Raw genomic sequence first — 72,089 nt, 5'->3', positions numbered from 1 at the left:
CACATGGAGTAAACAATTAACAAGTCAATAACACAGTAGAAAAAAAAGAGTCTATATACATTGTGTGCAAAAGGCATGAGGAGGTAGGCGAATAATTACAATTTTGCAGATTAACACTGGAGTGATAAATGATCAGATGGTCATGTACAGGTAGAGATATTGGTGTGCAAAAGAGCAGAAAAGTAAATAAATAAAAACAGTATGGGGATGAGGTAGGTAAAAATGGGTGGGCTATTTACCGATAGACTATGTACAGCTGCAGCGATCAGTTAGCTGCTCAGATAGCAGATGTTTGAAGTATTTTGGCAAAGTTTATAGGCAACTAAAATGTTATCTAGAATAAAACAATATCTAAGGATACCTACAATATCTAAGGATTACCTACATAAGGGATGCCATGGCATTACCCGTATGATTGATGAGGATCTCCATATTGCAAATGTACGGTCCCTTACCAGACGTCCGCAAATATTTTTAAACTAGGCCGATGTCCTCAGGTCGTGCCCCAGGGCCAGTTCTTCTGCGAAGTCATCAAATAAAGTCTCTCTGACATTTGGTTTCCGTTTTAGAAAATATAACATGTTTGGTAATTTTTCCGCTGTTCTGGAAAATTCCACCAGATGGTGACTGGCTGCTTATTGCAAATGGACAAAACATCACCAAAGTGACATAGCCATTTCTCCTTAACCTCTTACAGCCACTGAGATGCCAGCGTCTCACCTAGCCAACAGGAAATGGAAATGCGTAGCGCCAAATGCTAATAGTACTCCCTAAAACTCAAACTTTCATTAAATCACACATGCAGGGTACTCAATTAAAGCTACACTCGTTGTGAATCTAGCCAACATGTCAGATTTTAGAAATGCTTTTCGGCGAAAGCATGAAAAGCTATTATCTGATAGCATGCACCCCCCCCCCCCCCAAATACCTGAAGGAGGTGTAAACAAAATAATTAGTATAGCCTGCGCTACACAAAACGCAGAAATAAAATATAAAACATGCATTACCTTTGACGAGCTTCTTTGTTGGCATTCCAATATGTCCCATAAACATCACAATTGGTTCTTTTTTTCGATTAAATCCGTCCATGTATACCCAAAATGTCAATTTATATAGCCCGTCTGATCCAGAAAAAAACAGCTTTCCAAAACGCAACGTCATTTTTTTAAATTAAAAAAGTTGCCTATAAACTTTGCCAAAATACTTCAAACTACTTTTGTAATCCAACTTTAGGTATTTATAAACGTTAATAATCGATCAAATTGATGACGGGGCGATCTGTATTCAATAGCTGCAAGTCAACAAAGCATGGACAATTTTCTCTCTTTCATAACCATCCAGCGTGTACCCACTGACAGGAAGTGCCTAATCTTCATTTCACCAAGGATTAACTTCAACCCAATTCCCAAGACTGGCGACATCGTGTGGAAGCTGTATGAACTGTAAACTGGGCACTATCTATTTTCCCTTGACATAGACAATACATTGAACTGGCGGAGGGACTTTTTTTTTTTTTTTACCAGTTTTTCCTTGGGGTTTTGCCTGCTACACAAGTTCTGTTATAACCAGTTTTATAAACTTCAGAGTGTTTTCTATCCACACATACTAATCATATACTATATTCCTGGCATGAGTAGCAGGACGTTGAAATTTTGCACGCTTTTTATCAAAAAGGTGAAAAAATGCACCCTAACTACTAAGAGGAAAACACTTCGAAGACGAAACTCGGTGAGCAAGGGTTTGGCAAAATGGCCTTTTAGCCCAGATTAAATCCGTCCATGTATACCCAAAATGTCAATTTATATAGCCCGTCTGATCCAGAAAAAAACAGCTTTCCAAAACGCAACGTCATTTTTTTAAATTAAAAAAGTTGCCTATAAACTTTGCCAAAATACTTCAAACTACTTTTGTAATCCAACTTTAGGTATTTATAAACGTTAATAATCGATCAAATTGATGACGGGGCGATCTGTATTCAATAGCTGCAAGTCAACAAAGCATGGACAATTTTCTGTCTTTCATAACCATCCAGCGTGTACCCACTGACAGGAAGTGCCTAATCTTCATTTCACCAAGGATTAACTTCAACCCAATTCCCAAGACTGGCGACATCGTGTGGAAGCTGTATGAACTGTAAACTGGGCACTATCTATTTTCCCTTGACATAGACAATACATTGAACTGGCGGAGGGACTTTTTTTTTTTTTTTACCAGTTTTTCCTTGGGGTTTTGCCTGCTACACAAGTTCTGTTATAACCAGTTTTATAAACTTCAGAGTGTTTTCTATCCACACATACTAATCATATACTATATTCCTGGCATGAGTAGCAGGACGTTGAAATTTTGCACGCTTTTTATCAAAAAGGTGAAAAAATGCACCCTAACTACTAAGAGGAAAACACTTCGAAGACGAAACTCGGTGAGCAAGGGTTTGGCAAAATGGCCTTTTAGCCCAGAAACAAGATGATGTTGAGGCCTCAACACTTATAGTTAAGGCCCATTTTCTGGGATTAAAGGTCAAAAACGGTAATAGAGTGCTAATTTGACCGCTTCATGTCAAAGTACATGAACCTACGGTGTCAGGAAAAAAGAACCAGACATTTATCTATTGTAATTTACGAGAAATTGTACAATGTACAAACGTGATGGTTAAAGAAATTTGTGGGGGGGGTTTAAAGTTACAGATCCAGTTGCGGCGAGTTCAGACGAATCCGTTAAGGCGGGTTTCAGAGCTCTACGTGATTTCTGTGATTTTCTGAACTCACACACAAACACACACAGTCAATGAGGAGTGACACAGTGTGAGGCTTACAGACACACAGAGCCTGTAATAGTTACCTGCCTTTCAAACTATCAAAGAACCGTCAGACCTAGAGCTCTTAAACGTTAAATACATGTTCTAGAGCTTAAGTCGATAGAGCAAGGTGAGTTATGTGGCTCTGGAAGGTTCTCAGGCCGAGAAACAGCCTCATACATTTGCAATGACTTCAATTAATTTTGACCATCGCGAAAATTATGACATTTAGAAACGTCCCAGATTCACAAGACTAGGTACATTGAAACCACCTCAGCCCATAGAGACAGACAGTAAAGTTTCTGTCTGATAGCTCATTCCGGTACCCCGTAGCAACGCCCGGAAAAAAAGTTTATTTTCAGCACTAAATAAGGTTGCTACTCGTGCTCCCAATGACCTATCGAGCCAAAACTCTGGATTCAGGGTTGCCTCAGTTAGGCCTACACATAATGTCGGAACTGGACCCACAGCTAGAACGTGACTACGTGTATTAAGTTTTTATTATGATTTAAAAAGAAGGCGGATGTAGTCTATAGTTGGCATCTAAAAGTGTTGGACAAAGTGGGTTTGGTATCAGAAGGATATCTTATTGACTGATGTTTGCAATAAGTTTAACCTTTCTAGCGCAGGCGTTCCGCTAGCGGAACCCCTCGACAACATTCCACTGAAAAGGCGTGCGAAATTCAAAAATATTTTTTTGAAATACGTAACTTTCACACATTAACAAGTCCAATACAGCAAATGAAAGATAAACATCTTGTTAATCTACCCATCGTGTCCGATTTCAAAAATGCTTTACAGCGAAAACACAACATATGATTATGTTAGGTCATAGCCAAGTCAAAAAAAAAACAATTTTTCCAGCCAAAGATAGGTCACAAAAAGCAGAAATATAGATACAATTAATCATTAACCTTTGATGATCTTCATCAGATGACACTCATAGGACATCATGTTACACAGTACATGTATGTTTTATTCGATAATGTGCATATATATATCCAAAAATCTAAGTTTACATTGGTGCCTTACTTGGAGTAATGTTTTGATTCCAAAACATCCAGGGATTTTGCAGAAATACTCATAATAAACATAAATAAAAGGTAAAGTGTTATTCACAGAATTAAAGCAACCCACTGTGTCAGATTTCCCAAAAACTTTACAGAAAAAGCAGAATCTGAGACCGGCGCTCAGAGCCCAAAACAGACAGAGAAATATCCGTCATTTTGGAGTCAACAGAAGTTAGAAATAACACCATAAATATTCACTTACCTTTGATGATCTTCATCAAAAGGCACTCCCAGGAATCCCAGTTTGACAATAAATGACTGATTTGTTCCATAAAGTTCCATAAAGTACATAATTTATGTCCAGATAGCCACTTATTGTTAACGTGTTCAGCCCACTAATTCATCTTCATGAGGCGCGAGCACTTCGTCCAGACAAAAACTCAAAGTTCCGTTACAGTCCTTTAGAAACATGTCAAACTATGTGTGGAATCAATGATGTTCCAACTGGAGAATTCCTATGTCTGAAGAAAAGCGTCATGAGACCAAGGCACTCTGCCAGACCACTGACTCAAACAGGTCTCATGAGCCCCTCCTTTATAGTAGAATCCTCATTCAAGTTTCTAAAGATGGTTGACATCTAGTGGAAGCCGTAGGAAGCGCAACTTGACTCCATAGACACCGTGTATTCAGTAGGCCAAGCTTTGAAAAACTACAAACATCCGATGTCCCACTTCCTGGTTGGATTTTTCTCAGGTTTTCGCCTGCCATATGAGTTCTGTTATACTCACAGACATCATTCAAACAGTTTTAGAAACTTCAGAGTGCTTTCCATCCAATACTAATAATAAGATGCATATATTAGCATTTGGGACAGAGTAGGAGGCAGTTCACTCTGGGTACGCTATTCATCCAAATAATGAAAATGCTGGCCCTTATCCCAAAAAGGTTCAACAGTGATGAACCATCACCAAAATGACAGACTGAAATCAACACTAAAAGTGTTGGGAAATGGCATCACCGTAGTCTCTAGGCAGTGCCGAGTTCAAGGAGATGCTCCACTTGACCGTAGCTCGCTCTGTCTGACCGCAGCAACCGTGCAAATAGCAGGCCTGGAATGAAGCCTGACTAGTAGTGATTTTGTTTCAGTATTTTTTTAAATTTCACCTTTATTTAATCAGGTAGGCCAGTTGAAAACAAGTTTTCAATTACAAGATAAAACAAAGCAATGCGACAAAAACAGAGTTACACATGGGATAAACAAATATACAGTCAATAGCACAATAGAAAATCTGTATGCAGTGTGTGCAAATGAAGTAAGGAGGTAAGGCAATAAATAGGCCATAGTGGCGAAGTAATTACAGTTTAGCAATTAACACTGGAGTGATATATGTGCAGGTAGAAATACTGGTGTGCAGAGCAGAAAAACGAACAAAAAACAAATATGGGGATGAGGTCGGATGGGCTATTTACAGATGGACTGTGTACAGCTGCAGCGATCGGTAAGCTGCCATGACAGCCGATGCTCGAAGTTAGTGAGGGAGATAAAATTATCCAGCTTCAGTGATTTTTGCAATTTGTTCCAGTCGTTGGCAGCAGAGCACTGGAAGGAAAGGCGGCCAAAGGAGGTGTTGGCTTTGGGGATGACCAGTGAGTGTTTGGGGATGACGGGTGGGTGTTGCTATGGCGACCAGTGAGCTGAGATAAGGCTTAGCTTTACCTAGCTATTTTGTAAATGACATTGCCGAAGTCAAGGATCGGTAGGGTGCTCAGTTTTACGAGGGTATGTTTGGCAGCATGAGTGAAGGAGGCTCTGGTCAGAACCGTCCAGAGTAGTGATGATAGATGGGCGGGAGGGTGCGGGCAGCAATCGGTTGAAGAGTATGCACTTAGTTTTACTAGCATTTTAAAGCAGTTGGAGGCCACGGAAGCTTCTGATAGGCTAATTGACATCATTTTAGTCCATAGAAGCTGTACCTGTGGATGTGTTTCAAGGCCTACCTTCAAACTCAGTGCCTCTTTGCTTGACATGATGGGAAATTCTAAAGAAATCAGCTAAGACCTGAGAAAAAAATTGTAGACCTATACAAGTCTGGTTCATCCTTGGCAGCAATTTCCAAATGCCTGAAGGTACCACGTTCATCTGTTCAAACAATAGTACACAAGTATAAACACCATGGGATGATTCAGCCGTCATACCGCTTAGGAAGCAGACGCGTTCTATCACCTAGAGATGAACATACTTTGTTGCGAAAGGTGCAAATCAATCCCAGAACAACACCAAAGGACCTTGTGAAGATGCTGGAGGAAACAGGTACAAAAATTATATATCCACAGTAAAAATGAGTCCTATATCGACATAACCTGAAAGGCCGCTCAGCAAGGAAGAAGCCACTGCTCCAAAACCGCCATAAAAAAAGCCAGACTACGGTTTGCAACTGCACATGGGGACAAAGATCATACTTTTTGGAGAAATGTCCTCTGGTCTGATGAAACAAAAATTGAACTGTTTGGTCATAATGACCATTGTTATGTTTGGAGGAAAAATCGGGAGGCTTGCAAGCCGAAGAACACCATCCCAACCGTGAAGCACGGGGGTGGCAGCATCTTCTTGTGGGGGTGCTTTGCTGCAGGAGGGACTGGTGCACTTCACGAAATAGATGGAATCATGAGGCAGGAACTTGATGTGGATATATTGAAGCAACAACTCAAGACATCAGTTATAGCTTGGTTGCAGATGGGTCTTCCAAATGGACAATGACCCCAAGCATACTTCCAAAGTTGTGGCAAAATGGCCTAAGGACAACAAAGTCAAGATATTGGAGTGGCCTTCACAAAGCCCTGACCTCAGTCCTATAGAACATTTGTGGGCAGAACTGAAAAAGCGTGTGTGAGCAAGGAGGCCTACAAACCTGACTCAGTTACACCAGCTCTGTCAGGAGTAATGGGCCAAAATTCAACTTATTGTGGGAAGCTTGTGGAAGGCTACCCGAATAATTTGAACCAAGTTAAACAATTGAAAGGCAATGCTACCAAATACTAATTGAGTGTATGTAAACTTCTGAGCCACTGGGAATGTGGTGAAAGAAATAAAAGCTGAAATAAATCATTTTCTCTGCTATTATTCTGACATTTCACATTCTTAAAATAAAGTGGTGATCCTAACTGACCTAAAACAGGGAACTTTAACTAGGATTACAGTGCCTTGCGAAAGTATTCGGCCCCCTTGAACTTTGCGACCTTTTGCCAAATTTCAGGCTTCAAACATAAAGATATAAAACTGTATTTTTTTGTGAAGAATCAACAACAAGTGGGACACAATCATGAAGTGGAACGACATTTATTGGATATTTTAAACTTTTTTAACAAATCAAAAACTGAAAAATTGGGCGTGCAAAATTATTCAGCCCCTTTACTTTCAGTGCAGCAAACTCTCTCCAGAAGTTCAGTGAGGATCTCTGAATGATCCAATGTTGACCTAAATGACTAATGATGATAAATACAATCCACCTGTGTGTAATCAAGTCTCCGTATAAATGCACCTGCACTGTGATAGTCTCAGAGGTCCGTTAAATGTCTTTATAAATGTTTTAGGTTAAAATAATTTATCTTGAACAATATTTTAGGCACGTTTTGTTGTCTCTGTGCGGTCCGCCTACACCCTGGGTCATTTCTTTATATCACCAGCCTCCACTGCACTCCAATGATGTTTCCTCCAGCAGTATCTATCTCTGGTGATTGCGTTGTACGGCTACTACTCAGTAGGCTCAGAGGGAGAACGTCTTGTTGAAAGAAAAAGGAACCTTGTCACAACCTGCTCTGATAGTCCCGCCCCTCTCTCCAGCACCAGACCCGCCACTCAAATTAATCACCCAGATCCCTGTCATCGCCAGCCCTCTGTCACTCCGTCTCCAGCGAAATGCTCTTGAACCCGTTCACATGGTAAAGGTTGTGATCATGTGAAAATCCACATGTAAAACGTCATGTAAAATTTAATCACGTGAATTGTTCCTAAAGCACATTCTTTCACATGATTTAAAATGTGATATTTCATGTTAAATAACATTTCACAAGTGAAATCATGTGTTTTTTTCCCATAAGGGTTGTTCATACATGTTTAGTTATGAGTGTGACAACCAACACGTCTCCCCAATACATTGTTCAGTTATGAGCACTTTGATAACCAATCCGTGTGACAACAAGCCCATCTCCCCTACACTCCTACACTCTTGCACTGAGAGAGGAGATTTCAAACCAAATGAATCTATCCAATTGAACTCATAGCCTCCCATTTTATTTCTAGATAACCCACAATGACCTGATTGATCTATAAGGCAGACAGGGTGGCAAGTTCAAACCAAGGACATTTCAACATCTGGTTACAGTCAATATGGCAGCCCAGTCCTGGACGTCGGTTCCCACTCGACGCCCCTCACATGATGCACTGAACGGTGTCTGACTCCTCCGAGTGAGAAAGCCAGTCCTGTAGGATTTATGTCCCTCCACTCTGAAAGCCCAAGGTTGTCATCAGCTGTTTCTCTATTTATCTTTCTAAGCGATGGCTGCATGGACGCAGTTACAGATGTAGAATCTTAATTGGACCTATATTGTCACAGCAAAATAATCCTGCAGCAACAGGATTTTAATGTTTAGTCCATAATGTTGCTTGATCGGTGATTAGGCTATTAGCTGGCCAAAAGTAGGTGACATGAAAAATGCAATAGTGTTAATATAAATGTGTGCTGGTGGGATTTTGTGAATTTATGTAAATCAAAACGCAGGAATATTCTCAGCAACAAAATAGTGATCAAATTAAGATCCTACATCTGTACACTGTGATTAAGTGAGCCTGACGCCCCCCTCTCCCGTATTCACACGGAGGCGTGTGGAGGTCAAACCCTTAGCAGGGAATCAAATTTACGACTACCTTCACGGTGAACAGAGAGAGCGGTTAGCGGGTTGGAAGAGAGGCAGCCATTTTAAGGCAGGGTAATGTCACCTCACCTGGATTACAATGTTATCGTGGTTCCCGTCAGAAGCCAATTGACATTGAGCAGGTGGGGATTGGCTGAAAGAGGAACCAATTAAGTGACTATGGACTAAAGGACGTTAGTGATAAGTGGAATTCCTACAGGCAACAGGATCATCACCCTCACAGTAAATTAAACTAATTTCCTTACCACAAATAATACTGTTCTCCATCACAATTTCTCTCCATTAATAGGCATGACCTGGCGCTTCCTCCAGTATTGAAAAATCTATCTGGTAGTTTCCACTCTGTCCTGTAGGGGAGCCCGGGTTTGGTTATCTCACAAGTTGGGAGGGGCTGTGTAATAATTTCAAGATAAAAAATGTGTCCTCTATATTGCGGAGGTCATCCATGTTGCCAATTCGGGTCATTAGGATTATAAAACATTGAGTTGAGAGGAATATTATAATTTTTCATGGGTGAAAGTAAATGTTCCTATATTTTTTATTTCTTTAATAAATAGTTGTATGATGGGAGTATCCATAATAAGGTTAAATATTTACCCTGTATTTTACAAATGTTCCACACCAAGAATAAATCCATTTTCTCCCAGGTATTCCGGTATTTCCCTCCAAAACCGGAAGTGTCATTCAAAAGCATTATAAAGCATATAAATAGGCATATGACTGGAATTAATTAGCGCTATGATTGAAAATGTATGCCTGATGCTACCTGAACATGATGAGCCATAAATTAAATACATTTTACGCACATTGTTCAAACCATGATAAACAAGGAGAAAACATGTGATTCTGGTGCAGCACATGCGGCCTACAAAGTTACAAGTATAGGATAGCGAATTTGATTTGAATTTTCAAATATAATAAGACTTATTTGTATAATTGAATAGGCTGACACATACATACCTTTCATAATATTTCCTCTAATGTTATTAGCCTACCTCCACTTTCTCTCTCTATTGTTGCTTTTTTCCTTTCTCGCTTTTAACAGTTTTATTATAGACGTTTCAATGTCCTTATCTTCATCATTCTAATGACATCCTTGAATGATATAGGAACAAGAATTAGATGCAGAAGGCTTTCACTTCTCTTCATGAAGATTGAATGGTTATGGGTCTGAATAAATAACTGCTATAGCCTACTGCCATCACACGTTCGCTCTTCTTTCAAACTACCCATGAGTTCTATTGGGTGCTGTATTTAACATTCAGCAAACAAGAGCTTGCATCCTTCTTTGAATAGTCTATGGGTATAAGAAATGCAACAAATAAAATGTCCAGCAAGTTATTCTAGTCTAGCTTTTCTCTCATGGGACTCCAAGAGCTAAGGAGCGTTTTTTAAGGAGTGGCCAGCGGAGCACAGGTGCGTGTGTCACGACTATCACCGAAGGTGGCTCCCCTTCCCGTCCGGGTGGCGCTCGGTGGTCGTCGTCACCGGTCTACTAGCTGCCACCGATCCCTGTTTCCCTTTTCGTTTAGTTTGGTCTAATTGGTTTCACCTGTTCCTTGTTTGGGGGTTTGGGTTGGGTTATTTAAGTTCAGTTGGCCCGTCTGTGTGTGTGCGGGCTTGTTTGCTGTTTTTGGTTCAGGAGTGTTCTTTTCATTTATGTCCGCTTACAGCGTGTGTACCGGTGTTGTACATTTAGGAGTGTTTTACACCTGTGTTAGGCTTTACCCTCTTTTGTTCGCTGTTGTTGGTCCGGAATAAATGGTTTTCCGAATCCTCTGCTCTCTGTGCCTGACTCCACACCCATCACACTTCTAAGCCTGACAGCGTGCGTATTGTGCAAGAGACAGAGGCTATAAGTTAGAAGCTTAATATGCATAACCCATCATTAATTAGCTACATATAAGGCTAGTATTGCATTGAATGTATTACCTGAAACAGGTAGGCTAGGTAGGCTAGGCTATATATAGATCTATATATCAATCTAGAATAGGATTATCTATTTTGGATGCAATTTGAATGGAGTTGATGGAGAGAGAGAAAGACTGAGTGTCACGATCGTTGAATGAGGAGGACCAAAGCGCAGCGTGGTGAGTGTCCATATTCCTTTATTTCGGATGACGCTGACAAAACCAAATACCATACAAAACGACCGTGAAGCCTAAGGCCTACAGTACTACAAACAAAGACAACTTCCCACACCCACAGGTGGGAAAAAGGGTACCTAAGTATGGTTCCCAATCAGAGACAACGATAGACAGCTGTCCCTGATTGAGAACCATACCCGGCCAAACACAAAGAAATAGAAAACATAGAACACAGAATGCCCACCCCAACTCACGCCCTGACCAAACCAAAATAGAGACATAAAAAGGATTTCTAAGGTCAGGGCGTGACAGTGAGTGAGTGCTCATGTGTGCACTGATTTAAAACAAAGATATTAGAATTATAGGCTGTTTTAAAACTCTGCAGCTGCAAAAAATAATAATAATTGAAATCTTTACCATAAAAAAAATGTGACCCCCGAAAGCCAGATGGAGATGGGTAAATTAGACTTGCATTCGGTCTTTATGTTACTGTAGCATAGACTGTACTGCAGCAAATGCAGGCCTACCTTACGCTCCATACTGAGATGGGCTGTCTGTCCCCACCATGAGCATTGATGATTCATCACGCAGAGACCATAGAGAAGCCAGATTTAGATTCAGTGTATATTGCATAATATTTAACAGTTCCAATTCACACCATGCTGTTCATATAAATAATTTAATATAATTTACCGGTTTCTCACAGTTATCTATCCCGGGAAAAGGGAATGGTTTTGGGTGGTAAATCCTGGTAAATCTCAGTAACCGGGTTCCCTTCAATCAACCCGAATCCATAACCAATTACCTTTTTGGAAAAGAGGAAAGAGAGCTATATTTAAAGCCTATTTGTGAGTTTCTAGGTCAAGCCTAGGATGGTTGTCTCATTGATGTTTGTGTTGCTTGTCACAATCTGACAACCATCTCCATTGTGACAATGTAGTAAGCTAAATGACGTTGAAAAGACACCTAGAAGACCTATGTTTCACAAGTTTGGACAGCACAGAACAGTCCAGTAGAGTTTTATTCAGCAGAGTAAATTACAGTACAGTTTAATTTGGTAGGGTATAGTAGAGCAAAGTACTTAAGTCGTTTTTTTGGGGTATCTGTACGTTACTTCACTATTTATATTTTTGACAACTCTTACTTTTACTTCACTACATTTCTAACAAAAATAATGTACTTTTACAACATACATATTCCCTGACACCCAAAAGTACTCATCTTTTGAGGACTGGAAAATGGTTCAATTCACAAACTTATCAAGAGAACATCCCTGGTAATCTCTACTGCCTTTGATCTGGCAGACTCACTAAACACACATGCTTCGTTTGTAAATGATGTTCGAGTGATGGAGTGTGCCCCTGGCTATCCGTAAATTTTAAAAGAACATGACAATTGTGCCGTCTGGTTTGCTTAATATGATCAATTTGAAATTAGTTTTACTTTTACTTTTACTTTTGATACTTAAATATGTTTAAAACCAAATACTTTTAGACTTTTACGGGGTAACTTTTACTTGTGTATGAAAATAGTGTACTTTTTCCACCACTGGAGCAAAGTAGAGTATAATACAGTACAGTTGAGTTTAATTCAGTACAGTACAGTAGGATACAATACAGTACATTATACTGTACTCTACTGAACTATACTTTAATGTACTATATCCTCCTACTGTGCTCTACTGTACTGTACTGAATACACTTTACTGTACTGTACTCTGCTGTACTCTACTGTATACTGTGTTGTCCAAACTTGTGAAACATACTGTAGATCTCCATGATTGGTTCAGATTTGGTCAGGTCTGGACCCGCTTGTCAAAACTGTGAGTCATGCGACTCCGACTTAGTCAGCAACATTCACAAACATGCCTGTTCCTGTTTGAAAAAGTATTCCATTTTTTTCAACAACCAAAATATATTAGGCAAATGTTTCAGCTTTCTTTTTTTTCTTTTTTATTCAAATATCAGATGGTTAGTGTTGTTTGTTTTATTATTATTGACATGACAATTTGAATGAAGTAAGAACTACAATGTCAAAGCAAATATTCAACTGCAAAACATGTTTTTTGTATTAAGTTACTCATAAATACTGTTAAATAAATAAAGGCTTTACTTTTTGCTGAAAAACTAATGGAAAATATTGTGACAACCAACCCTATACTGTGTGACAACCAACCCTGGGAAGGGAAAGGGGGAAACCTAGTCAGTTGTCAAACTGAATGCATTCAACTGAAATGTGTCTTCCGCATTTAACCCAACCCGTCTGAATCAGAACGGTATGGAGTTGTGCCTTAATTGACATTCACGTCTTCAGGGCACAGGGAACAGTGGGTTAACTGCCTTACTCAGGGGCAGAACGACAGATTTTTACCTTGTCAGCTCGGGGATTCGATGGGGCTGGCTGTCACAAGTGGACAGTGTTTAATAGCTAACAAGTCCATGTTGGAATAAGATATGAGGATACAAAGGGTTCCCATTTCAACCCGTGGCATTGGTATTTCTCCTGATATTGAAAATAGTCTTGTAAGATATACTGGTGCTGGGAAATACACTAATTAGTAAAAAAGTGTGACAAACAACACTGGGTCTCCCCTACTGTTAAAAAGGCTCTTTGAAGTGTGACAAAAAGGAATAACCCTATGTCATTCATTGTGCTATTCTAAGCCTTTCTTGTACAAAACAGATGAGAGTTCTACATTACGCAATCCAGCCAGCCTTTGATGACAGCCTTTTAATTAATATACTGTATCTTAGTGGTATCTTCAGCCACTATAACTCTCGCTCTCTCTCTCTCTCTCTCTCTCTCTCTCTCTGACAATGCCATCGGCACCCTGACATCTGTCTTGTCTGAGCCATCACAGGGACTTTCTGAAAGAGAGAAAGTCACATTTACTCTGTGGCCCATTAATGCGGTTCAGCCGGCTGAGGCCTCCACCAAGTGGGACATGGCTCAGGATGACAGGAATACCATTGACCATTACAGAGATGAAAGAGTAATATCTGCATTGCAGGGTTACAGAGAGAGAAAGAAATTGAGAAATAGAGATAAGAAACATTCTAATTAATTAATGCTCCTTTACGGCAGAAAAAAATACTTGTCTCTAAGGGACTAGGTTGACTTTCAGGTGTCATGTTCATTGTTGCTAGGGGAAACTGGTACCTTGCTCAGGTGGAGGACTTTACCTGCGGCAATAAGACATTTTCCTTGACTGTTAATGAATACACTGGGAGGATGCAGGAAGATCCCAATGTACTCTATAACCAAAGGTCACAGATCCCTCTCCCTTCCAACACTGTGTGATTATACAACCTCAATCAACGCCAGAGCAATGACTCATTTACTTTCCTCATGATATCCACTTTGAATGACAAATTCCCATTCCTTATCTCTGCCAAAAATCCCGGTATGGAGCTAATCTTGGCTGCAGAGTGAGTGAGTCGCTCAGGCAGCTCAATTCTGATCTTTTGACCAGTCACATCAAATATTTTTCAGAGCTGATTTGATTGGTTGAAACCTTTTAGGGCTAGGCGTCCCGCTAGCGGGATTTAGGCACATATAAGTGTCGTATATCGGCTGAAAGCTTAAAACCTGTTGACGGGTAGGGTTCCCTTTTGGGAACAACCCCTCCCACGTTCTGCTTGAACGGTGGCGCACGGAATGCAAAAATATTCTTAGAAATATTTAACCTCCACACATTACCAAGACCAATAGCTCAAATGAAAGATAAACACCTTGTTCATCTAGCCAGCAAGTCAGATTTCTAAAATGTTTTACGGCGAAAACATAGCACATATTTATGTCAAACCACCACCAAAGACACAGCTCATTTGAATAGCCAAAACATGCTATCAACAAACGCAGGATTAAAAGAAAAATAATTCACTAACCTTTTGAAAATCTTCATCAGATGACAGTAATAGGACATGTTACACAGTACATTTATGTTTTTTTTCAATAATATGCTATTTATATCCATAAATCTCTGTTTACAATGACGCCATGTTCACAAAATGCTACTCGGATGTCCGGAGAAATTATGATAGCTCCGGCAGATAACGTCAGATAACAAGCAATACACATCATAAACTTTGACTAAATATACATGTTCTACATATAGATAGAAAGATACACTTCTTCTTAATGCAACCGCTGTGTTACATTTATTTTTAACGTTACAGAATTCGTTCACTAGGCTATAATATGAGACGGCGCTCAGAAATTAGCATTATGTCTCCTCTATCTTGGAGTCCACAGAAACCCAAAATAACCACAGAAATATTCCCTTACCTTTGATGTTCTTCGATCAGAAGACGTGGAAGGAGTTATACTTACCAAAAAAATGTGTTTGGTTTTCAAGTCTGTGTCTTTAGGTTATCAAACGCGACAAATTCCGGTTGAAACGCAGCCAAAATTCTAGTGGACGCGCATCAAAACTTCAAAATTACATATTATATGTCGACTAAACTGGTCAAACTAAGTGCAGAATCAAGCTTTAGCATATTCTAAACGTGCAAAACAATCCGTGGCTCGAACAGACAACCCGACATCGTTTGGTCAGTCCTGGAACAAAGAGAGAGCCTGACCCGACGCGCGCATGAATGTACATGTATTTTCGCGCGACCCGAAGGTTTCAGCCCGCCAAAAGTCGAGGGAGCGTGCGATTCTCACAAAGACAGGCCCCACTGAAAGGAGACACCGCGCTGAACAGATAGAAACTGTTCCCAGATCTGTAGCTGGTTGGGAAGGGTGTGGGCGATGACATCAAAGTTGGCCCAACTTTCATGATGACAAGAGAGAGTTTGGGAGAATGGCTGCCCTGAGAGTTCTGCTTTAGAGTGTTTTCTATTCAATAATAATTATTATATGCATATATTATACATTTTTGACAGATTTTTTTTCTGTTTACTATGGGCACACAATTCCTCCAAAGGGGGCAGTAGTCAGCCCTATCTTTAACAGGATTTATTCTTGTTAATCTAACTGCACTGTCCAATTTACAGTAGCTATTACAGCGAAAACATGCCATACAATTGTTTGAGGACGGCGCCCCAAATCAAAATATATTTCCACCGGCACAGGTTTCATAAATTCACAAATAGCAATTAAATATTCACTTACTTTTTGAAAATCTACCTCTGATTTGTCATCCAAAGGGTCCCAGCTATAACATGTAGTGTCGTTTTCTAGATAAAATCCTTCTTTATATCCCAAAATGTCTGTTTATTTGGCGCCATCGATTTGAGTAATCCACTCGTTCAACATTGAAACTTTGTTTCAACTATTCAAAATATGTTTCTCTTTACTCCTCAGATACCCTAAAATGTAATCAAAGTATAATATTTATTACGGAAAGAAGTATGTTTAACCTGTTGCATCTCTAGGGGCGCTATTTCATTTTTGGATAAAAAACGTTCCCGTTTTAAGCGCGATATTTTGTCACGAAAAGATGCTCGACTATGCATATTCTCGACTATGCATACTCTGAAGTTTCAGAATCTGCAAAGATTTTGTCTGTAAGTGCCCCAGAACTCATTCTACAGGCGAAACCAAGATGATACGTCAACCAGGAAATGAGCAGAATTTCTGAAGCTCTGTTTTCTAATGTCTCCTTATATGGCTGTGAATGCGACAGGAATAAGCTTAGACCTTCTGCCGTTTCCCCAAGATGTCGGCAGCATTGTGACGTATTTGTAGGCATATCATTGGAAGATTGACCATAAGAGACTACATTTTCCAAGTGTCCGCCTGGTGTCCTGCGTCGAAACTGGTGCGCAAAGCCAGGTGCAAGTATTTTTCCATTTGATAGAGGGGAGAAACCATGCTTCCATGAACGATATATCATTGAAGAGATATGTGAAAAACACCTTGAGGATTGATTCTAAACAACGTTTGCCATGTTTTCAGTCGATATTATGGAGTTAATTTGGAAAAAAGTTCGCGTTTTGAGGACTGAATTTTCGGGGTTTTTTGGTAGCCAAATGTGATGTATAAAACGGAGCTTTTTCTAATACACAAATAATCTTTTTGGAAAAACTGAGCATCTGCTATCTAACTGAGAGTATCCTCATTGAAAACATCAGAAGTTCTTCAAAGGTAAATTATTTTATTTGAAGGCTTTTATGTTTTTGTTGAAATGTTGCGTGCTGGATGCTAACGCTAATGCTAACGCTAAATGCTACGCTAGCTAGCTACTTTTACACAAATGATTGTTTTCCTATGGTTGAGAAGCATATTTTGAAAATCTGAGATGACAGTGTTGTTTACAAAAGGCTAAGCTTGAGAGATGGCATATTTATTTCATTTCATTTGCGATTTTCATGAATAGTTAACGTTGCATTATGGTAATGAGCTTGAGTCTGTATTCCTGATACCGGATCCGGGATGGGGAGATCAGAGAGGTTAATAGGAAACCAATTTTAGCAGGTGCGTCCTATCTTCATGGCGTGCGCAAACACAAATGTCCAGACTGTGCCCCTGTTCTAAAACTAATGTTTCTTATTTGTTTTTTAAGTTACAAGCCTGAAACCATGAACATAGACTGTGGACACCCTGTGGAAGCCATAGGAATTGCAACCAGGGAACTAATTTTCAATATGACCTTATACTTGCCTTTCTAAGAGGATGGTCAATCAACAAAAAATCTGCTTGGTTTATCTTTGGATTTTCTCCTACCATATCTATTGTGTTATATTCTCCCACATTTTTGAACATTTCTACAAATGTCAAAGTGTGTTCTTTCCAATGGTATCAATTATATGCATATCCTAGCTTCAGGGCCTGACAACAGGCAGTTTACTTTGGGCACGTCATTCAGGCGGAAATTGAGAAAAAAAAAGGGGGCCTAGCCCTAAGAAGTTTTAAAAAAGAAAAATAATCTGAACTGTAAACATAGCCTCTGTAATGACATGCTCTGACAGTCCGGAAGCAATTTCAGGGAGTGAGTGTTTTAATAAATAAACAGAACATAATACAAAACAAGAAACTCAAACAGAACACAGACATGAAACAGAAATAAAATGCCTGGGGAAGGAACCAAGGAGAGTGATCAGGGAAGTGATGGAGTCCAGGTGAGTCTGACAACACGCAGGTGCACACAACCATGGTTACAGGTGTGCACCACAATGAGTATCCTGGTGACGTAGAGGCCGGAGAGGAGCACAAGTGACAGCCTCAGAGACTCACTGTACATAAGTCGATGAGTTGTCAAGCTTAAGGACAGTTATGCAATTTCCATAAATAAAGGGACTTCAGAGTGAACTCAAGATGAAACAAAAAAACATAATTATACTATTGTGGGAACATTTAACACATAATTAGTATTGTATAGGCTATTGTGCTGCATAAATGTTTATTCTCTCTAGTAACTGTGTCTTTGGACATAGGTCAATAACCTGAAAACTTGGAGGATTAACCAGCAGATAAAGCAGGCCACAATGTGTTTTCGTTAATTGTATCCTGAAGCTTTTCCTAGCCCTCATAGTAGCGAGATTGATGTCATGCTTTGTTACGATTGGCTACCGCTAAACCAAAGAGGAAAGCCTTCCTGTTATAGCACTGGTACTGTTGTTTTGCTATGGGGTGGCAGTGACACTGCAGAGGCAAGATAAATAAAATGTTGGGTAAGGAAAATTGCAACTGACTCCTGCCATACAGTATCAAATTGAGAGAAATTAGTAAGGGGATATAAAATGGTTATTCAATCAAAATTATATAAAAGCCCTTGACGGTGTGTAATTGCAATCAGTTAAATTGCTCTGTTGTGTTTGAGAAAGTGAACTGTAGATGTTTTTTCAAATCAGTTCCTACAGCCTTTAACTCAGTTTAACACTGCTTAAATATGTGTATGCTGTCTAGCAGTTGGCTAATACTGATGAATTTACCCCACAATTTGCTTACCTCTAATACAGCAAACCTTTCAAATCTCTTCTGCTATAAAAATAACCGAGACCAAGTTAAAATTCTAAAAGTGAAGACAGAATATTTATTAGCCAGCATAATATGGATAATTCAAGATATTTACTTGCAGATACTTATAGAGAATAATATTTTTTATGTTTTTGTTGATGGATGAATGATAGGAAGTGGAAGTGTCCAGCGCTACAGGAAGGTTCATCAGCCTTTGCATTTATACTGTCTGACCATGACGGAAGTGTTCTCTCTAACCATGCATTTTCCCTATTTCAGCTCTATGTCCCCAAGCGAGAAGCATGGAAGGCGGGAAAGAAAAGCAGGCTGGGATCGGGATGGCATAATTTACCATGCTCCAGAGCTGAGATTATATATCCCAACATTATGGTGGTGGTGAGAAATAGCCCCTCTACATTGAGGGTTTGTGTTCCAGCAACGCTGAGGTGAATAATGGCGCCAAGAGAGAAGTGATTTGGTTGCCGAGTTCACATGTACATTACCACAGTTTATGTTTAGAGGGCTCTCCGAGAGCCGAATACTTTATGGAACTTTGTAGGCTTGAGAAAGGCATTTGTCTCATCTTAATGTGGTTGCAATGGAGGGAGAGAGAGGGCCGCAATGGTCTCTCTCGCCCCCTTCCCCTGTGTTATTTATCCCCTTTCCAGTGAGACGCTAGCTCCAGCAAGTCAACTGATTGAGATAATACATTTGGAGTGTTAGTAATGCCACCTTAAGTGCCTCTGGAGGAGCCGAGCGAATTAATAGTCTCCATCTCAGCCAATTACATTATACCCTGATTTATAGAACAACAGGCTTAAATAGAAGCGTAACTTTGAGTCAGAGGAATCCAAAGTGAAATGGCTTTTCTATGAAATTCCACAAGCAGAAACGACCAACTTCACTAAAACGCTTAAGAAATAAACCAAACAAATGAAGAGACGAAACAAACAATGTTTCTTGTTTGTTGATTTGAATTAAAATAGACGCTTAATTCTGCATATCAGTGGAATTAGAGTTGAAGTTTGGAGTTGAAGTTTAGTGAACATGAAAACATCCTATCCTCTGTGGAATGTATTTTAATTCAGTCATTTGACCTCATCTTTTGTTATCTCGCCCAGTTTAGCCTAATCCTAAGTGGCTAGCATCCTTCAGACGCAATTAGGCATGTACCTAGTGGGCACACACTGGTTGAATCCACATATTGTGACGTGGAATCAACGTGGAAAATACATTGGATTTGAAAAAAGTCATCAAACAGGACAGTTTTCATCTCATTTCAACCAGCAATGTAAAAATTGACATTAGGATAAAAGTTCAACTTAATTACATTGACTTAACCTGACAAGCAGGTTGTTACATCAACATAATTTAAACATAGTCATCAGAACTATGAATACGTTGAAAGAGCGTTAAACATTCCTCATAGAAACATTTACATCCTTTATTCAATATACACTATATATTCAAAAGTATGTGGACACCCCTTCAAATTAGTAGATTTTGCTATTTCAGCCACACCTATTGCTGACAGTTTTATTAAATCGAACACACAGCCATGCAATCTCCACAGACAAACATTGGCAGTAGAATGGCCTTACTGAAGAGCTCAGTGACTTTCAACGTGGCACCGTCATAGGATGTCACCTTTCAAACAAGTCAATTTGTCAAATTTCTGTCCTGCTAGAGCTGCCTCGGTCAACTGTAAGTGATGTTGTTAGGTGAAAACGTCTAGGAGCAACAACGGCTCAGCCGTGAAGTGGTAGGCCACCCAAGCTCACAGAATGCTGAAGTATGTAGCGTGTAAAAACCGTCTGTCCTCAGTTGCAATAGTCACTGCAGAGTTCCAACTGCCTCTGGAAGCTTAATGAAATGGGTTTCCATGGCCGAGCTGCCTCACTCAAGCCTAAGATCACCATGCGCAATGCCAAGTGTTGGCTAGAGTGGTGTAAAGCTCACCTCTATTGGACTCTGGAGATGTGGAAACGCGTTCTTTGGAGTGATGAATCACACGTCACTATCTGGCAGTCTGACGGACAAATCTGTGTTTGTCGGATGCCTGGAGAACGCTATTTGCCCAAATGCATAGTGCCAACTGTAAGGTTTGGTGGAGGAAGCTGGGTGTTTTTCATGGTTTTTCATGGTTTGGGCTATTCCACCTAGTTTCAGTGAAGGAAAATCTTAATGGTACAGCATACATTGACATTCTAGACGATTCTGTGCTTCCATCTTTGTGGCAACAGTTTGGGGAAGGCCCTTTTCTGTGTCAGCATGACAATGCCCCAACTCACAAAGCGAGGTCCATATAGAAATGGTTTGTCGAGATCTGTGTGAAAGAACTTGACTGGCCTGCACAGAGCCATGACCTCAACCCCATCGAAAACCTTTGGGATGAATCGGAATGCCGACTGAGAGCCTGGCCTAATCGCCCAGCATCAGTGCCCGCTCTCACTAATGCTATTGTGGCTGAATGAAAGCAAGTCCCTGTAGCAATGTTCCAACATCTAGTGGAAAGTGTTCCCAGCTGTTATAGCAGCAAAGGGGGGACCGTATTAATGCCCATGATTTTGAAATGATATGTTCAATGAGCATGTGTCCACATACTTTTGGTCATGTGTATATAGCAATATACAGTACCAGTCAAATGTTTGGACTACTCATTCCAGAGTTTTTATTTATTTTTACTATTTTCAAGAATTTTGAAAGTTTCCTCAAATGCAGTCGCAAAAACCATCAAGAGCAATGAGGAAACTGGCTAATGCGTTTAAGCCCATCAGTTGTGTTGTGACAAGGTAGGGGTATTATAAAGAAGATAGCCCTATTTGGTAAAATACCAAGTCCATATTATGGCAAGAACAGGTCAAATAAGCAAAGAGAAACAACAGTCCATCATTACTTTAAGACATGAATGTCAGTCAATCTAGAAAGTTCAAGAACTTTAAAAGTTCCTTCAAGTGCAGTCGCAAAAACCATCAAACGCCATGATGAAACTGGCCCTCATGAGGACCGCCACAGGAAAGGAAGACCCAGAGTTAACTCTGCTGCAGAGGATAAATTCATTAGAGTTAACTGAGCCTCAGATTGCAGCCCAAATAAATGCTTCACGGAGTTCAAGTAACAGACACATCTCAACATGAAGTGTTCAGAGGTGTCAATCAGGCCTTCATGGTCGAATTGCTGCAAAGAAACCACTACCAAAGGACAACAATAAAAAGAAGAGACTTGCATTGGCCAAGAAACACGAGCAATGGACATTTGACCGGTGTTCTGTCCTTTTGTCTGATGAGTCCAAATGTGAGAATTTTTGTTCCAACTGCAGTGTCTTTATGAGACGGGGAGTAGGTGAACGGATGATCTCTGCGTGTATGGTTCCCACCATGAAGCATGGAAGAGGAGGTGTGATGGTGTGGGGGTTCTTTGCATTCTGCAGCATTCTGCAGCATTCTGCTGCGATACGCCACCCCATCTGGTTTGCACTTAGTGGGACTATCATTTGTTTTTCATCAGGACAATGACCCAACACACCTTCAGGCTGTGTAAGAGCAATTTGACCAAGAGGGAGAGTGATGGAGTGCTGCGTCAGCTGACCTGGCCTCCACAATCACCCGACTTCAACCAAATTGAGATGATTTGGAATGAGTTGGACCGCAGAGAGAAGGAAAAGCAGCCAACAAGTGCTCAGCATGTGTGGAAACTCCTTCAAGACTGTTGAAAAAGCATTCCAGGTGAAGCTGGTTGAAAGAATACCAAGTTTGGCCACGCCCACTCAAAACAAATGATAGTCCCACTAAGTTTGGACAGACCAAAGGACAGATTTCCACCAGATTTCCACCTCAACATTTTTTTAATGAGCCTTTTGTTTTGTTTATTATAAGACATTTGAAAGAATTCATGCTTTTGCTTTTACTTTTGATATTTAAGTATATTTTTAATTACATTTACTTTTGACAGTTAAGTATATTTAAAACCTATATACTTTATAGACTTTTACTCAAGTAGTATTTTACCAGGTGACTTTCACTTTTACTTGAGTAATTTTCTATGAAGGTATCTTTACTTTTACTGAAGTATGACAATTGGGTACTTTTTCCACCACTGCATGTCACCAAATAATTTATTAAATCACACTATTTTGCAATGAAGGTCTTCAGTAGCCTCAACAGCACTCTGTAGGGTAGTGCCATGGTGTAGCCGGAGGACAGCCAGTTTCTGTCCTCCTCTGGGTACATTGACTTCAATACAAAACCCAGGAGGCTCATGGTTTTCACCCCCTTCTAGAGACTTACAAAGTAACTTGTGACATCTTCCGGAGGACGTCCTCCAACTTATCAGAGCTCTTACAGCATGAACTGGCATGTTGTCCATCCAATCAAAGGATCAGAGAATGAATCTAGTGCTGAAAGCATAAGCTACAGCTAGCTAGCACTAAAGCTGATAAAATGTAGTGAGTAGTTGACACATAGAGAAATACAATAGTTGAGCAGTTTTGAACAAATCATTTTCTTAAAAAATTAAGGAGAAACAAGAGGGAGAGCGAGAGCTAGCTATATTTTGGTGTATTTTTTTCCACTATCACTTACTTAAATAGTGAATGCATCTAGCTAGTTTAGCCTGCTCAAACACCCAGAGGAAAAAGAGAGGGATGCTATGTTATCTAGCTGGCTATGGCTATCCAAGGTAAGCTTTGGGTTCTATGAATTTATTGCCACCAGGGCCTACTGGTGTAACTGCTAAACTGCTTGGTGCTGACTGCACACTGTACTGCATGCTTGTAGCGGGTTTACTAATGCATTAGTTCTAGTAGCTATGTTGACTATGACGTGTGTGTAGCGGTTGGCAGATATGATATGAAGGTTTGGCATGGAACGTTTTTTTTGCTTGCTCACAGTGTTGTGCATTGAAGTCCACAAGCGAATGGAAAAGGTGAGAGGAGAAGTGTGCGTAGATGCGAGGAGGAATTAAACAACAATCAAAGGGATCATTGTCACGACTTCTACCAAAGTCGAAGCCTCTCCTTGTTCGGGCGGTGCTCGGCGGTCGACGTCACTGGTCTTCTAGCCATCATTGATCCATTTTTCATTTTCCATTGGTTTTGTCTTGTCTTCCTACACACCTGGTTTCAATCCCATTCATTACCTGTTGTCTATTTAACCCTCTGTTTCCCCTTGTCTTTGTCAGAGATTGTTTGTTATTCAGTGTTGTGTTGGTTTTTTGTATTGGTGCACGACGGGTCCTCGTACCCACTTTGTTTATTGTTTACATTTAGTGTTTGGAGTATGTTTTGTTTATCGTTATTAAATAACTCCATTACACTCAGTTTGATTATCTTGCGCCTGACTTCCCTGCCACCTATACACACTACTCTGACAATCATGCTATTTGTATGTGGCTGCAACTGTGTTTGCATGTGATCAGGGGTGTATGAATTCCGCCGATTCTGTTGAAAAACGTTTCTTAAAACGGATGCAAACGGAACGAAATGGCGATAAACATACCTGAATTTGTCCAATAGAAGCTCTTGTTTGCAACTGTTGGACTAATGATTACATTCTAGATCAGCTAGATCCAGACAAGAGTGTGCAAGGCGGTATTGAATGTGTCCTGTGCGCCTATGTTGTAAACTTTCATTCATAGGCTAGGTTGTAGCAACCTCATGATGGATATAGGGAACATTTGAGTATCATGTAGTAGCCTGAACCTATCGATGTTATGCTGAGCTGGGTGAATGGAATATGAATGACAGGATTGTCTCCATCAATAAGATGATGCAATTATTTTCTCACAGTTTCACTCTAGAATCTTTGCTCCAAAATGCATTTGAGTGTCTGTCTAGAGTAATGTAATATAACTCTACTCTTACCTGTCTGTAGAGTTAAATGTTTAAAGATGCACTATGCAGAAATCGCTCTGCCATATCTTGGTTGCTAAAATTCTAATAGTTCACCTCATTTCAGTTTGTGTAGAGAATCATTGCTAAAATACAAAAATAAAAATAAAATAAACTGCAAAACGGGAAGCATAGAAATAATACACAGAACAGATCTGCTTCTTAGTCTTTCAACTGGAATTAAAGATTTATAATTACATTTCTATGTAATTGGTTGGATCACACAAAAAGTCACATATTGTAGCTTTAACCTCTTAGAGCTCTAGGCCATTCGAAATCATGAATTAGCATTATGTCAATAGAAAACAGAATTTCAATATTGAAACAATGTTGCAAATGTCGAGAGACAACAGCAAGGTTTATAGAAATCTCCGCTGTTGAAAACCTAATGCTCGTCTAAAAGAAATGTGAATTAACCTTTCTGATCTCCCCATCCCGGATCCGGGTTCGTGAATACAGACTCAAGCTCATTACCATAACGCAACGTTAACTATTCATGAAAATCGCAAATGAAATGAAATAAATATATGTAAAATGCTTTACATACAGCAGTTTCAGTTTTGCAGTGGTCTGACTGAGGTGGTCGCACAGCCCAAGTGGAGGTTTTTATGGGGGAGGCTAGAAATGTTAGCCACATAACTGCAGATGCGATTTGGTTGTTGAGTGCTTCCAATGCAATTCTGTGTTCTGGATTTTAGCACTTAATGCTAATGTTGCCAATTCTTCAGCACTTCAGAACTGGTCCATTCTATTCACCATTGATTTATATTTCCTAGTGTATTTTGTGCTAACATCACTTAATAAAACAAATGTACTCATTGAAACAGCTATAAAAGCTATAAATATAGGCTACTGCAATAGAGGAAGACAGGAGGAAATGGTCATTTTAAAGATCTCACACCCTCTGATACATGCATGTTTCCGCTCCAGCGGAATATACTGTATGTGTGCAAATTGCATCCCTCCTGGCCTCACCAGGGACCTGGTTGACAGTCCAGGCCTGAGCAGACAAATTACCATTAACACATACAGCCGGGGTCAAATGTTGAGGGCCATGTAGTATCGGTGATCTATATCTGTCTATATTAGTTACTATGCTGTTACTACACAGCAGGGCGCAACTTTGGTTTATCCAGTCTGATAAACACTCCAAACAGCCTACCTGACCGCTTGGAGGCAATCGCATGGTCGTAAAGCGCACCGTTGACTCATTTTGTATCACATTCCAATTATAAAACTGGGGGGGACAAAAATGCAATTTCAGAATGTGGGGGCCCCTCCCCAGTGAAAGTTTCACCCCTGCTAAGCAGTAATGTATTATGGCAGTGTTATGTTACGACAGCTAATAGAAAGTGCACATGGGTACTATTGGTCCAGGGGCTGTGTGGCACGAGATGTTTTTGCTAAATGACACTAAACGGTACTCCTGTCTCTTGCCTGGTGATATTCTCCACAACACAAATATTACAGGCCACCAATAATTCATTATCACAGCCAGACTAAGAGGGGCTCCACATGTCTAGACACAGGCTACATTATATGATGAAGAGGGTCAAAATGTGGAGAAGGGTTTTCCTACCTTGTCGTTACTCGCCCGTCACTGATCAATCCACAGCCATCCAATCAATACTGTCGGGAGAATTTCATCGATCCAATCTGAGATTTTTACCACAACTATGACCAAATGTTAATGCATGCTCTACTGGACTTTACTGACAAATAGTTGTTACTAGGCCAATGTAGGGTGTTCTGCAATGAGAAGTTATAGAGATATTGGAGATGAACAGAGGGCAAAGTCAGATTTAAGACCATAGTTTCATAGTTCATAGTATGTCAGAATAATGTGTAAGACTAGATACAAACACAACAAGACACAAGCTAGGGTTCCATGCAATTGGCAACAGATTTTCATGTGAATATTCTAAAATCCACGTGAAGAAAATATACACATTTTCCCAACAGTGGTGTTTCCACCATACATTTTCAACACTAACAATAGTTTTGTCAGAAAAACTGTTGCTTTAAATAGCAAATGTGTCCACTCTGGTCTTGGCATGTGTGCTCTAGACAACAGTTTGCAGATACAGTGCGGGAAGGCTAGCCTACATGAGATTATTATGGATAAGAGCAAGATTATTTTTAGTTGTCAAACGGCAGCCAAGCATCAATCATCATGTCACCAGAAAAAGATCCTCAATATTTATTGAAAGGCGCATCAATCTCATCACCGTCCATTTTCTCCACCCTGTGAAGTTCATCATAACATATTTAATCTGTAGCCAAATAAACTGCATGCTTTCCCAAATCTTAGTGGGAGGACCACACAACATCTCACCGCTTGACTCCGCTTGACAGTTTACTTCGATATGATGGTTATTATATCAATATTTGCACTTAAGCCATTAACATTGCCATTTCTTGCATAATTCATTTTACAGACAGAAAAAGATCATCCCACCACAATGAATGAACAAATTACCTGTCTGTATCTAAACATCCTGTTTCTATCACAGCTGTCGTGAATTTTTTTACGATATGAGGATGGAAATGTGATTACTGAGAGCAACAGAGAGGGAAAGAGCAGAGGGAGAACTGAGGGACAGAAGGAGGTTTGGTTAATTGTATTTGTGCACCGAGGAATTCCATAACATACAAGCCTGTGCATCTCCATCCAGGATCAATAATGTGAAACACCAGCATAATCAAATCACATATAAACCTTTATGACCCCACTACCTTGGACTGCAAAACCAATTCAGTGTAAACAGCCACACATAGAAGCAAAGCTGAGTGTTAAGTGCTCTGTTTATACCAATATATGTCTCTGGTGTTGATCACTGGTCAAAGTGTCAGACAAATCTCTCAATCTCAACTTCTGGAGTTTCCAAACCTTGGATTCAGTAATCAGCACCCTTCAACACGGCTCCTCTCCCCCTCCTAGTCAAACTACAGCACTACAGCCACATGGCCTGTGGATTCTGAATCACACAATCTCCAGTGCCATGTAATGCAAGGACTGTCTAAATTGAATGACCATTGGAGTCCCATTTATGTGAATTGGCGTGGCATGACAAATAACATTCTTTATAGAGTCCGTATACTATGTTTACTGCACATGTAATCTTAACAATCCAGTTTACTCTTCAGTCAGATGATGGGGTGAAAATTCCAGATTGTTTCTCTGACATGTATTTATTATCTCTGACCATTATAAAGTTTCACATCATGTCACAACTCTTGTCATAGTAAACATTCACTGCTTTCATCAGGCTTCAATGCAATCAAAAATAATGATTGTAAAGTTGGCTCTATTTCATTTAGCCTTGATCAGGTCCAACAACAACCACAACAACATTAGCAGCCGGAAGGGTATTCTACAAAGCAAGCTAGATCTACTTAGGGTTCTAAAGCTAACCAGCTTCAGTTAGCTTCACATGCCAGCTCAGGCTTCATCCATACTACGAATGTGGATATCGCTTGTCTGCTTGCCGCTAACTCTAGCAGGCTTACAACTGAAGCACGCCAAACTCTTCATTGAGAACGCCAAACTCTTCTTTCATACAATGCTGAAAAAAATCAATCCATGATCGAGTTAGAGCCACATTTTCATTTGTGCTGATATCAAAATGAAAGAAAAGTAATCTTGCAATTTCAGCAGGCTATGGTGTGAAATAGGCCTTGAGAAGTGCCTTTTTTACTTATCGTTAATGCCGACTTTGGTGTGCGTATAAATGCACAACCACAAGTACTTTTTTCCCCACTGCTATCGACAAAATAATTGTATTAAGTCATACAAAAGTGCATGATGATTAAAATGCATTCTGTCATTACTAAATGTTTAATGTGATATAGAGTACCAGTCAAAAGTTTGGACACACCTACAAATTCAAGGGGTTTTCTTTATTTTGACTATTTTCTGCATTGTAGAATAATAGTGAAGACATCAAATCTATGAAAAAACACATGGAATCATGTAGTAACCAAAAATGTATTAAACAAATGAAAATATATTTTAGAATTGAGATTCTTCAAAGTAGCCACCATTTGCCTTGCTGACCGATTTGCAAACTCTTGAATTCTCTAAACCAGCTTCATGAGGAATGAAGGAGTTCCCACATACAGTATGTTGAGCACTTGTTGGCTGCTTTTCCTTCACTCTGCGGTCCAACTCATTCCAAACCATCTCAATTGGGTTGAGGTCGGGTGATTGTGGAGAACAGGTCATCTGATGCAGCACTCCATCACTCTCCTTCTTGGTCAAATAACCCTTACACAGCCTGGAGGTGTGTTGGGTCATTGTCCTGTTGAAAAATAAATGATAGTCCCACTAAGTACAAACCAGATGGGATGGCGTATCGCTGCAGAATGCTGTGGTAGCCATGCTGGTTAAGTGTGCCTTGAATACTAAATAAATCACAGACAGTGTCACCAGTAAAGCACTCCCACACCATCACACCTCTTCCTCCATGGTTCACTTTGGGATCATCCGTTCACCTACTCTGCATCTCACAAAGACACAGCGGTTGGATCCAAAAATCTAAAATTTGGACACATTAGACCAAAGGACAGATTTCCACCGGTATAATGTCCATTGGGTGTGTTTCTTGTCCCAGGCAAGTCTCTTCTTCTTATTTGTGTCCTTTAGTAGTGGCTTCTTTAAAGAAATTTGACCTTGAAGGCCTGATTCCTGCAGTCTCCTCTGAACAGTTGATGTTGAGATGTGTCTGTTACTTGAACTCCATGAAGCATTTATTTGGGCTGCAATCTGAGGTGCAGTTAACTCTAATTAATTTATCCTCTGCAGCAGAGTTAACTCTGGGTCTTCCTTTCCTGTGGCGGTCCTCATGAGAGACAGTTTCGTCATAGCGCTTGATGGTTTTTGCAACTGCACTTGAAGAAACTTTTAAAGTTCTTGAAATTTTCCAGATTAACTGACCTTCATGTTTTAAAGTAATGATGAACTGTTGTTTCTCTTTGCTTATTTGACCTGTTCTTGCCATAATATGGACTTGGTATTTTACCAAATAGGGCCATCTTCTGTATAACACCCATACCTTGTCACAACACAACAGATTGGCTCAAACGCATTAAGAAGGAAAAAAATTCCACAAATTAACTTTTAACAAGGCACACCTGTTAATTGAAATGCATTCCAGGTGACCACCTCATGAAACTGGTTGAGAGAATGCCAAGAGTGTGCAAAGCTGTGTAAAGTGTGCAAAGGGTGGCTACTTTGAAGAAACTCAAATATAAAGTATATTTTGATTTGTTTAAAAAAAAAATGGTTAATACATAATTCTATATGTGTTATTTCAAATGTATTATGTCTTCACTATTATACGACAATGTATAAAATAGTACAATTAAAGAAAATGAGTAGCTGTGTCCAAACTTTTGACTGGTACTGTATTTTAACACTATTATTTTACACAAAAGAACACGTCGTCTTCTTCAAATGAAGGGGATGATGACGCAATCTTCTCTAGAGGAAGGGAATCTGATTTCAATGGTCCTCAACTCGTGGCTCAGTCATTCAGGATAAGTGGATTTAGCTGTGAGTTAGCCTGCTCCGGAGCAGGTTAGTTCTGAAGGATTCGTTACCATACAAATGTTTTGCCTAAAAGGTGAGCCACTTTTGTAAGGCCGGTTATTCCGAGTTGAGCTCAGAGTTGACCAAAGTTACATCGCTAACTCAACCATGCTTCGTAGGACACCCTTTGCGCTCTCGATGGCTGATACTGCGTGGAATCTGCTTCACAATCTACTTAGACATTTGCTTCATTTATCTTCTTAAGTGGGAAAACATACCAAGACTCACAAGAAACCAAACCACCAAACAACTTTTGTAACATTTCCAAATCAGTTAAGGTTCTAATTAATGAAACCACACACCTGCGGTGCCAAGCAATCGCCAGAGGACAGTGAATAATGTGGCAATCAAATGAGTCAAGCAAAAGGGTCCGACCAATTATAAACAAACAATCTGGAGCATAGTGGTGTGCTTAAACAGGTGATAGTTATCATTGAATTAGAGCCGAGATTATTGCGGGAACAGTAGCTGGGCTGTTTCATCCTTTAGGCACCTGATGAACTGTGGGCTGGGCTGGGCTTTGGGAGAGTGACAGGCCACCCTGACTTTCATTTGCTGGAGCCTAAAGAAGGGTCAGAGACAGAGAGGAGTAAATCACTGGTGGGAATGCAGCACCACAGTGGAGCAGAGCATTGCAGCATGGCAAAGTCACAACACTCTCACATCGCATCTTATGGTGGGAGACAAAAGATATATGAGGTCTGTGGTCTCATAATGTTACTGTGTTTACCTCTCTGGAGTATGACTCAATGCAATCAAGTTAAGTAACTCTTTCTATAAAATGGGATTTCTCATTTGTTCCTATGGTTTGATCTTAATTTCTATTCTGACTACCAGTTGCCATTTCAAAGGACTTCAATGGTACAACATATTTTGTATACATGTAAATCCTGAATCATTTGGGCTGTTTGATATAGGATCACAGGAGACATCAGGCTCCTGATGTCCCACTGCCATTGTCATTTAAAAGTACTTACTTGCACTCAGATAATTCTTTAATTCAAATTTCCAGGAAATTGAGATTCTGTGTTCCCCTGAAACAAAGCCATGACACTAATCTAATGAACAATAAACCTAAATTATTTGTGCCAGAGGAACATTAGCAATTTATAGATTTAGAACGTACACCATTGAAAAATAATAGATGAAGTTTGCTCCGAGCAAAAACACTAAGCACTTTAATAGCTTTCATAGTCTTACAATACATTTCCAAATCAATATTTCATTAACTGGATAGAGGTGCAATGTTCTTTGTTAATAAAAATATATATTTTCCTGGGCACAGAGTTAAAGTTTACAGTTTGAAAGACGTTCAGGCATGAAGATATAGGGTAGGTAAGGTAGGAGGCTGGCTGGGACTCCCTATCCTCCCCTGATTGTCTCTGTGTTTATGGTCCATTTTACAGCCTGAATGCCCCTGAATCCCCACAGGCATGTATTAGGTGACTTTCCCCACAGCAGATAGTAAGTACTGTACACTAGGAAGCGTTCTGACTCTGGCACTGATTCATCTCATAGGTAGTCCAGACCGGCCCTATACACCATGGAGCTGTAAAGCATAACTATAATTAATGTAAACTGTACGGTTGACATTTAAAGAAGAGGAATTCAAGATTTGGAGGTAAGAGGTGGATGCTATTTTGATTATGCTCCCTCTCTACCCATACCCATCACCACAACCATAGCATAATGTACAGTATATCAATGGCCTTTGAAATACTAGTAACTATAGGAATGATAGGATGACACAGAATGCCATTGCATTCTTCAGCAATCACATTCAATCCGAGATTCTAAGGTCACGAGTAACCAATTGAAATCCAACATTATTAAAATAAACACGTAACATGCATACCCGATAGGACTGGATTTGTGCCTTTCAATAGCCACTCAATTTAAAACATGATATTAGATTTTATCTGCTGGAATGTAAATTGTTGGCATGTGCTCCATTCAACCAAGATAAGCATCTTCCCATATATTGTTGCTGTTCAAGTCTTTCCATAATTTGGTGCAAAGTGCATTTAGGCACAACACAACAGTGACACCTAGAGACAAGCAGTGACTATTAGGCAAACTGGCAGCCTTCATTGTGATTATTACATCATTAATCCATAGTTTTTTTTAATTGACTTTGCCTTTATTTAACCAGGCAAGTCAGTTAAGAACAAATTCTTATTTTCAATCATGGCAAAGAAACAGTGGGTTAACTGCCACAGAGTTTGCCACAGAGCCACAGAGTTTTACCTTGTCAGCTCAGGAATGTGATCTTCCAACCTTGCAGTTATAAGTCCAACATGGCAGGTTATTGCTAAAGTTATTGCAAATTAATTATGTTAATGAATATCTATAACTATAAACTAATCAGGTTGGCATTTACAAAGACCTTCTATACTAAGTATTATTCTATGAACAGAACTGACACACTAAACGTCCTCCTTGCTGATCCTGCAATGTTATCTATAATAAAGATACCTTAATGATGGAAATAACAATGCATTATTTTACTATTTTAATGATGCATTCACGATTCAGCAGGTAGCGTTATTATTTGGTTGAAAAAAGCCAGACCCCAGCCAGGAAGCTGTCAATGTGATGGGGATGCTATATACGCAAGTTTATTCAGGGACAGCTATGAATATTGCTTTATTGAAGCCTCCATACTAGCTCGTCCAGGATGCAATGAACCTGTTTGTGTCTGGCTTCTGTTGTTGCTTTATCTCAAGGGCTGCCTGCCTAGCGGTGTGAGCTGGTGTCTGCAATGGATTTCCTTTGGGAGCTAACATCATTTGTGTCTGTCCTTCCACGCTCATTGGAAAAATGAAAAACACAAAGGCACTTTTTTGTTGTTGCTATATTCCCACCTAAACCTCTACTACTATCATATTAACAGTAACAAACCCCACTTCAGGAAAATAACATATCTGGAGAGAATCCTTCACCCAGGGAGAGAGAGGAAATCTAGTATACTTGGCCTTTTCTCAATGCAAGGCTTCACATGGGGGGAACTCCAACCAGAGTTAAGCGTGCGTAAATAAATCCCTTTTATTTTTTCTATGCTTATTCTGACCTTGAACTTAAGCATGAGAATAGCATGCTATTCACCCACTATTTGTTGGGAGGCGTCTACAGATACGCTGAAATTCTTACTTGACTTAATTTCTTCATAATTCCACCACTTTACGCACAATGAAACAATGAATAAACTCGAGCAACCCGTCAGTTCCAAGTAGAAGTAGTTTATTTTATTTTATAGAAATAACACCATTCTCCATTAACTGTAATAAAACGTGTTTTTAGCAAGTGTTTTTTTTTTTTTTTTTTTTTTTTTTTTGGGCGGGGGGGGGGGGGTGACATGTCATCCAGGGATGCCAAGCTTGTAGTGTCATACCCAAGAAGGCTCGAGGATGTAATCGCTGCCAAAGGTGCTTCACCAAAGTATTGAGTAAAGGGTCTGAATGCTTATGTAAATACATGTTTTTATTTGTAATAAATTAGCAAACAAATCATCAAACATTTCTAAAACTGTTTTCGCTTTGTCATTATGATGTATTGTGTGTAGATTGATGAGGGAAAAAATTCATTTAATAAATTTTAAAATAAGGCTGTAACGAAATGTGGAAAAAGTGAAAGGGTCTGAATACTTTCCGAATGCACTGTATATGCTGTATTTTATTTGTATTGTGTTGGGCTTTATGTTCATTCTCACTGTCAATAATTCTAATGTTATAACTTCTAATAGTAACTGTATCTACTGGTGAATTGGAAGAGAGTGAGGTGATTGCCATCTAAAAGCCAACATCTCTTTTTTGCAGCAGTACTGCCTGCCAGCAGTAATAATCATCTGATTGATTGAGAGATTCAAGGAGCTATCATCGTTAAGTAACGGATGCAAAGCATTTAATATTTACATTCATGCAGTTCTAAATGAATTTTGTAACTTTACCTGAGAAGCATTTATTAACTACAGGGTACTCCCACATCATATGAAGGAACGTGCCTTCCTGATTTAGGGGACACAGTGAACAGTTGGGAGTTAGGGACAATTTCTGCATAAAAAGTTTCCTTGGTGTTAAATGGATTAGGAGATGCTAATGTCATATTTTTTCCATATTCTGTTCCAGTTGAAGGGTTCTTCAGATTCTGTGTACCATACTTTTTAAATGGCTAGCTCAGAATATTAGCTTTCCAAAAGTTGCTCACATATTATAGAGATCAGTCTTATCGGGAGTCCCAAAAATGTATTTGTAAATCCCATCAATAGATGGTTCGGTAGTTGGGTTCCCCAAGGGACTCCATAGGCCAGCATAGTTTACCTAAGTTGTAAATATAGAAAAAAGGAGTTGCCTGTTAATGTGTATGTTTCTTGGAATGTTCTCAGACCATTAATGTCCATGATATCGGCAAGCATACAGATTCCACATTTGGACCATTGGGGTGGATGCAAAAGGCCGCACTACAAATTGAATGGCATTAGTGTGAAATATTGGAATATGGGCATGCCATTTTGATTCCCAGTTACATTGTTTTACAATTTTGCGCCAAATAGGAATTGTGTGAGCAATAATAGGAACAAAGCATAATTTACATTGTTTAAGGGATATACAGTACGTTCAGAAAGTATTCAGACCCCTTGACTTTTTCAAAATGTTGATACCTTACAGCCTTATTCTAAAATGGATTTTAAAAAATAAAACAAGTACTATATACTTGTTATACACACAAACCCCATTATGACAAAGCAAAAACAGTTTTGGGGATTTTTTTTGCTAATTTATTACTAATAAAAAAACTGATATCACATTTACAAAAGTATTCAGACCCTTTACTCAGTCCTTTGGTGAAGCAGCTTCGGCAGCAATTACAGCCTCGAGTCATCTTGGGTATGACACTAAAAGCTTGGCACACCTGTATTTGGGGAGTTTCTCCCATTCTTCTCTGCAGATCCTCTCCAGCTCTGTGAGGTTGGATGGGAAGCGTTGCTGCACAGCTATTTTCAGGTCTCTCCAGAGATGTAGGATCTGGTTCAAATCCGGGCTCTGGCTTGGCCACTCAAGAACTCTCCTGCATTGTCTTGGCTGCGTGCTTTGGGTCATTGTCCTGTTGGAAAGTGAACCTTCACCCCAGTCTGAGGTCCTGAGCACTCTGGAGCAGGTTTCATTAAGAATCTCTCTGTACTTTGCTCCCTCCATCCTGACTAGTCTCCCAGTCCCTGCTGCTGAAAAACATCCCCACAGCATGATGCTGCCACCACCATGCTTCACCGTAGGGATGGTGCCAGATTTCCTACAGACATGACACTTGGCATTCATTCCAAAGAGTCCAATCTTGGTTTCATCAGACCAGAGAATCTTGTTTTTCATGGTCTGAGAGTCTTTAGGTGCCTTTTGTTGTGCCTTTTACTGAGGAGTGGCTTCCGTCTGGCCACTCTACCATAAAGGCCTGATTGGTGGAGTGCTGCAGAGATGGTTGTCCTTCTGGAAGGTTCTGCCATCTCCACAGAGGATCCCTAAATCTTGGTGGTTCCAAACTTCTTCTATTTAAGAATGGTGATGGCCACTGTGTTCTTGGGGACCTTTAATAATGCATAAATGTTTTGGTACTTTTCCCCAGATCTGTGCCTCGACACAATCCTGTCTCGGAGAGCTACGGACAATTTGTTTGACCTCATGGCTTGGTTTTTGCTCTTACATGCCCTGTCAATTGTGGGACTTTATATAGACAGGTGTGTGCCTTTCCAAATCATGTCCAATCAATTTAATTTACCACAGGTGGACTCCAATCAAGTTGTAGAAACATCAAGGATTTTCAAAGGAAACAGGATGCACCTGAGCTCAATTTTGAGTCTCAGAGCAAAGGGTCTGAATACTCATGTAAATAAGGTATTTCTGGTTTATCTAAAAACCTGTTTTCGCTTTGTCATTATGGGGTATTGTGTGTAGATTGCTGAGGATTTTATTTTTTTAATCCATTTTAGAATAAGGCTGTAATGTAACAAAATGTCTAAAAAGTCTAGTGGTCTGAATACTTTCTGAAGGCACTGTACAGTATCAGTGAAGACCACCTCTTCCAGGGCAATAGGATACACCATGTTTCTCTCTATACTGAGCCATGGGGTAGAAGAATCATGTCTAAACCAAATTTAGGATGGGGCAAAATGCTAGTGCCTGGAAATACACTTCAACGTATGGTACGAACAATCCTCCTACATCTTTTCCTCTTTGCACATGTCTTAATTGTATACAGGATCGTTTACCTTGCCATATACATTTTGAAACTGCACTATGAATTTGATCCCAATAGCTAGAAGGGGAAGCCATGGGAAGCATTGAACTTCAAAAATTCAGCCGTGGCAATATATTCATTTTGACCATAGATATTCTGCCAGTTAAAACCTGTTAAGGCTAGGGGGCACTATTTTTATTTTTGGAAAAATAACGTTCCCAAACGGGCTATTTTTCAGGACCAGATGCTAGAATATGCATATAATTGACAGCTTCGGATAGAAAACACTCTGAAGTTTCCAAAACTGTAAAAATATTGTCTGTGAGTATAACAGAACTGATATTGCAGGCGAAAGCCTGAGAAAAATCCAATCAGGAAGTGACTCTTATTTTGAAACCTCTGCGTTCCTATGCATCCCTATTGACCATTGAAAGGGATATCAACTAGATATTTTTTTCTAAGGCTTCCCTAATGTGTCTACAGTCACTAGACATAGTTTTAGGCTTTTATTTTGAAAAATGAGCGTGAACGACAACATTGCGTCAGTGGTCAGGTGGTGGCTCTCAGAGTGATTCTTGCGTAATAGACAAAGGCGGCCATTGTTTGTCTCGCTCCTACTGAAAAGCCAATTGTCCCGGTTGATATATTATCCAACAGATATTTGAAAAACACCTTGAGGATTGATTATAAAAAACGTTTGCCATGTTTCTGTCGATATTATGGATCTAATTCATTGTCGTGACCGCAATTTCCGGAGGATTTCTCTACAAAACTTGAACAAGAAAAGGAGGTATTTCGGCTATAAAAATAATCTTTATGGAACAAAATGAACATTTGCTGTCTAACTGGGAGTCTCGTGAGTGAAAACATCCAAAGCTCATCAAAGGTAAACGATTTGATTGCTTTTCTGATTTTCGTGACCAAGCTTCCTGCTGCTAGCTGGACATAATGCTATGCTAGGCTATCGATAAACTTACACAAATGCTTGTCTTGCTTTGGCTGTAAAGAATAATTTCAGAATCTGAGATGACAGGGTGATTAACAAAAGGCTAAGCTGTGTTTCCCTATATTTCACTTGTGATTTCATGAATATGAATATTTTCTCGTAAGATTTTTTCGTCCGTTGTGCTAATTAGTGTAGTTGATGACAATTCTCCTGGATCCGGGAGGGGTAGTTCTAAGAAGTACATCCAGGCCAAAAGACAGCACCCTACACAGGGCAGTGGGATATGTTTTGTTAGACCAGAGGAAAGAGTGCCTCCTACTTGCCCTCCAACACCACTTCCAGCAGCATCTGGTCTGCCATCTAGGGACAGACCAGGACCAACCCTGCTTAGCTTCAGATGTAAGCCAGCAGTGGGATGCAGGGTGTTATGCTGCTGGCGACTTAAAGGAGAACACTGGGTGGCATCCTCCTTTTTTAAAATAAAAGCTACGTTAATTTTAAATATATCTCAGTAGGAATAATTTCCCATCCAGGTGATTTGCCTTCATTCATACTATCCAATGCCCTTTTTAATTAATTGAGAAAGATTTGGGCTCCCAGCGAGGTGGCTTCTTCTGTTGAGAGAAAAGGAGTTCTTTAATTATTTTAGAAAGGACTTAGTCTGGCTTAGTGTGGATTTACAATCAGAGGTATACAGATCTTTATAGAAGCAGGACAATGTTTGATTGATTAATTTGGGATTCTGATAGTAATTCCCCTGTTTCAGATTTAATAGTTGCTATATCAGCTAATTGATAAATACTAGGCCTGTGAAAGTCATGACATTTTGTTAGCCGGTTATTGTCGTGCAAAATGCTGCCCGTCTCATGGTCATTGACCGTTAATTAACATACACACGTTTAGCATCTCCAGGCTTCCACACAAACAAGTCAATGATGCACTCCTTTGGAACATCTACATTTAAAAAATCTAATAAATCAATTTATAATGCACCAGCACAATAAATCCATTATTTATTTTAGGCAGGTCTAAAGAATGACATTATGATAATAAGGAACAGAATAAGTTGGCCTACTGTATGTTATCCGGCTATGCGCCATACCATAGGCTGTAGGCTTGTTCATTTAGCAGACAATACCACAATGCCATTGTCTTATATAATTTTATAGTAAGAAGAATATAATTGAATTGAATGAAATAGAAAGGATATTTTTCCCATTCAGGAGTGAGTGTGCATATGAAGTGGCTACATTAAGCATAAAAGTAGTCATTTGAAACAGGTCCTGTATACTAGATTTTGAGATATTTGGCCACTTTAGTTGTGAATGGTACAAACATTATAATGTCTTGGAAATCCAAATGTATATGGGCTGCATGATGCAACTACAGTGGGGCAAAAAAGTATTTAGTCAGCCACCAATTGTGCAAGTTCTCCCACTTAAAAAGATGAGAGGCCTGTAATTTTCATCATAGGTACACTTCAACTATGACAGAGAAAATGAGAGAAAAAAATCCAGAAAGTCACATTGTAGGATTTTTAATGAATTTATTTGCAAATTATGGTGGAAAATAAGTATTTGGTCACCTACAGACAATCTAATATCAATGTTTATTATGAATATTTCTGCCATATCACCGGATGTTTTGGAATATGTAAGGCGCCAATGTAAACTGAGATTTTTGGATATGAATATGCACATTATCAAACAAAACATACATGTATTGTGTAACATGATGTCCTATGAGTGTCATCTGATGAAGATCATCAAAGGTTAGTGATTAATTTTATCTATATTTCTGCTTTTTGTGACTCCAATCTTTGGCTGGAAAAATGACTGTGATTTTTTTGACTTGGCTATGACCTTTTTTTAAATCGGACACGATGGGTAGATTAACAAGATGTTTATCTTTCATTTGCTGTATTGGGCTTGTTAATGTGTGAAAGTTACATATTTCAAAAAAATATTTTTTAATTTCACGCGCTGCCTTTTCAGCGGAATGTTGTCGAGGGGTTCCGCTAGCGAAACGCCTGCCCTAGAAAGGTAAAAATAGTGTCTGTGAGTATAACAAAACTGATTTGGCAGGCGAAAACCTGAGAAAAATATATCCAGGAAGTAGGAATTTGTTTTGTAGTTTTCTATTCAATGCCATTACAGTATTTTTTTTATTTAACTAGGCAAGTCAGTTAACTTCTTCGATATAGGGGGCGCTCTTTTAATTTTTGGATAAAAAAACTTTCCCGTTTTAAACAAAAATTTTGTCACGAAAAGATGCTCGACTATGCATATAATTGACAGCTTTGGAAAGAAAACACCCTGACGTTTCCAAAACTGCAAAGATAGTATCTGTGAATGCCACAGAACTGATGCTACAGGCGAAACCAAGATGAAATTTCAAACAGGAAATGCCCAGATTTTGAATGCGCTGTGTTCCAATGCCTCCTTATATGGCTGTGAATGTGCAGGGAATGAGCCTACACTTTCTGTCGTTTCCCCAAGATGTCTGCAGCATTGTGATGTATTTGTAGGCATATCATTGGAAGATTGACCATAAGAGACTACATTTACCAGGTGCTCGCTTGGTGTCCTCCGTTGCAATTATTGCGTAATCTCCAGCTGCGTAATCTCCAACTGCCACGAATGACTTATCGAATAGATATGTGAAAAACACCTTGAGGATTGATTCTAAACAACGTTTGCCATGTTTCTGTCGATATTATGGAGTTAATTTGGAAAAAAGTTTGGCGTTGTAATGACTGAATTTTCGGGTTTTTTTCTTAGCCAAACGTGATGAACAAAACGGAGCGATTTCTCCTACACAAATAATATTTTTGGAAAAACTGAACATTTGCTATCTAACTGAGAGTCTCCTCATTGAAAACATCCGAAGTTCTTCAAAGGTAAATGATTTTATTTCAATGCTTTTCTTGTTTCTGTGAAAATGTTGCCTGCTGAATGCTAGGCTTAATGCTATGCTAGCTATCAATACTCTTCCACAAATGCTTGTGTAGCTATGGTTGAAAAGCATATTTGGAAAATCTGAGATGACAGTGTTGTTAACAAAAGGCTTGTGAGCCAATATATTTATTTCATTTCATTTGCGATTTTCATGAATAGTTAACGTTGCGTTATGCTAATGAGCTTGAGGCTATGATTACGCTCCCGGATACGGGATTGCTCGAAGCAAGAAGTTAAGAGCAAATTCTTATTTTCAATGACGGCCTAGGAACAGTGGGTTAACTGCCTTGTTCAGGGGCAGAACGACAGATTTGTACCTTGTCAGCTCGGGGATTTGAACTTGCAACCTTCCGGTTACTAGTCCAACGCTCTAACCGCTAGGCTACCCTGCCGCCCCAATGTATCCATTGACTTAGGACTCAAATTGCAGTTCCTATGCCTTCCACTAGACGTCAACAGTCTTTGTTTCAGGCTTGTATTCTGAAAAATGAGGGAGTAAGAGCAGTCTGAATGAGTGGACCCTAAATTGTCACAGAGCTTTTTCATGCGCGCGACCGAGAAATTGCCTTTATTGTTTACCTTTTATATTGACGACGTTATTGTCCGGTTGCAATATTATCGATTATTTAGGCTAAAAACAACCTGAGGATTGAATATAAACATTGTTTGACATGTTTCTATGAACTTTATGGATACAATTTGGATTTTTTTTGTCTGCCTGTTGTGACTGCGTTTGAACCTGTGGATTAATGAGGAAAACGCGCAAACAAAACTGAGGTTTTTGGATATAAAGAGAGACTTTATTGAACAAAACAATTAAATATGGCAACTTCCAGGCTGAATCAAACCACTATTTATGATTCACCAATATATTTTGGGTGTAAAGGCTCTCCAGACGGGTTTTGATAAATACAGTATAAATACAGTATTTTCCTAACCCTAAATACTATACAAGATCAGAGTATTTTTAAATCTACCAACTGGTCCTGAAAAGGAGATTAATAGGCTCATGAGTCTATTTACATGGCTTTCTTTTATTGATCCATAATATTCTGAACCACTCTCCATATATTCTACAGTCTGTCAAAAAAACTCAAATTAGATAAATGCTTTAGATAAATGCACGAAAAACCCTTTTGAATGAAAACTCCACGAGAAAGCCTGTTGGCCAGCAAGTGCGAGAATTGTCAATGGTTTAATTCAGTGCACGCAAGGGATCCACGCCTGCAAAGCCCATGTCACACCTGCATGAGGTAAATCTGAATAACATCTACTGAGAAGTGTCTAGGAAATGTGTACAATATTTAAGTCTGAATCAGGCCCATGATTAATAAAATAGGGCATTCTCAAATCAAGGCCTTTTGTCTTTCTTTCACAACCATCTCCCTGAGCAGATCACACATCCAGTTGACTCATTGGTTGTTGAGCATGAGGTTGAGATTATGCATTATTGAGTGTCTTTAATCTTTTATAATTGCATCCGGAGACCTCAAAGGGTACCAAGCCCAGAAGAGAACATACCCTGTCAGAGGTGAATACTTTTTTCTGAACAGTAAGTTGGCCCAGCAATCCAATAAATGTTTTATCAAGTTTCTTCATATATAAATCAAAATGAATGTGAATTGTTTCATGACCCCATCCTGTAGCAAATCCCCATTTAAAACGGCACATGAGCCTACCCACTGGTTGAACCAATGTTGTTTACACGTCATTACAATGAAATTACATTGAAGCAACCTGGAATAGAAGTTGAATGGATGTCTGTGCCCAGTGGGTAACTTGGTTGTTCCCTAATGTAATAATTTAATGTGATAATGTTGCTGCCATACATGCCCATGTAAGGATTAACACATTGCTGATGTTATAGTATAGTATCGTTCTCCCTCAATCAAATCAATCAGCTCATTTTTTAATTAACTGCCATGCTCATATAGTAATGAATCAGTGTTATCGTTTCACAGCGAGAAGTAATATAACATCCTCTTTCCTTGTGTAGAGCAGAAAGACCAGATGGTTTCCTCAACACGAGAAGATGCTGGAAGATTGCTGTAGGGACTTGCTTCCATTAAGCCACAAGAGCATTTGTGATGTCAGGCACTGATGTTGGGCGATTAGGCCTGCCACGCAGTCAGTGTTCCAATTCATCTCAAAGGTGTTCAATGGGATTGAGGTCAGGGCTCTGTGCAGGCCAGTCATGTTCATCCACACCGATCTCGACAAGCCATTTCTGTATGGACCTCGCTTTGTGCACGGGGGCATTGTCATGCTTAAATAGGAAACGGCCTTCCCCAAACTGTTGCCACAATGTTGGAAGCACAGAATTGTCTAGAATGCCATTCATTGTATGCTGTAGCATTTAGTTTTCCCTTTACTGGAACTAAGGGACCGAGCCCAAACCATGAAAAACAGCCTAGACCGTTATTCCTCAAACACCAAACTTTACAGTTTGCACTATGCTTTGGGGCAGGTAGCGTGCTCCTGGCATCCGCCAAACCCAGATCCGTCTGACAGACTGCCAGATGGTGAAGCATGATTCACTCCAGAGTCCAATGGTGGCGAGCTTTACACCACCCCAGCCAAAGCTTGGGCATGTGCATGGTGATTTTAGGCTTGTGTGCAGTTGCTCAGCCATGGAAACCCATTTCATGAAGCTCCCGATGAACAGTTCTTGTGCTGATATTGTTTACAGAGGCAGTTTGGAACTCGGTAGTGAGTGTTGCAATCGAGGACAGATGATTTCTACATACTTCGACGGTCCCGTTCTGTGAGCTTGTGTGGCCTACCACTTCGCAGCTGAGCTGTTGGTGCTCCTAGATGTTTCCACTTCACAAAAACAGCACTTACAGTTGAATTAAAATATTCCAAAACATGCATCCTGTTTGCAGTGGTGTAAAGTACTTAAGTAAAAATTCTTGAAAGTACTACTTAAGTAGTTTTTTGGGGTATCTGTACCTTACCATGTGTATTTTACAACTTTTACTTCCCTACATTCCTGAAGAAAAATTTACTTTTTACATTTTCGCTGACACCCAAAACTACTTGTTACATGTTGAGTGCAGGACAGGAAAATGGTCCAATGCACACACTTATCAAGATAACATGTGGCCATCCCTACTGCCTCTGATCTTGCAGACTCACTAAACGCAAATGCATTGTTTGTAAATGATGTCTGAGTGTTGGAGTGTACCCCTGGCTAAAACTGGTTTGCTTTATATAAGGAATTTGAAATGATTTTCACTTTTACTTTTGATAGTTAAGTAGTATTTTACTGGGTAACTTTCTATTAAGGTATCTATACTTTAACTCAATTATGACAATTGAGTACTTTTTCAACCACTGCCTGTTTGCAATAAGGCACTAAAGTATAAGTGCAAAACAATTATGTCCGGAATTATGTCCGGAATATAACTGCAAAACAATTATGTCCGGAATACAAAGCGTTATTGTTCGGAGCAAGTCCATCACAACACATCACGAAGTACCACTCTTCATATTTAACAAGGATGGTGGTGGCTGCATTATGTTATGGGTATGCTTGTCATCTGCAAGGAATAGAGATAAGCACAGGCAAAATCCTAGAGGAAAATCTGGCTTTCTACTTTCCACCAGACACATAGATTAGACTCTGACATTGCTAATTTGATCAATCTTTGGCGCTAGAAACATAAGCATTCCACTGCACCTGTGATATCTACAAAATGTGTAAGCATGAATCACATGAATGTGATTGGATTGAGGTCCGAGCCCCTGGGCACATGCCTTGCATGCCCTGTTAGTAATTCGGACATGGTTACTACAAGGTTTAGATAGTCTAGCCAGCTAACGTATCTAGCAATCTATAAAATGTTAACTGACGTGCTAAACGTTTGACTGTCAGTGACTGACATAAGAGTTTAAGGACCAGACATTTAAATGGGTTTGGAATATTTGTGAAAATTGAATAGATGTGAGTATGAAGATTCAGGAGGGGAATAAGAATGGACCGGAAGCAAAGCGCTGCAGATGAAAGATCTAAAGTAAGGCTTGGAGTCTCAGCTAGACATTGTCCGGCCGTGGTAAATAGGCTGCTGTGATGATGGCAATCCTCAAAAAGCGAACTCCAAGTTAGTCAGACCCTGGAGAGGAAGTGAGCCATTCTGGACGGTTGCGATATAGTTGAGGTAGTACAGGCATATGGATAAGATGCCCACGGAGTGACCCAACCTTAGACCCCAGAAGAGAAACCAGAAGCAACAGTGGCAAGGAATAAAACGGAGGAACTAGGCTCAGCTGGGGAGCCAATCCTCTTGGCTGGTTGGGTAGGATTTGGTGTGTGAAGTAGATGGTGTCTGTGAAATGAGGCAGAGACTGAAAGACTGCTTGAGTCAATGCAGGCTCAGAAATGAGCATGTTGTAGGCTATTGATGTCAGAGCAGATGTAGGAATGATAGGTTTAAAAGGACTAGCGTTCAAGGAGTTTTATGGTGTCTGGGATGTCATGTCGAGATTCCTTGGATGCATCGCTGATGCGGAAGGAGTGTCCGGAGAGTTGGTCAGCAGAATAGCCATACAAGGATAGTTTGTCTAAGAATGGAATGGAATCATTGGCAAGGCAATAGAACCAGATTAGGTGATGAATTGTGGCTCAGATGGAGAGTCATGTAGAAATTGTCTTGGCTGTAAGAAGTAGGTGAGTGGTTAGTAAGGGCTGAGGGTAGATAGTAGCCAGAACAGATAAACTAGTGTGGTTCTGCCAAACTGATCAGTTTACTGTGTTTGATAGTGAAGGTACCTGTCAAGGATGGCGATGTCTGACATGCTGTGAAGGGATTTAGGTGGATGATTTGAACTTGGAACATCGCAGGAAGCCAAAGAACGCCAAAAGAAACCAAACCCAGTGTGGAGAGACCGCGATGGAGACGTAACCTGGTCTCATTATCTGGATGCAGGCAGACAGGATGTTAATGGTAATTGGCTGGCGGCAAGTAAAAGTATAGATACCTTAATAGAAAGTTATCCAGTAAAATACTACTTGAGTAAAAGTCAAAGTATTTGGTTCTAAATATATTTAAGTATCAAAAGTAAAAGTGGAAATCATTTCAAATTCCTTATATAAAGCAAACCAGATGGCAACATGTTTTTGTTTTAGCCAGGGGTACACTCCAACACTTAGACATCATTTACAAATGATGCATTTGTGTTTAGTGAGTCTGCCAGATCAGAGGCAGTAGGGATGACCATGTGTTCTCTTGATAAGTGTGTGAATTGGACCATTTTCCTGTCTGGTTTAGCACTCAACATGTAACGAGGGGGGGGGTGGCGGACTTCGGCGAAGTTGGATTGTGGCCGTCAGTCGAAGACTTGAACAGAGGCAGTTGGTTCACTGATCTAGGAGAGGGTCTCAGCTGATTAGATCCACGGCCGAACCGCTGCAGGAGCGGTTGGAACATAACTGGCTGAGCTGGCTGGGATGTGTGTGTTTATTGCTGATAGGGATGGACAGTGAGACGCTGTGGGGTTGGAGGTCACAGGACCGGAGGTGAAGAGGGAGGTCATCATTGGCAGAGAGAGTGGGTGAGCTGCAGCGTCTAATGGGTGTCGAAGGCAAATCATAACCAGGTTGTTGGAGCACAGTGACAACGGCCGAAGGGGGGCAGAGTGTAGCAGCTAGCAGAGGCAGTGCGGGGATGCATCAGTAGTCACTGGCAGATAGGGGCCAACGGGACCTTGTAGGATCTGCTGGCGAAGCAAAGAAGAGACTGGATGCGAATTTAAGTGGAGTGTTGGGTGGAGGAAGAGCCAGGGCTGCCGTCGAGAGGGAACGATGAGCCAGAGGGCTGGTGGGACTGCCCTGTGGACAGTAGTGAAAACTGGAACGTTGAGGCAATCGGCTCACTGAACTGAGAGAAGGTCACAGCTGTGAAGAAAAGGGGCCGAGCCGCTGCAGGAACAGGTGAGAAACTGCAGGGGTGGTGGTCACAGGACCAGAGGCAAAGATGCAGGTAGTAACTGCTGGAGAGGGAACATGTAACACCATGGGATCAGCGGGGCCTGAGGTGAGAAGAGCGGACATCACAGGCAGAGAGAGGGTGAGCCACTGCACAGGACCAGAGGGGCCTGAGGTGGGAAGAGCTGCTAGAGGCTGTGAAGATGGAGCTGGATAGGTAGCTGCAAGGCGAGAGCGGCCGGCAGAGAAGACTTGACTGGAGTATACCTCCATTATACTTTATTTAAAAATATATAAATAGTGGGGCAAAAAAGTATTTAGTCAGCCACCAATTGTGCAAGTTCTCCCCCTTAAAAATATGAGAGAGGCCTGTAATTTTCACCATAGGTAAACTTCAACTATGACAGACAAAATGAGAAAGAAAATCCAGAAAATCACATTGTATGATTTTTAATGAATTTAATTGCTAATTATGGTGGAAAATAAGTATTTGGTCACCTACAAACAAGCAAGATTTCTGGCTCTCACAGACCTGTAACTTCTTCTTTGAGAGGCTCCTCTGTCCTCCACTCGTTACCTGTTTGAACTTGTTATCAGTATAAAAGACACCTGTCCACAACCTCAAACAGTCACACTCCAAACTCCACTATGGCCAAGACCAAAGAGTTGTCAAAGGACATCAGAAACAAAATTGTAGACCTGCACCAGTCTGGGAAGACTGAATCTGCAATAGGTAAGCAGCTTGGTTTGAAGAAATCAACTGTGGAAGCAATTATTAGGAAATGGAAGACATACAAGACCATTGATAATCTTCCTTGATCTGGGGCTCCACGCAAGATCTCACCCCGTGGGGTCAAAATGATCACAAAAACGGTGAGCAAAAATCCCAGAACCACACGGGGGGACCTAGTGAATGACCTGCAGAGAGCTGGGACCAAAGTAACAAAGCCTACCATCAGTAACACACTACGCCACCAGGGACTCAAATCCTGCAGTGTCAGACGTGTCCCCATGCTTAAGCCAGTACATGTCCAGGCCCGTCTGAAGTTTGCTAGAGAGCATTTGGATGATCCAGAACAAGATTGGGAGAATGTCATATGGTCAGATGAAACCAAAATATAACTTTTTGGTAAAAACTCAACTCGTGTTTGGAGGACAAAGAATGCTGAGTTGCATCCAAAGAACACCATACCTACTGTGAAGCATGGGGGTGGAAACATCATGCTTTGGGGGCTTTGGTCCCTTCTGGTCCCTTCTGCATAGGGACCAGGACGACTGATCCGTGTAAAGGAAAGAATGAATGGGGCCATGTATCGTGAGATTTTGAGTGAAAACCTCCTTGCATAAGCAAGGGCATTGAAGATGAAACGTGGCTGTGTCTTTCAGCATGACAATGATCCCAAACACACCGCCCGGGCAACGAAGGAGTGGCTTCGTAAGAAGCATTTCAAGGTCCTGGAGTGGCCTAGCCAGTCTCCAGATCTCAACCCCATAGAAAATCTTTGGAGGGAGTTGAAAGTCCGTGTTGCCCAGCAACAGCCCCAAAACATCACTGCTCTAGAGGAGATCTGTATGGAGGAATGGGCCAAAATACCAGCAACAGTGTGTGAAAACCTTGTGAAGACTTACTGAAAACGTTTGACCTCTGTCATTGCCAACAAAGGGTATATAACAAAGTATTGAGATAAACTTTTGTTATTGACCAAATACTTATTTTCCACCATAATTTGCTAATAAATTCATTAAAAATCCTACAATGTGATTTTCTGGATTTTTTTTTCTCATTTTGTCTGTCATAGTTAAAGTGTACCTATGATGAAAATTACAGGCCTCTCATCTTTTTAAGTTGGAGAACTTGCACAATTGGTGGCTGACTAAATACTTTTTTGCCCCACTGTATATACACTAATAAATCAATACCCTACCATCTAAGCCTACACTCACTAAGAATCCACCACCTTACACCACTATTTAAATATATATAGTCCTACCTCAGGCCAACAGGCTGAAAGGATGGGACACCACCACTCAACACACCCTGTAACTCTTCTGACATCAAGTCTCGTACACCCAAATACCTCTGCAGCTGCCACCACAACCTCCATTTTATGTGACTTATGGTCCATCCCTGCAGTACAGATGATAACAATTGCTATAAATGCAAAAAATCCAATCTTACTGAAGCATATATCACTTGTTGGCCTATCCCCCTCTACTGGTACAGATCTACACTCACACTACTCTCGGGATCCCTCCCCCCAATCTTCCTCTACTTTCTTCACTGCCTCAGACAACTTCTGCACTGCTCGGATCCTGGAAACCTCAACCTGCTTCTCTCGCACCGGACATTTCTGATCCCCAGCCCCATGGGCACCCTCACAATTAACACATACCACTACTTTCCCCAATACTTCACATTCCTTTGTCTCATGCCCTTCTGCACACTTCCTCACACCTAGGAACCTCCCTCCTACACACTGCTGCCACATGCCCATGAGCTTGACACCTGTAACAAGGTAATGTATTCGGCACAAAGGTTTGTAAAGAATAACTTCTATATCGTAACATCACTTTGTCAGGCAAAGACTCAACAACAAAACTCAAAAGAACACACGACTGTTTCACCACTCACGTCACAGTCTGCGTCTCACTAAACGACGAGCATCACAAACACCGGGAAACTTCCCCTTCAGTTGGTCAACTTTCACAATTACTGCTACCCCAGTAATCACTCCTTTCAATGGCACCCTTTTCTTGAGAGCAAAACAATTCACATCGCTTGTACCCATTAGTTTAATGCAGCAGAAACACAAACACTTATCACAAGCCCACTTCTGGTTACCGTCACCAATTCCACAGCACCCAACTGTTTTCACCCAGCCTGATACCACAAATGGATCAGCCAAAAGGTAAGGGTCCACTTTTTCCAAAAAGACTGATTAGCAATGAGTTGCAGCTTATGCTTGTTGAGGACCTGCGTTCAAGGCAACTAGTTAAAGTGGTCTGGTCCTCTCTCCTGAATGTGTTCATTCTTAACACCATGAAAACTGCCGACACATGTTGTGTATTCTACTGTGCTATCTCTCAACAGTAGGTTGAGACTCCGAATGATTACCCCCCCAAAAAATATAATTTGGTCAGGGCCCCTACACGCAGCACAGACTGCGTGTCAGCATTTGTTATACTGCATACATAACATCTCAGTCGTACAGTATGCAAGTCTGTGATTGTGCTGTGCTTTACTAAGGTGTGAGTGGGGATAAAAAAGAAACAGAAGCAAGAACAGCTGCTATACTTTTGGTAGTTCTGCTGAGCATTGTGCTCTGGGAACAAGGTGAGAGTCATTGGCTCTAACCTGAAATTGAGGGCACTTGTCTGCTTAAATTGGGTCCGGAAAGTGGCATTTTATTTGAAAATACACTCAAAGCCATTTGGAGCCGACATGGGCTTGGCTGGATGAAGTGACAGACAAATCAGACAGGCTGGACAGATCTGTAACATAAAGAGTGGGGAACTAAAGGGCAATTAGGAACAGCAGTGACCCAGCTCCAGGCCTCTCCTGCTCCCACAACCTGTGGCCTTTAGAAGATGGGAAAGACCTTTATATACACAGAAACTGTAAACAATTTTGTCAGAGAATGGTGGAGCGTGCTGATGGGTTGTATAAGTCAAAATATCAAGGTGAATGCCAGTCAATGGGTAACATTGGGAAACTGACTATAAAAATGTTAACAATTATCTCACTTTAGATGCAGATTAAGATACAGAGCGGTGCTCCTTTGGAGAATACACTGTCAATGCTAGACCACTTCTTCTTTAGAATAATGTTTTAAAGCATTATCAAGTCGCACCGTTTTCTAAATGCAGTCAGGCCCCTAGGACAGCCCTTTCCACACTCATAACAATCAAAGACCCAGAAGTAAATGGAGCATAGAAATGGGAGCTGGTGTGACCGGATTACACATGGGAAGATGGTTTGGTTCCTGTTGTCATCCAAAACCAGACACTGTCAGGGGAGTCCCAACTTGAAGGGGATTTGGCTGTTGGATTCAAAGAATGGAAGCAAGCCAAAATGTCTATTCAGCCACAATGATGTGCCTCCTAACAAGGTTTTCATTTTGATTCTGTGGTTGAGGGATTTCAGCAGTGCTTTGCACAGATCAAAACATAATGCAATGTCATAACGCAGTCTCATGATAAATAAGCCAAGTTTACACTCTTCCAAAACAATAATCTGCGTGCATGACCAACGTTGAAATGGAGTTTTGATCTTGCATTGTAGTTGCTAGAGTACAAAAGAATCAAATAGTTTGGTCTCTGACAATGGAAATGCCGGACCAATTCCTCGGTCTTCCTTTTCCAATTGATTAATACAGTCCATACAGTATAATAGCAAAATATATTTATTTCATTTTGTATTTTTAATAACACCAGTCTTTCAGATAGAGGATATTTTTAAACGTTCTACTAAAAATAAATGTGACGTTAACTGCAAGTGGCTCTGTAATAATACAAAATAAATATTTTATACACTACATGACCAAAAGTATATGGACACGTGCTCGTCAAGCATCAAATTCCAAAATCATGGGCATTAATATGGAGTTGGTACCACCTTTGCTACAACAACAGCCTCCACTCTTCTGGGAAGGCTTTCCACTAAATGTTGAAACATTGCTGCGGGGACTTCCTTCCATTCAGCCACAAGAGCATTAGTGGCAGTGATGTTGGGCGATTAGGCCTGGCTTGCAGTCAGTGTTCCAATTCATCCCAAAGGTGTTCGATGGGGTTACGGTCAGGATACATTTTTGTATTGACCTTGCTTTGTGCACGGGGGCACTGTCATGCTGAAACAGGAAACGGCCTTCCCCAAACTGTTGCCACAAAGCTGGAAGCACAGAATAGTCTAGAATGTCATTGTATGCTGTAGCGTTAAGATTTCCCTTCACTGGAACTAAGTGGCCAAGCCTGAACCATGAAAAACAGCCACAGACCATTTTGCCTCCTATCCACCAAACTTTACAGTTGGTACTAGGCATTCGGGCAGGTAGCATTCTCCTGGCATCCGCTAAACCCAGATTAATCTGTCAGACTGCCAGAGAAGGCATTTTCACTGCTCCAGAGTCCAATGGAGGCGAGCTTTAAACCACTCAAGCCGACGCTAGTCTTTGCGCATGGTGATCTTACGCTTGTGTGGGGCTGCTAGGCCATGGAAACCTACTTCAGTACGGAACTTGGTAGTGAGTGTTGCAACAGAGGACAGGCAATTTTTACAAAGACGCGTTCTTTGAGCTTGTGTGGCCTACCACTTCAAGGCTGAGCCGTTGTTTCTCCTACACGTTTCCATTTCACAATAACAGCATTTACAGTTGACCAGGGCAGCTCAAGAAAGGCAGAAATTTGACGAACTGACTTGTTAAAAAGGTGGCATCCTATGACGGTGCCACGTTGAAAGTCACTGAGCTCTTCAGTAAGGCCATTCTACTGCCAATGTTTGTCTTTGAGAGTGCATGGCTGTGTGCTCGATTTTATATACCTGTCAGCAACGGGTGTGGCTGAAATAGCCAAGTCCACGAATTTGAAGCAGTGTCCAAATACTTTTGAATATATACACTGCTCAAAAAAATAAAGGGAACACTAAAATAACACATCCTAGATCTGAATGAATGAAATATTCTTATTAAATAGTTTTTTCTTTACATAGTTGAATGTGCTGACAACAAAATCACACACAAATGAGCAATGGAAATCCAATTTATCAAGCCATGGAGGTCTGGATTTGGAGTCACACTCAAAATTAAACCACACTACAGGCTGATCCAACTTTGATGTAATGTCCTTAAAACAAGTCTAAATTAGGCTCAGTAGTGTGTGTGGCCTCCACGTGTCTGCTTGACCTCCCTACAACGCCTGGGCATGCTCCTAATGAGGTGGCGGATGGTCTCCCGAGGGATCTCCTCCCAGACCTGGACTAAAGCATCCGCCAACTCCTGGACAGTCTGTGGTGGATGGAGCGAGACATGATGTCCCAGACATGCTCAATTGGATTCAGGTCTGGGGAACGGACAGGCCAGTCCATAGCATCAATGCCTTCCTCTTGCAGGAACTGCTGACACACTCCAGCCACATGGGGTCTAGCATTGTCTTGCATTAGGAGGAACCCAGGGCCAACCACACCAGAATATGGTCTCACAAGGGGTCTGAGGATCTCATCTCGGTACCTAATGGCAGTCAGGCTACCTCTGGCGAGCACATGGAGGGCTGTGCAGCCCCCCCAAAGAAATGCCACCCCACACCATGACTGACCCACCGCCAAACCAGTCATGCTGGAGGATGTTGCAGGCAGCAGAATGTTCTCCACGGCGTCTCCAGACTGTCACGTCTGTCATGTGCTCAGTGTGAACCTGCTTTCATCTGTGAAGAGCACAGGGGGCCAGTGGCGAATTTGCCAATCTTGGTGTACTCTGGCAAATGCCAAACGTCCTGCACAGTGTTGGGCTGTAAGCACAACCCCCACCTGTGGACATCAGGCCCTCATACCACCTTCATGGTGTCTGTTTCTGACCATTTGAGCAGACACATGCACATTTGTGGCCTGCTGGATGTCATTTTGCAGGGCTCTGGCAGTGCTCCTCCTTGTACAAAGGCGGAGGTAGCGGTTCTGCTGCTGGGTCGTTGCCCTCCTACGGCCTCCTCCACGTCTCCTGATGTACTGGCCTGTCTCCTGGTAGCGCCTGCATGCTCTGGACACTACGCTGACAGACACAGCAAACCTTCTGGCCACAGCTCGCATTGGTGTGCCGTCCTGGATGAGCTGCACTACCTGAGCCACTTGTGTGGGTTGTAGACTCATGCTACCACTAGAGTGAAAGCACCGCCAACATTCAAAAGTGACCAAAACATCAGCCAGGAAGCATAGGAACTGAGAAGTGGTCTGTGGTCCCCACCTGCAGAACCACTCCTTTATTGGGGGTGTCTTGCTAATTGCCTATAATTTCCACCTGTTGTCTATTCCATTTGCACAACAGCATGTGAACTTTGTCAATCAGTGTTGCTTCCTAAGTGGACAGTTTGATTTCACAGAAGTGTGATTGACTTGGAGTTACATTGTGTTGTTTAAGTGTTCCCTTTATTTTTTTGAGCAGTATATATATATATATATACACACACACACACACAGTTGAAGTCAGAAGTTTACATACACCAAATACAATTAAACTCAATTTTTCACAATTCCTGACATTCAATCCTAGTGAAGATTCCCTGTCTTAGGTCAGTTAGGATCACCACTTTATTTTAAGAATGTGAAATGTCAGAATAATAGTAGAGAGAATGGTTTATTTAAGCTTTTATTTATTTCATTATATTCCCAGTGGGTCAGAAGTTTACGTACACATAGTATTTGGTAGCATTGCCTTTCAATTGTTTAACTTGGGTCAAACGTTTCAGGTAGCCTTCCACAAGCCTCCCAAAATAAGTTGGTGAATTTTTTCTCATTCCTTCTGACAGAGCTGGTGTAACTGAATCAGGTTTCTAGGCCTCCTTGCTCGCACACGCTTTTCAATTCTTCCCACAAATGTTCTATAGGATTGAGGTCAGGGCTTTATGATGGCCACTCCTATACCTTGACTTTGTTGTCCTTACGCCATTTTACCACAACTTTGGAAGTATGTTTGGTGTCATTGTCCATTTGGAAGACTAATTTGTGACCAGGCTTAAACTTCCTGACTGATGTCTTGAGATGTTGCTTCAATATATCCACATAATGTTCCTGCGTCATGATGCCATCTATTTTGTGAAGTGCACCAGTCCCTCCTGCAGCAAAGCACCCCCACAACATGATGTTGCCATCCCCGTGCTTCACGGTTGGGATGGTGTTCTTCGGCTTGCAAGCATCCCCTTTTTTCCTCCAAACATAACAATGGTCATTATGGCCAAATCATCAGACCAGAGGACATTTCTCCAAAAAGTATGATCTTTGTCCCCATGTGCAGTTGCAAACAGTAGTCAGGGTTTTTTATGGCGGTTTTGGAGCAGTGGCTTCATCCTTCCGGAGCGGCCTTTAAGGTTGTCGATATAGGACTCGTTTTACTGTGGCTATAGATACTTTTGTACCAGTTTCCTCCAGCATCTTCACAAGGTCCTTTGCTGTTGTTCTGGGATTGATTTTCACTTTTCGCACCAAAGTACGTTCATCTCTAGGAGACAGAACGCGTCTCCTTCATGAGCGGTGTGGTCACATGGTGTTTATACTTGCGTATTATGGTTTGTACAGATGAACGTGGTACCTTCAGGTGTCTGAAAATTACGCCCAAGGATGAACCAGACTTGTGGCGATCTACAATTTATTTTCTGAGTTCTGGCTGATTTCGTTTGATTTTCCCATTAAGTCAAGCAAAGAGGGACTGAGTTTGAAGGTAGGCCTTGAAATACATCAACAGGTACACCTCCAATTGACTCAAATGTCATCAGAAGCTTCTAAAGCCATGTCATTTTCTGGAATTTTCCAAGCTGTTTAAAGGCACAGTCAACTTAGTGTATGTAAACTTCTGACCCACTGGAATTCATACAGTGAAATAATCTGTCTGTCAACAATTGTTGGAAAAATTATTTGTGTTGTTTTTGTTGCATATCGACAGATTTTTCATCTTGTCGGCTCGGGGTTTGAAACTAGCAACTTTTAGGCTACTGGCCCAACGCTCTAACCACTAGGCTACATACAGCCTCTAAGAGCTTATGCTTTGACTAAAGTGTTAATGTAAACAATTAACTGCTGGGTGCGATCAAAAGCAGACAATCTCACAACAAAAACATACTACTTATCAATCCAAAATGAGAAAAGCCAGAATCGTAAAAACAATCCCACATATATGATTTATTATTACATATCAAATCACAAACAGTAATAGTTTCCCTAGAGTGCGTGGATAATGGTGCGACTCTTGAGCTGTTCAACGTACTTCTTGGCCTGGTCGAAGCCAGTCTTCTGTTCTGCCTTCGGTGGAAGCCCCTCCACCAGCTTGACAAAGTAGTGGCAGTGCACTTTATCCATGATCCCAAACATTCCTCTGCCATGGTAACGGATACGTTTCAGGTACTTCCCCTTGTTGGAGAATGATTCCGCTGAAGTGAGGGAGAAGGGGATAAAGAGTGCGTGAAAGAGTGTGTGTGTGTGACAGACATATAGAACACAATGACAAATTTCTCATTCTGGAATTGCATTTGAATGTCAAACACATCAGCATAAAGATATTTCTGTTTCCATTTGTTTATCTATAATAACCTCTGAATTACATTTGCATAAATCATACCCAGCCTCTGAAGTGAAGAAAAGTATGTATTTTCAGGCATCTAAAATTACATCCCTATTGTGATTTTTCAATAAATTTCCATTGCTTCTTCCATTTGAAAACAGTCAGGACGTGATTAGAATGCAGCATACACCCTTTTATGATCACCATCACTTTTTTCTAACCTTGTTAACAATTTACATTCAGGAATTCAATCACGCTATTTAGGGCACGCATGGGCAATTTCTGCCATACATTTTATTGTGAGAGGATTCTCACAAGATGTTATGTGTATGAAGTTGTGTATTAGAGACTATCTGCACTGACTAGTATCCACACATCCCACACACAAACACTCAGTCAACACTGCTGTTCTATTATATACCATTTATTCTACTATGTGACCGAGACACTGCCCACATATTTGTAAAAACAGTATTATTACTATGCATACTACCTCTATTACTTATTTTTTACCTGACTCTTCATTAACGTACTGCATTAAGGGAGCTAGCACACAAGCATTTTGCTGCACCTTTTATACTTGCTGTGAACTGTGTGTGAGACGAATACAATTTGATGTGTAAGATTTCAAGAAGATGTACGACAGTTGACACTTACCAACATATAAATTGGACTTGTATTCCACATTGTGATTCCTGACTGCCATCTCCTGGGCTTCCAAGAGAACCTTAGAAATACAACAACGTATCACATCATGAAAGCAAGACAGGGGCCAAAACACTGACGTGTCATACGAGTGTATTTTGTCAGCTAACTATAGAACTACTGGACATGAGCACATCACACAGACAGGTCACCCGTGATACAAATCAGTATTTGACGTCCATCCATGTCCGAGGACAACGGGAGATGATGTGGAAACACGGCCACTAGGGGCAACAGTGAGCGCTGTTACCTTCACGTAGGTTTCGGTTTTGCTAGGGCGTTATTGACGGGGATGGCAGATGGGCGCAAGCATCTGCCCCTGGTTCAAAAGGTAAGCATCTGCCCCTGGTTCAAAAGGTAAGCATCTGCCCCTGGTTCAAAAGGTAAGCATCTGCCCCTGGTTCAAAAGGTTGCATGTTCAAATCCAGTGATAAAAAGTTGTTTTTGATATTCTTGTTTTAAGACTAGGCATCAAATGCCTAAACTTAACCTTCAACACTTCGGAATTTGAGAAACATGAATGGATGTCTAATTCTAATTTGAGTCTGTGAGAGCTTGTTGCATCACAAGCCTAAATGTTGCATTGTTTTCCAAAACTAGCTAAAGCATGCTGTAGAAAGTCACATGGATTAAAACATACCTCTTTCATGATATTTGCCCCCTTTTTGTCATTGAACTCAAGCTGTGCAATGGCCTCATCAATAGTCATTCCTCTGATCTGTTGGAAGAATACAGAAGAGGAAGTCAACCAATAGCGGACGCATAAAAATGTCAGGCCCCATGCACTTAACACAAATGCCTTGTTGGCCAAGTTTGCCTTATTGTACATTGCTCTCCATTACTCTTTTTGTATTATCGTCAGCACAGTATACATGATCCCAATTTTACCTCCAAGACACTGCCGATTTGAAAAACGAAAGAGTAGATTCTGCTGATTTACTGGTGCATTGAACCATGTTGCACGCTATAGTTTAAACTCTGATAGTGCTAAAACAATGTCATATCTAAATTGACATCTTTATGCACCTTTGGCATAATACTTTATCATTTTAAAAACTGTTCAATGCACCTGTTTTTATCTCAATACCAAATCATCTTACTAACAATTAAGTACCTTACCATAATCGTTTTAAATTAAAATGGTACTAAAATAAATTCTTAGCAAAGAGCAATTTCTCAAGCAACAATTTTGGTAGGACTGTCTGAGTTGGGAGGGGAAACGGAAAACTAGCCGTTATTGGCAGAGAGGTTTGAAACTATTTCTTATTGGTCTATTAACTAATTTACCATGAGATCACCAGGCAGGCCAAAACTCCATCCCATCAAAACAGGCTGAAATTTCAGGCAGTCTTTTCAAAAAGCGCATTCACTTTCACAGTATTACGCCAACCTCAGTGTGGAAATATATATAAAAACACAGGAAAAATTGTGTTTTTGACTGCATTTAACAAAATAGCATACTTAAAAGGTCAGCCTTACATTATATTGTTTTATGACAACCAATCTATGGGACAGGCACAAGGAAGGCACTGGACAACCCACTAGGAAAGTGAAAGCAGGGAAGGCCATAGCTGTGTATACGACGATGCTATCCCTCTTGGACAACATCGTAGCGTAAAAACCCACCACATGTGCGTCACGAATCTTGAATAAGATTCTATTTGAAATGACTTGACATTTTTGCATTGGACCTTAGAGCCTACCACTGGGAATTTCAGTCAAAATATCCACAGGAAAGTATTATTCAAGGCTTTTACCCCCCCCCCCCAAAAAGGAAAAGCCGATAAATAAAATTGTTGCCAGCCAAATTGACCAGTAGAAGAAAAATAATTCCAATTGCAAATTAACACTTTTTATTCATTGATGGAAAGACCAGTCCACGGAAATACATATGGCCGTAATGCTTATCGGTAGCTTAATTAGCATAATTGTGGAATTAAATTGCCACATGTGTATTTACGTTAGGCATGTCTTTTATTTATCGCACACGCACAACATACAGACAGAGCCTGTTTTGAGCAGAATATCACCTTAGACAACACTAGAGCTGCTGCAGCGCTTCAGCTCATTGCTGCTGGAGTGCAACATGTGCTTTTATAAGACCAGTCACTGCGCAATATTTCTAAAATGCAATTGTGTGTTAAACTTGGGATGGCCACAATTAAAAAGAGTTACCTTTTTTTTAATTAAAATTGAAGTGCCACTCCCATTAGACATTCAAGTGCATAGGGAACCGTAGACAAGCTATAAGAGATGCTCAGTAATTTCCTCCATATATAGCACAACGAGGAAAGTATTCAGAACCCTTCCCCTTTGTTATAGCCGAACTCTAAAATGGATCAAATAAAACGTTCTCAATCTATACACAATACTTCATGACAAAGAGAAAACAAGGTAAGAATCATTTGCAAATGTATTAAAAATAAAAAACAGAAATACCTTATTTAAGTGTTCAGACCTTTTGCTATGAGATTTGAAATTGAGCTCAGGTGCATCCTGTTTCCATTGATCATCTTTCTACAACTTGATTGCAGCATTGAAGGTCCCCAAGAACATTGTGGCCTCCATCATTCTTAAATGGAAGAAGTTTGGAACCAACAAGACTCTTCCTAGAGCTGGCCGCCGGGTGAAAATGCAAAATCAGGGGAGAAGGGCCTTGGTCAGGAAGGTGACCAAGAACCCGATGGCCACTGACAGAGCTCCAGAGTTTCTTTGTGGAGATGGGAGAACCTTCCAGAAGGACAACCATCTCTGAAGCACTCCACCAATCAGGCCTTTTATGGTAGAGTGGATAGATGGAAGTCACTCAGTAAAAGGAACATGACAAGCTGCTTGGAGTTTGCCAAAAGGCACCTAAAGGACTCTCCGACCATGAGAAACAACATTCTCTGGTCTGATGAAACCAAGATTGAACTCTTTAGCCTGAATAAGCATCACATCTGGAAGAAACCTGGCACCATCCTTACGGTGAAGCATGGTGGTGGCAGCATCATGCTGTGGGGATGTTTTTCAGTCTGTTTTAGTCAGGTTTGAGGGAAAGATGAATGGAGCAAAGTACAGAGATTCATGAAAACCTGCTCAGGACCTCAGACTGAACAACGACCCTATGCACACAGCCAAGACAACACAGGATTGGTATCGGGACAAGTCTCTGAATGTTCCAGCCAGAGCCCGGACTTGAACATGATCGAACATCTCTGGAGACCTGAAAATAGCTGTGCAGCAACGCTCCCCATAAAAACTGACAGAGCTTGAGAGGATCTGCAGAGAAGAATGGGATAAAAAAAAATAAAAAAAACAATCCTCAAATACAGGTCGACCGATTATGATTTTTCAACGCAGATAGCGATACCGATTATTGGAGGACCAAAAAGGTCGATACCAATTAATCGGGCAATTTTTTTATTTGTAATAATGACAATTACAACAATACTGAATTAACACCTATTTTACCTTAATATAAAACATAAATAAAATCAATTTAGCCTCAAATAAATAATGAAACAAGTTCAATTTGGTTTACATAATGCAAAAACAAAGTGTTGGAGAAGAAAGTAATATGTGCCATGTAAAAATGTGTGCCATGTAAAAAAGCTAACGTTTAAGTTCCTTGCTCAGAACATGAGAACATATGAAAGTTGGTGGTTCCTTTTAACATGAGACTTCAATATTCCAAGGTAAGAGGTTTAGTATTTATAGGACTATTTCTCTCTATACCATTTGTATTTCATATACCTTTGACTATTGAATGTTCTTATAGGCACTATAGTATTGCCAGTGTAACAGTATAGCTTCCATCCCCCTCCTCTCCCCTACCTGGGCTCGAACCAGGAACACATCGACAACAGCCACACTCAAAGCATCGTTACCCATCGCTCCACAAAAGCGGCGGCCCTTGCAGCGCAAGGGGAATAACTACTCCAAATCTAAAAGCGAGTGACGTTTGAAACAGTATTAGCGCACACCCAGCTAACTAGGTAGCCATTTCACATTGGTTACACCAGCCATTAGGCTGATAGGCTTGAAGTCATAAACAGCGCTGTGCTTGCGAAGAGCTGCTGGCAAAACACACGAAAGTGCTGTTTGAATGAATGATTACGGGCCTGCTGCTCAGTCAGACTGCTCTATCAAATCAGACTTAATTCTAACATAATAACACACAGAAATACGAAATATGATCGAATCCGGAAACTATCATTTCGAAAACAAAACGTTTATTATTTCAGTGTAATACGGAAGGAACCGTTCTGTATTTTTTTTTTTCAATTTAATGGGTGGCATCCCCAAGTCTAAATATTATTGTTACATTGCACAACCTTCAATGTATGTCATAATTATGTACAATTCTGGCAAATTAGTTTGCAATAAGCCAGGCAGCCCAAACTGTTGCATATACCCTGACTCTGCATGCAATGAACGCAAGAGAAATGACACAATTTCACCTGGTTAATATTGCCTGCTAAACTGGATTAGTAGTTATAACTAGTGATTATGATTGATTGTTTTTTATAAGATAAGTTTAATGCTAGCTAGCAATTTACCTTGGCTTCGACTGCGTTCGCATAACTGGCAGGCTACTCGTGGAGTGCAATGGTTAGAGTGTTGGACTAGTTAACTGTGCAGTTGCAAGATTGGAACCCCTGAGCTGACAAGGTGAAAGAACAAGGCAGTTAACCCACAGTTCCTAGGCAGTCATTGAAAATAAGAATGTGTTCTTAACAGACTTGCCTAGTTAAATAAAAGGTATAAAAAATAAAAATATTTTCCTTTATAATCGGAAATCGGCGCCCAAAAATACCGATTTCTGATTGTTATGAAAACTTGAAATCGGCCCTAATTAATCGGCCGACCTCTAATCTGAATAGTTATGTAAGTGGTTTTTATAAATGACTGTTTCATGACTACTGATCAATTCATGTATATATTTATAATTAGGAGGTTATCCGTTTGAAAACCTTTTTATTTTTGTAATAATGTATTGTATTGGTTTTTGTGGCTTCCAACCACACCTGCACACCATTTCTTTGTATTATCTGTATTGCTGTCCATCACTCGATTTCTTTGTTTCAAATAAACTTTAATTGACCAGAAGCCAAAGGCACAATCCTAGTCATATTAGCAACACATCCTAGTTGTTTCATCTTTAGATTCCCCCTCTTTCAAAGATCTTAGTCGAGATTTTGATCTCTGTTACATATGGAACCACATCAGGTACGCCCGTTTAGGTGTTTTTGCACAAATTGCATTTTGGCAAATGTTTTATTGGATGCTTCATTAAAAGGAATTGCATATACAACCTAAACAGGACCTTCAAATCAAATGTTTTGGATGGATGGAGTTTGGCTTGCCTGGTGACATTAGTCAGTATAAGTTAATATAGCCCAATAAAGAGTTCCAAACCCCTCTTCCAATAACAGCTTGTTTTCAGATTACATATCCCTCCCCAGTCAGACCACTCCCAGACAGTCATAGCTTGAGAAATTATTTTTTGCAACAAAATGTTTTGTTTCTTTCTGATTATTTTAATGGAAAACTATTACAGTAAGGTCCTCAACTGAAATTAGATAAATTATTTGATAGAGAAAATGGCTGCATTAGGCCTTTAAACAGACTTTTCAAACGTGGGTCTGCTGCATATGCCTGAAATTACATCCTCTCTGCTCCACCTCATGTCAAGATAAAAGTCCTGCATGTGTGCAAGCGTATTGAATTAAATTGATTGGTGCATGCGTGGCAAAAAATACAAAAAAACTGCCGATGCTCTACTTTACAAGACCTTAGTAAACCATGGCTCTCTCTGAGGAGAGCCATGGTGAACTCGTTATGTTTCCAAGAGGGACAAGAAGATTAAGTAAAGAAAGTACATTTATGAGATTTTGAATATAGCATCTAAAGAGTAAGAATATGCAGTAAAAATCTGTTGTCTAGAGCTATCTGGAAGGTGTTCAACATGTTGCTTTTACATTCAAACCTTTGCACTCACCATATTTGCTAGATACCACATCTTGTCCTTGCTGTACTTGATTTGCCTCCTGCAGTGGTGCACCTCCTGTGAAATAAATATATTGGTCTGTATTTAGTATATCGCAACAACTGAAAACAATAAAATGGTCAGATATGGAATGATTTCCATCGGAATACATGTTTTATTTAACCATAACTACTGTATGTATCACTTGGTTGTTGGAACTCACTGCAGGTCTTCGTGCTTCATCAGGCTGCTGTGGTGGGAACATTTGCAGGTTCTTCCTGTCCCAGTTCTTGTTGACATCTAATGCGGCGCTGGTGTGGATGCAGGGGAGCTTCTGGGTTTTACCAAAGGCAAATAGCCTGGATAGAGAAGAGAACTTCGCTAAGAAGCTAACGTTAGCTAGCTAACGTTTGAGAAGTTATAGACAGAAAGAGGTGCAATACAAAAAATCTGGCAAATACTTGTAATAGGTAAAATTATGGAAGTTGTAAGCACATATATAACTTCACTGCTTGATTTGTCCTTCACTGAAATTACAGCGCTGTTAACTCGTGTGCTGGTTCTCCTTACCTTGAGCGTATCTGCCCAGCAACACTCGTGAGTAGTGTGAACCCTATGAAAACATATCCCATGTTTAGTTCATTCTATACTTTAGAAGAGGTAGAGAATGAAATAGACACTGGCATTTCAAGTAAAATACTATTAAACTTACCACCGCCTACCGTTACGGAGGTCGCCATGTTGAATGTATGACGTCGTCCACACGTTCTGCTTTACGGCAAGTGCACGCGAGACTGTCGTCGCTACTTACCACAACCACACATTCATAAACTCCGCCTATTTCTAAAATGTATTTTCTTAAAATCTGATTTTAAACCTAACCTTAACACACTGCTAAACTTATGCCTAACCATAACTTTAAATTACAACTAAAAAGCAATTTTCTGTTTTTATAATTTTTTGGTCTAAGGTAACTAGTGGAAATGCAAAGATGTTGGTACTCCTTCTCAGGGCTCCGTCGCCTATCTTCTTCTTGAAATTTGTATTGGCAGATCGCAACCAACTAAAAGGTGCATACACCGTCATCTACTGTACTGAAGTGTGTGGCCGATAACGGGCTCCCTATTAATATATGTATCTTATTTAGCACTATGTTTCTGCCTACTGTACTGGAGTGTGAATTCATTACACTTTATGACACAAAAAGGGAAGGGACAAAGGACTGGAAAAGGAAAAAAGGGAATGGACAAAGAACTGGAAAATGAAGCAAAATTGCCCTACCAACACCCATTAAAACCTTGCCACTAACACACCTTGTATCTCTTCTGCAGTAAAATCTCATACACCCAAGTATTTCTCTGTAGCTACCACCACAACATCTACTTTCCATTGTTTCAGTTCCATTTCTGCGGTACAGTTGATAACCATGGCTATGAACGCTCAGAAAGCAACCTTACTGGCGCACACGTTATTCCTATCACTCTATTAGCCCGGTTTACTCACAGGGAGCCTCTTAGGATCCCTAGCCCTGGACCCATCTTTCTCTCTTCACTTCCTCAGCATATGAGGCTATTTATATACTAGATCTACACTGTAAAAATAATCTAGACACTATCTTCCATTTCTTTTAGACTAGCATTTGGCTTTCAACAACAAAGATTTGTAATAACCTTGTTGTCTGTCTCTCCAACATTTGCAACATTGTTTCAATACTGAAATTCGATCTCCACTGGTAATGAATGTGTCAGGGTTCGGGACGAGACAGACAGGCTGGCAGCTTTTCTCATCCAGTCGAAATCATGACTCAGGATCATTTTATGGATATACACAAAGAAATGTCAATAGAAAAACATGAAATGCAGCTTCAGTTTCAAGTGATTGTGTTAGCTGTGTAGTTGGCTATCTTTTCTGAACAGTGGCCTGGTGAGAGAGCAAATGTTCTATGCCAGACAAAATTTCACATCATTAGCTCATTGTAATGGATGTACCCCACAAAAATCACTAGAAAACAGCTTAAACAAATGCAAAAACAGCTACGTTGCTGTTATTTTGGCTGTACTGTTCGACGTGACAGTGTTAGCCAAAGTTGGCTAACTAGCAAGCAAGGGATAAGAACGTTGCCAGCCAACAAGGCAACAGAACATTTAGATCAAAGGACTGGATCGAGTCCATAGATTTAGAACGAAAGACTTAGTGCGCGTTCGTAAATTCACTCTGGCTATCTATTCCGATTTTAGAGCACCCTCGTCTGAGTGTGCCAGAGAGCAGAATAACTAATGAATTTCCAAACGCTCAACACCCATTGAATATGACCGGTGCCAGTAAACGTTGGGCAAAAACAGTGTAATTAAATTGTTGCCAGTATTACAGTTATAGTCACCAACGCGCTGGATAACATGAACATTTGATTCCATTCCAGCCATTACAATGAGCCCATCCTCCTATAGCGCCTCCCACCAGCCTCCTCTGGTGAGTCCACTGTAAGTAAGAAGGGGAAACTGTAGTTAAACAACAGGAGGTCAAAACCTGAGAATTTTACCTGGTGTTGATAGTGTTAGTGTATATTTTCCAAACTATTGGAAGGAGAGACAAGGAAGATGTGTCTATCCTTGGCATCAGATGAACACATCATCCACATCTCTCCCTTCACCAGCTGGTTTTGAAGCATGAGTAAGTGAGGTATTGCTGCCCCGCAGGAGAAGGAAGGTAGAAACACATTGTTCTAAGAACGTTCAAATGACCTCATAAACGGGCCGCCCCCAGGTGGTGAGGGTAGGTAACAACATCTCCACCCCGCTGATCCTCAACACTGGGGCCCCACAAGGGTGCGTTCTGAGCCCTCTCCTGTACTCCCTGTTCACACACAACTGCGTGGCCATGCACGCCTCCAACTCAATCATCAAGTTTGTGGACAACACTACAGTGGTAGGCTTGATTACCAACAACGACGAGACGGCCTACAGGGAGGAGGTGAGGGCCCTCAGAGTTTGGTGTCAGGAAAATAACCTCACACTCAACATCAACAAAACAAAGGAGATGATTGTGGACTTCAGGAAACAGCAGAGGGAGCACCCCCCTATCCACATCGATGGGACAGTTGTGGAGAGGTTAGTAAGTTTTAAGTTCCTCGGCATACACATCACAGACAAACTGAATTGGTCCACCCACACAGACAGCATCGTCAAAAAAGGCGCAGCAGAGCCTCTTCAACCTCAGGAAGCTGAAAAAATTTGTCTTGTCACCAAAAGCACTCACAAACTTCTACAGATGCACAATCGAGAGCATCCTGTCTGGCTGTATCACCGCCTGGTACGGCAACTGCTCTGCTCACAACCGTAAGGCTCTCCAGAGGGTAGTGAGGTCTGCACAACGCATCACCGGGGGCAAACTACCTGCCCTCCAGGACACCTACACCACCCGATGTCACAGGAAGGCCATAAAGATCATCAAGGACAACAACCACCCGAGCCACTGCCTGTTCACCCCTCATATGTAAATGCTGTACTCGATACCATCTAGTGCATCTTGCCTATGCCGTTCTGTACCATCACTCATTCATATCTTTATGTACATATTCTTTATCCCTTTACACTTGTGTGTATAAGGTAGTAGTTTTGGAATTGTTAGGTTAGATTACTCGTTGGTTATTACTGCATTGTCGGAACTAGAAGCACAAGCATTTCGCTACACTCGCATTAACATTTTCTAACCATGTGTATGTGACAAATACATTTGATTTGATTTGATATTTGATTTGATAAAAACATGTGTTTTTGGTGAATTAGAACATTTACGTAACATTCCCCTGTGGTTCCTGTTTGGTTGTTGGAAGGAAAAAAGTTATCGGAACATTGCATATCTAAGAGCCATATCGGATCATACTGCCTAAAGAGGAGATAAGGTGTGTGTGGAGGTGAGTGCACATCATTTTGTAAATAGTTAACTGCCCCCCCCCCCCCAAAAAAAAAAAAACAACATGTTTTGAAATCTCGTTTACAATTTATTTACAAGATAAATGGTCACGTGACACCTTAACCATAACAACTGTTAACAGTTGGGGAAATGGCTGCTAGGCAGTTTAGCTTGTTTCAAGTACTGCTAACATTACTATTTTCATAGGTAAGGAGTCAGAGAAACATACTAAAACTACACCACGTGTTTTTATGAACATGTTAGGGGGTAGCATAGTTATTCTTGAGCGTGTTGTGTATGCAGAATTTTTTTTATCCGTACATTAGCTAGCTTAGCTAGCATGTTCTCCAGCTGCATTGGCTGCTACCTGGGTCTGACCATAAAAACAATTTTAAAAACTTGTTGCTTCCATGGAGAGGGACAAAGGTCTGATAACCCTCTTGCTATGTCATAACTTGGGTTATAATTTTTAGGTATTTCGAAACGGATGACGATAGATTTGATTTCTTGAATGAATAAGCAACTTGGCTAGTACCTGATGGTAACCAAGTCACATGAACCGTCATGTAAATAAGGAAGTTCATTTAATGAAATAGTTGCATTCCAGGGAGACATAAGAGATTGTAACATTCTCTGTTTCACGGAAACATGGCTCTCTCGGGATATGTTGTCGGAATCGGTTCAGCCACCGGGCTTCTCCATGCATCGCGCCGACAGAGTTAAACACCTCTCTGGGAAGAGGAAGGGCAGGGGTGTATGCTTCATGACTAACGACTCATGGTGTAAGCATAACAACATACAGGAACTCAAGCTCACTCGACCTATGTTTCCTTACAATCAAATACCGGATATTTTACTTAACAAGAGAATTCTCATCAGTTGAACCCTACAGACGAAGAACCATATATGTGACAATTTTTCCATTTTAAGATAATCAGTTATTTTTATATTATTAATTGTGTGTACCACATTAGGTGTTTTATGGTTGAGAAATAATTCACCATACCCATATCTTCCAACAACAATTTATATTTTTTTGATATTTCAAATAATATTTTTTTTATTGCCGTTTTAATTTTTAGAATGTGGAAGAACAGAATATCTCCAGTGATGATTTCAGTTTGTGGAAGAACAGTATATGTGACATTTTGCATGACTCTTGTAAGATGTCCTTTTTTAACACCTGATATGATTTTTTAAGTACTTTCAAGTACATATGCCCTTCATGTAAATAACTTAAATGCAATATGCAGTTAATTCATTTGTATGAAGGTTCATTTAAAGGTGGTCTATCAACTTTAGCAATGATGACTTTTCTTAAAAGTTGAGTCATGAAATCTTAGTCTCATTTAAAATGAAGCCCTCAATGTGAACATACCATAGAACTACCAAAATAGAATACAATTAAATTAATTCAATCAAAACAAGCACAACTTGTAAATATCAAATAGGGATAAATGTGATGTGCCAATATGCATGTCCATTATGCAGGTCCCGAAGGTCAATATTACAAAACGTTCAGAAAACCATTCTCTTTGTGTTTAACACTATGATCAGCAATTAAGTTGTGAATTGCGTTAAACCCATGCTAAAGGCAAGAAATGTCCTTCTGCACTGAGGTGACAGCAGTAAATAAGTATTAACTGCTTAGAGTTAATGCTAAATGTGGTGACAGAGAGATAGTGTTTTTGTAATGAATAAAAAAAGGGAATCAAGATCAAATGAATACGCACATGCTGTATGTGATGACTTATTTGTTTTTAATTCATTCAGATTAAAAAAGGTTCAAATGATCACACAAAATAATTATCAACAGAACACATTGTACATAACATTTTCTACACTAGGAACAACATCTTAAAATTAAATGAATTCAATATGTTGTGCTGGTTCAAATCATACACAAATTGATTCACATAGAAAACACCTACGATACATTTAATTTCCTACAATAGGGGTGACATGTCTTCTGAAATGTATACAGATTCAACATACTACAGTATACAGGTTCAGGGGATCATAAACTCACAGAAAAACGTTTAATTATGTAGCTTGGTGTAACAACAAATTATTCACTCTGCAGTGATTCATAAAAAGAGTGTGCAGCAGCTGGCAAGTAGTTGAGCATGGTCATCAGATCTTGGTACTTGTTTTTTTTTGATGGGCAGAGGACTCTCATATGCTCTAGGGTAGTGGCTTGCAAAATAGGGAGGTTGAGGTGTAGCTCCTTGTTTTGGTTTGGAGATCAGCCACGACTTCCATCCCTCAAATAGACTGTGGCTCTGTTTGGCGTACAGATTCCAAGGATCCTCAACTGAAATTAGAACAGAAACATTTTAAGTTCCTGACATCAATAACAACTTTCACAGTCAAGCATTAGGATATTTTATTGTTAGAACAACATGTTGCATGTTGATGGGATGTTAGTAAACTATTCTCTGTGCAATACCTGTGACTTTTAACCACCTCACTGAGGTGATCTGTAGTCCAGCTGGTCGCTTGAGGACAGAATCTGGGAGGTGCCTGAAGTCTTCACATTGCATCCTCATCACCTTGAATGGTTTTGCTGGTTGTGCTTCAAGTATCATCTTTGAAACATCATCAGGTGTATGAAGGACTGACACCTTGCGCCTCTTCTCGTTGGTGGCAAAAGATCGATCACAAGGAAGAAAAGAATGACCAGAGACCATGAACTTCTGCTCAACTTGGGTAAAGTAACCCATAGAGACGAGCATCGACATCAGATTGAGCATCCGCCAGTTGTTATTCTGCCCACAGCATCTGTCACTGAATATGATCAACTTGCACACCTCTGGTTTGGTGAGTGGCGTGAATTTTGTCTTCACCCACTTCATTATGCAGCTTGCCACCTCAATGGACCCTCGGTGTGCAATCCCCTCATGCCAAACACACATGTATGCAGGATCTTCTTTTCCAAGTTCCTGGATGCAAAAGTTAAAATTTGACAGCTGCCGCTGGTAGTAGACATTGGAGTGGGTCAGATTAGGGGTGTACATCACCCCCTTTAGATCCACAGAAATGACATGGCAGTCAGCATTGGCTTTAGCCCACTCAGTGTCACTTTGAAGCTGTGTGTAGGCCTTTTTGGCTTTTCGATGGTGTAACTTCATCTTAGTGAAGAATGCGTCACATTTGCCACAGGTGTCACTCCTGGGTTGGCCGAAATTGAGACTCTGCTGTTTGAAAATGTCCCTATAAACCCAGAATTTTGCAGATGATGTGGTATTATTCTCTTTGTAGAGTCGGTACATTCGCAACAAATTCAGATCAGGGCTGAGGTATTCTCTGTGTACATCCCCCTTCATCCGTGAGTAGTGGTTCTGGGTTCTTGGGAAAGATAGAATGTGCTCCTTGATGCCCTCTTTCACTGTAGCATGTATCCGATGTAGCCTGTAAGGAGACAACAAGGTGTTGTTAAACTTGTATTCTCTCAATGGTCTAGGCACCTGCCTTAGAGTGCAACTGTGTCGCTATAACCGGGGTACAAATCCCGGTCACGCCATTGCCGTTTGTGGCCGGGGGTCCTGTAGGGCGGCGAGAATTAGGCCAGTGCTGTCCGGTGGGAGGGGGAAGGTAATCGGCACTCAGTCCTCAATGCTCAGGTGGTAGTTGGACAGCTTAGTTACCATCATTTTGTTTAAAAGTAATAAACATTTTTATATTTTTGTTTCAGAATTCGCTATTCATCCATTCGATACTCTATGTTAATGTTTAGAAGATTGTTTAGAGCACTGCTACAGTGAAATAATCCAGGCTGGAATCCATAGCGCATTACCTATTGCTATGCTTCCCTCTTCCATCTTCTAAAGGAGACCTAGCCTCAGTAGCCTGATCTGGAGACCCTGCAACCTCACCTACCTCAGCTAACTTTTCCAGAATAACCTGACCAAAACAATTACATTTCAATTAGCAGGTTATTAAAAACTAGTACAGAGACTACAATATGTTTGTAATTGATATTCATATAGACATTAATTCATATTTTCACTTGCCTGAAGACGGCGGCTGTTGGTTAGCTGGAACACAGACATGAAAGTAACCTTGCACACATTCAATCTCTGGCCTGCTTGCTGTACACGGTATTTGAAGGTTTGTTTCCGTCGTTTGTTGTCCTTTGTATCCTCAGGTTTACGTCTCCGTTTCACCTCATGCTGCAATAAAAATTGACAATGATGAATTCAGAATTTAATATACTGTAGCACATTCAGGATATTGCTTGATCAGGACCTCCATCTTTCACACACTCCCAATCTATACACAGAATGAGTTTGTATTGCACCATTGTGTAACACAGCACTTTTAGAGTTAACGTTAATGTACGTATCATTACTGTCAAAGTTAAACTATGCAAGTGTTCAATATAGCTATTATAATAATAGGCGTTTTGTCTTATTTCTAACCTGTTCTAAGCCGGAGAGAATCAACGCTTGTTGTTTCTCGTATGGGACAGTATAGAACCTGTTGAACAGATGCACTTTGCGTTCATCAGTCAACTTTCCACAATCCTTTCTGCACGTCGTGCAGGATACAGTGTAACTAGCTAGCTACTGTAGCCATGTCGAATCATCCGGTGGACGGAGAAAAAGTAGCTAGCTATGTTTCTTCTATAATCTAGCAATAACATTTGTAACGATAATGTATGAGTTAGTAGCCAACGAACTTTAGCTAATATGTTTTCTCTATAGTTACAAATTAGACAACCCAGAACATTAATGTTAGTTACTGTACTATATAGCTAGCTAGCATGATTGTTTGATATACGGTTCTTCCACATACCTCTTTTGGACAGCTTTTCCCAGTTTTTTCTTGACCGTTACGATTTGTATAGGGTTTTCCCGCATCCCGTAAGATCTTCCTTTGCCTGTCTTTCCATTCTTTTAGTTTTGTTTTACGTTTCTTTCCCACATTTCTGCGATTTTCATCAGCAACAGAAATGTTGTGCGCTTGTTCGTCCATTCGGAGTGGTGCACATAAACGGTTATTCCACGAGAGCCTATCTTTAAATTTAAAATTATTGTTAATTAGCGCATGGAAAGCTTGTGAAACCGGTTCACTATAGAAAAATGGTGTCCAATAATGATTTTTCATGTATATCTCTTTTTTTTTTTAAATGTCACATATATGGTTCTTCGTCTGTAGGATTCAGTTATAGTCACAGCTGTGTACATTCCCCCTCAAGCAGACACCAAGATGGCCATCAAGGAACTTCACTGGACTACATGGAAACTGGAAACCATATATCCTGAAGCTGCATTTATTATAGCTGGGGATTTTAACAAAGCACATTTGAGAACAAGGCTACCTAAAATCTACCAGCATATTGATTGCGCTACGCACTTGGGAAAAATCCTCATCCAATGCTGCTCTAACTTCCGCAATGCATACAAAGCCTTCCCCCGCGCTCCCTTCGGCAAATCCAACCATGACGCCATCTTGCTCCTATCGTCTTATAGACAGAATCTCAAACAGGATGTACCAGTGACGAGAACCATCCACGCACATTGCCCTATCCCATCTGGACAAAATTAATACCTATGTAAGAATGCTGTTCATTGGCTAAAGCTCAGCATTCAACACCATACTACCCTCCAAGCTCATCATCAAGCTGGAGGCCCTGGGTCTCCACCCCACCCTGTGCAATTGGGTCCTGGACTTTCTGACGGGCCGCCCCCCCCCCCCCCCCCCCCCCCCCCCCAGGTGGTAAAGGTAGGAAACAATATCTCCACTTCTCTGACCCTCAACATTGGGGCCCCACAAGGATGCTTGCTCAGCCCCCTCCTGTACTCCCTGTTCACCCACGACTGCGTGGCCATGCACGCCTCCAACTCTATCATCAAGTTTGCAGATGACACAACAGTAGTGGGCTTGACTACCAACAACAACGAGACAACCTACAGGGAGGAAGTGAGGGCACTCGGAGTGTGGTGTCAGGAAAACAACCTCTCACTCAATGTCAACAAAAAAAAG

The 72,089-nt window shown here is 40.5% G+C and overlaps 2 protein-coding genes across 3 annotated transcripts; both read right to left on the bottom strand.

Annotated features, from left to right (window-relative positions):
- Window positions 1-55,114: 55,114 nt before the first annotated feature.
- LOC110537514 (large ribosomal subunit protein uL22m) lies at window positions 55,115-63,216 on the bottom strand. 2 transcript variants are annotated; one of them, XM_021623615.3, is made up of 7 exons: window positions 62,902-63,216; window positions 62,760-62,802; window positions 62,413-62,548; window positions 62,202-62,267; window positions 56,859-56,936; window positions 56,171-56,240; window positions 55,115-55,382 (listed from the first exon to the last, which is right to left on the bottom strand). In XM_021623615.3, the coding sequence occupies exons 1-7, from the start codon at window positions 62,927-62,929 to the stop codon at window positions 55,174-55,176; spliced, it is 630 nt and encodes a 209-aa protein (XP_021479290.1). In that variant the 5' UTR covers window positions 62,930-63,216; the 3' UTR covers window positions 55,115-55,173. The 2 variants fall into 2 exon arrangements, with proteins under 2 accessions (XP_021479290.1, XP_021479289.1); XM_021623614.3 differs by having other exon boundaries at window positions 62,413-62,578; window positions 62,902-62,993.
- A 4,626-nt stretch (window positions 63,217-67,842) lies between these two features.
- LOC110524522 (uncharacterized) lies at window positions 67,843-71,639 on the bottom strand. The gene is made up of 4 exons (XM_036937472.2): window positions 70,899-71,639; window positions 70,115-70,273; window positions 68,551-69,512; window positions 67,843-68,415 (listed from the first exon to the last, which is right to left on the bottom strand). Exons 3-4 carry the CDS (start codon window positions 69,425-69,427, stop codon window positions 68,189-68,191), a joined length of 1,104 nt encoding a protein of 367 aa, XP_036793367.1. The 5' UTR covers window positions 69,428-69,512; window positions 70,115-70,273; window positions 70,899-71,639; the 3' UTR covers window positions 67,843-68,188.
- Between the last annotated feature and the right edge of the window lie 450 nt (window positions 71,640-72,089).

The sequence above is a fragment of the Oncorhynchus mykiss genome, chromosome 12 (genome assembly GCF_057628025.1).
Source record: "Oncorhynchus mykiss isolate SJ-2025 chromosome 12, ASM5762802v1, whole genome shotgun sequence".
Classification (NCBI taxonomy): Eukaryota; Metazoa; Chordata; class Actinopteri; order Salmoniformes; family Salmonidae; genus Oncorhynchus; species Oncorhynchus mykiss.
The sequence above is the reverse complement of the archived record's forward strand: the minus strand, read 5'-3'. Positions and strand labels throughout refer to the sequence as shown.

Bases quoted from the DNA above. Each gene is read 5' to 3' on its own strand.
- LOC110524522 (XM_036937472.2), bottom strand. From the start codon at position 69,427: ATGAAGGGGGATGTACACAGAGAATACCTCAGCCCTGATCTGAATTTG. The intron at 68,416-68,550 runs GTATTGCACAGA...TTCTAATTTCAG, and splicing joins GAGGTGGTTAAAAGTCACAG to TTGAGGATCCTTGGAATCTG.
- LOC110537514 (XM_021623614.3), bottom strand. From the start codon at position 62,929: ATGGCGACCTCCGTAACGGTAGGCGGTG. The intron at 62,579-62,759 runs GTAAGGAGAACC...AGCTAACGTTAG, and splicing joins GCTGGGCAGATACGCTCAAG to CTTCTTAGCGAAGTTCTCTT. The intron at 62,268-62,412 runs GTGAGTTCCAAC...TTTATTTCACAG, and splicing joins ATGAAGCACGAAGACCTGCA to GAGGTGCACCACTGCAGGAG.